Raw genomic sequence first — 72,089 nt, 5'->3', positions numbered from 1 at the left:
AGTTGGACTTGTCCGGTATGGAGGCAGCACCTGCAATTTCTTCTCCAGGATCGTTGAAGAAGAACCACCACCACTACCTTCATCATCAACTCCTCCTTTCCCTTAACTTGTGGGCTGCAGAAAGTTAATGAAATTCGGAGAGAAAGAGAGAGAGAGAGAGAGAGAGAGAGAGAGAGAGAGAGAGAGAGAGAGAGAGAGAGAGAGAGAGAGAGAGAGAGAGAGAGAGAGAGAGAGAGAGAGAGAGGGAGAGAGAGAGAGAAAGAGACGAAGAAGTTAGGCAAAAAAAAGTGAATTTAAAGGTTAGCATATTTATAATATATCTACTATTTAACAGTGGTGGTCCACTGGAACATCTGCGTAAACTAAGTGAATCCCGTCACCCCTACTATCATCATTTTTGTTTCCAGACGAAGATAAAAAAATTTGAAGTGGCTGCTGCCTCAACTTCAGTGCCTCTGCCGTCACTACTATCACCATCATAAACCCCCCTCCCCCCACCTTCGTTTTATCCCCAAGACTGACACTACAAGATGAAGTAGTTGCCACATAGAACCCCACTTTCTCTTAATCAATCACCACCAACGCCTATTAAGGAACCCATATCAGTGAAAATCATTTAAACATATAAGGGAGGTGTGTGAGAAAATTGAACTACAGAGGCAACCAAAAAAAAACCTATATCCAGATTCAACCATTACTTTGGTTTGCGTACACCTACTGATTGATCATAAATATATGTGGTGAAGAATTCAGTCAGAGAATCAACCAGGCTGAATATTTGAAGTCACTCAGCAACAAAAAAAGCCCATATGTGTGATGAAGACAGTTGTATTTTTTTTATATTGTGTTAAAGATGAAAGAAGACCAAGAGCATTCTCAATAAAATATTGAGATAACAAAAATTGCGGTTATTTAGTATTAAGTCGAAGGGTATAAAAAGGGGAACTAATCATTATCAAAAGTACAAGTTTTCAGCAACTATTGTCGCTAATTAGAAATTAAATTTTGGTCAGAAGTATATAAGTAATAAAAATTTCGAATTTCACTTAACTATTCCATTCATTTACCAAAAACGAATACATAATGACGACGTCAGTAAATGAAATGATCAACTTTATTTTATTCTTTAGAAAAAAGTATGATACTACAAAACTTAAACATATTTTAGTAACCTTTTATTCAAATGATGATCTCCAAACTACCAAAAAATAGTGGCATCATGTAATAATGGTGATGAGTGGCCATATGAATTATACGAATTTAATTATCCAGATATGATGGATTACAATGATCAATACAAAACGAAAGACGAATTCGTTACTTGTATTTTTAAAGGTCTTAATTACCTGGAAACCAAAGGTAGATTACCGAAACCTTCAATAGATTTTGCTAAATATCCCAAATATGAATTAACCACCCATATAACTGGTATTGAGGTGCTAACTAAATTGTCGAGGCTTCAAGATAATGTGGATCATTTACAAAATATTGCCTTGCGACTAACGGAAGAAGTACGTAACTCTGAAGTTCAGAAAATGATAACTGAACTGGTTAAATCTACCATCGGCCAGAGTCCAGTCAGTCACTTAAGTTCCCTTTCTAATGTAAAGATTGATATGTGAATTAATTAATTGGGCATTATTACATTATTAAGATTCATCAATGTTTTTTTTAGCATTTGCTCCCAACTTTAGATTTAGGCCACGGTCCAATATCCCATTCTAGTAGTATCCAAAAAGGAATTCACAAATTGATTGACGCACATTGCCTGCAAAGTATTTGGGTTGTAGGTGTTTTTACATGGTGATGGTGGTGGTGGTGGTGGTGATGATAAACCTTCGTCTTCTATAATAAAACGACAGATTTCTTCCTTTTCTCCCGTTTGAATGAGGTCCATAAAGAGATGGGGATTTCGGGTTATGAAAAGTACGCGTTTTACCTTTTGTATATAAAATAATCCATATTCTTTTGCCACTATTCGAGCAATTAATTCGCTCTTCGTCGAATTTAAATGATAAATGGGAACACATAAATTTACGTAGGGGGATGGGTCAGCTGGACTTCTCTTTGTGTAGTTTCTTTTACTAAAAACACTACATTTTCGCTGGGAATCGGCATATTGTCTTATAAGGCGGTGCTAATTAGAAATAAAATTTTGGCAAGAAGTATATAAGTAATAAAAATTTAGAATTTCACTTAACTATTCCATTCATTTACCAAAAACGAATACATAATGACGTCGTCAGTAAATGAAATGATTAACTATATTTTATTCTTTAGAAAAAAGTATGATACTGCAAAACTTAAAAATATTTTAGTGACCTTTTATTCAAATGATGATCTCAAAACTACCAAAAAAATAGTGAAATCATGTAATAATGATGACAAGTGGCCATATGAATTAGACGAATTTAATTATCTAGATATGATGGATTACAAGGATCAATACAAAACGAAAGACGAACACATTACTTGTATTTTTAAAGGCCTTGATTACCTGGAAACCAAAGGTAGATTACCGAAACCTTCAATCGATTTGGCTAAATATCCCCAATATGAATTAACCACCCATATAACTGGTATTGAGGTGCTAACTAAATTATCGAGGCTTCAAGATAGTGTGGATCATTTACAAGATGTTGCCTTGCGACTAACGGAAGAAGTACGTAACTCTGAAGTGGAGAAAATGATAACTGAACTGGTTAAATCTACCATCGGCCAGAGTCCAGTCAGTCACTTAAGTTCCCTTTCTAATGTAAAGATTGATATGTGAATTAATTGATTCGGCATTATTACATTATTAAGATTCATCAATGTTTTTTAATTATTTAATCCTAACTTTAGATTTATTTATTATAAGAATAATAAACAAATATTTTCAATTCAGTAAAAAACTTTTTCATTGAATCTGTTCTTAAAAAAATAAAAGTTCAGTAGTTGGTTCATCTGCCACTGCTCTTTCCCAAGATCTAATCATTAGATTCCGTTGAACTTCGTTGATTAATTGGAGTTTAAATAAATGAGGAATATTACGGTTGGTGTTGATTGCTCTACGTAAGTAGGCCACGGTCCAATATCCCATTCTAGTAGTTTCCAAAAAGGAATTCACAAATTGATTGATGCACATTGCCTGCAAACTATTTGGGTTGTAGGTGTATCAACTTTGCTACATGACGATGGAATCGATATTCCGTCTGCTATCATCATCTCTCTCAGAGCTTCTCGTTCCTGTTTGGAAGCTGTTTCTTTGGTCAATGTTAGAGAAGAATTCCACAAACATATAAGAACAATAATTTTCATCCTCCCTAACTGCGACTCGCAGTATAAATTGTAATTGGGATGCCGCAGATATCCTTCTTGAGTAGAACCCATCCATATTTTTATAGCATAAACATTTACAATTTGGTGTTTAGATGATCTTAATTTAATTATAAATGGTTCTAATGTAATATTTATATCAACTGAACAATATTTGTCTACATATTTTTTTATTTGGGATCTTGATGTAATCGAAGATGTAAAAGATTTAAAGGGAAATATGGATACCATGGTTTTAAAAGCTTTGTACACCTGAATATTCCAAATATTAGTAAGAATGTGGCTACTAAATTTCTATTTGATGGAAGAGTAGCGAAGCGTGTGTTGGTTGGCCGTCAGTGGATGTAAAATGTGAGAGTAGCCTGCGACTACTTGATATTTATATAATTCAGCTGACACTGCTACCATCTACTCCGGGCAACCAGCTGTCTCCTCCAGGCATGATGGGACAGGGGGTTGCGTTGAACCTAGGGAACCTAACCTAACCTATCCTAGGGGAGGGCGCTTATCGCTTCATAATAAGCTACCGTATACAGACTAAATAAAAAGTTAGGTTAGGTAAGTACTATTAGGTTCAAATGAGAGTGTAGTGGTATACAGGATGTAACTTCTGGTGGTCGAGCCACCAAGGATCCTTATCGGACAGGATGCTGGCCTGGGATAAGACATTATTTGTTCAATGTGATTTTGAGGCAGGACAAAATGTTCAGACATGAGCATGTTTCAGTTATGTATGTTTTAAGGAGTTGAGAACTATTAATCTATCTCTCTCTTTCTCTCTATAAACACAAAATTGTTTTAAATAATAGTGTATGCCGGCTAAGTGTTCAAGCACCATATCTCTCCATGTGCTACTGATTTCTAGTACAAACAATTCCTAAGGCCATTATTAATCTGTACATCGTCCCCATTTGACATTTTTATCTAAATATCTTCCTACATTCAATAGACAACATCTTACTTTACAGTGACCATGTGATAAACAAACAAACAATCGACAGTTTGCATTCTTGGGCAAAAAAACAGTATAATTTTTTGCATAATAGGCCAAAATGTTTACACTTAGCCAGAAACAACAGAGTCCTTGCTAACTTAGTTAAGTAAGACGAGAGCCCTGCATAGGAGGCCAAGAAGTGAGTTCTGGCTATTAGGTACGACATATATATATATATATATATATATATATATATATATATATATATATATATATTTATATATATATATATATATATATATATATATATATATATATACATACATAAATAATAACCACATGTGAAAAATAGAAAATGTTTAACGCGTTTTCGGCTAATTCACCTTCATCAGAGCAAAGTAAATATATATATATATATATATATATATATATATATATATATATATATATATATATATATATATATATATATATATATATATATATATATGTCGTACCTAGTAGCCAGAACGCACTTCTCAGCCTACTATGCAAGGCCCGATTTGCCTAATAAGCCAAGTTTTCATGAATTAATTGTTTTTCGACTACCTAACCTACCTAACCTAACCTAACCTAACTTTTTTGGCTACCTAACCTAACCTAACCTATAAAGATAGATTAGGTTAGGTTAGGTAGGGTTGGTTAGGTTCGGTCATATATCTACGTTAATTTTAACTCCAATAAAAAAAATTGACCTCATACATAGAGAAAAGGGTTGCTTTATCATTTCATAAGAAAAAAATTATAGTAAATATATTAATTCAGGAAAACTTGGCTTATTAGGCAAATCGGGCCTTGAATAGTAGGCTGAGAAGTGAGTTCTGGCTACTAGGTACGACATATATATATATATTATTAAATATGACCGAAAAAGTAAGATTAATAATTCTAACACGAATTTTCTCGATCTTTCGTACATTACGCTTCACTGTTGGAGGTAAATCAAAAATCACTTCTCCAAAATTCATTTTTATTTCTAGTCTGACGCGACACGGGCGCGTTTCGTAAAACTTATTACATTTTCAAAGACTTCACAAATACACAACTGATTAGAACGTATCTCTGATTTTATATCTACATTTGAGTGAGGTGGGAAGGGTGATGTGGCATTAACACAAGACAGAACAGGAGGGGATATTAATAGGGTATTAAAAGTATCAACACAAGACAGAACAGAAACAATGGGTATTGAATAGAAGTGTTTGTAGAAAGCCTATTGGTCCATATTTCTTGATGCTTCTATATTGGAGCGGAGTCTTGAGGTGGGTAGAATATAGTTGTGCAATAATTGGCTGTTGATTGCTGGTGTTGACTTCTTGATGTGTAGTGCCTCGCAAACGTCAAGCCGCCTGCTATCGCTGTATCTATCGATGATTTCTGTGTTGTTTACTAGGATTTCTCTGGCGATGGTTTGGTTATGGGAAGAGATTATATGTTCCTTAATGGAGCCCTGTTGCTTATGCATCGTTAAACGCCTAGAAAGAGATGTTGTTGTCTTGCCTATATACTGGGTTTTTTGGAGCTTACAGTCCCCAAGTGGGCATTTGAAGGCATAGACGACATTAGTCTCTTTTAAAGCGTTCTGTTTTGTGTCTGGAGAGTTTCTCATGAGTAGGCTGGCCGTTTTTCTGGTTTTATAGTAAATCGTCAGTTGTATCCTCTGATTTTTGTCTGTAGGGATAACGTTTCTATTAACAATATCTTTCAGGACCCTTTCCTCCGTTTTATGAGCTGTGGAAAAGAAGTTCCTGTAAAATAGTCTAATAGGGGGTATAGGTGTTGTGTTAGTTGTCTCTTCAGAGGTTGCATGGCTTTTCACTTTCCTTCTTATGATGTCTTCGATGAAACCATTGGAGAAGCCGTTATTGACTAGGACCTGCCTTACCCTACAGAGTTCTTCGTCGACTTGCTTCCATTCTGAGCTGTGGCTGAGAGCACGGTCGACGTATGCGTTAACAACACTCCTCTTGTACCTGTCAGGGCAGTCGCTGTTGGCATTTAGGCACATTCCTATGTTTGTTTCCTTAGTGTAGACTGCAGTGTGGAAACCTCCGCCCTTTTCCATGACTGTTACATCTAGAAAAGGCAGCTTCCCATCCTTTTCCGTCTCGTAAGTGAAACGCAGCACGGAACTCTGCTCAAATGCCTCCTTCAGCTTCTGCAGATGTCTGACATCAGGTACCTGTGTAAAAATGTCGTCAACATACCTGCAGTATATGGCCGGTTTCAAGTTCATGTCGACTAAGACTTTTTGCTCGATGGTACCCATGTAGAAGTTTGCAAACAGGACACCTAGGGGAGAACCCATGGCGACCCCATCTACTTGCTTATACATGTGCCCATCCGGGCTCAAGAAGGGTGCCTCTTTAGTACAAGCTTGGAGTAGTTTCCTCAGAATACTTTCTGTATTTCTATACTTTCTGTATTTTATTCTGTATTTCAAACAGAATACTGTTTGCAAACATATTTCTTGATGCTTCTATATTGGAGCGGAGTCTTGAGGTGGGTAGAATATAGTTGTGCATTAGTTGGCTGTTGATTGCTGGTGTTGACTTTTTAATGTGTAGTGCCTCGCAAACGTCAAGCCGTCTGCTATCGCTTTATCTATCGATGATTTCTGTGTTGTTTACAAGGATTTCTCTGGCGATGGTTTGGTTGTGGGAAGATATTATATGCTCCTTAATGGAGCCCTGTTGCTTATGCATCGTTAAACGCCTAGAAAGAGATGTTGTTGTCTTGCCTATATACTGGGTTTTTTTGGAGCTTACAGTCCCCAAGTGGGCATTTGAAGGCATAGACGACATTAGTCTCTTTTAAAGCGTTCTGTTTTGTGTCTGGAGAGTTTCTCATGAGTAGGCTGGCCGTTTTTCTGGTTTTATAGTAAATCGTCAGTTGTATCCTCTGATTTTTGTCTGTAGGGATAACGTTTCTATTAACAATATCTTTCAGGACCCTTTCCTCCGCGTCAGACTAGAAATAAAAATGAATTTTGGAGAATTGATTTTTGAATTACCACCAACAGTGAAAAGAAATGTACGATAGATTGAGAAAATTCGTGTTAGAATTATTAATCTTACTTTTTCGGTCATATTTAATAATATATATATATATATATATATATATATATATATATATATATATATATATATATATATATATTTATATATATATATATAGATATAGATATATATATAGTTATATTTATATATATATATATATATATATATATATATATATATATATATATATATATATATATATATATATATATATAACCGCCAAAACGCAACTAAATCCATTTTGATTTATTTTCATTTAATTATTTGTTGTGACATTGCGTTGGAATTGAGCTTAGTTGTTTACTTTACATTCAAATATATATATATATATATGTGTGTATATCACGAAAATAAACACGTGATTAAGAATGTGACAATGTCAGACCACGAAGGAAAAATGAAACAGGAAATTTCCTTAAGTACTTTCGTATATTAAATACATCTTCAGAAGGTCATTTTACAGATCGAGTGATGGGTATAAATAGGAAGGAGAGAGTGGTGAAGTAAGGTGAGGTACAATACTTGGACAACGCAGAAGGCCCATTGGCCCATCAGATGCACCCAATTGGCCCATCCGATGTAGCCCAATGGCCCATCTGATACAGCAGACATACAAGCATAATACATAGGTAATTATAACATAAAGAGGTAAATATATACAATAAATTAGTGAGACAAATGTTTTTCAATGATTCTACTTAAATCGCCCTTTAGCTGATCTATTAGAAATGGATCTAAGTTATATAGACCACTGCTAATATTCAAATTACTTTCTTTGGTGATCTGTATCAAAGCGGATTCAATTATGTTTCTGTTATAGGTGCTTTTACAATTTGTTATTGAAGACGCACTCTCCCAATCAATTTGGTGAGCTTTTTCTGACAAATGCACAAACAAAGCATTAGATAATTGGCCATGTCTTACAGAGTATTTATGTTGCGATATTCTACATTTTAAATCTATAGATGTTTGCCCGACATAGAACTTATTACATTCCTTACAAGGTATTTTATAAATGACGCAATTATCACTACGAGGGCTGTTCCTTACTAATAGCTTACCAACAGTGTTTTCGTAGCTAAACATTACATCTATATTAAAAAGTTTCAAGGCCTTGACAATATTCTCAAACCCAGAGAAATATGGTAAACATAACACATTCTTTGGGCGAGTCCTTTCACTGCATACATTATTATAATATGTACGACGAGCTTTGTTACGACAAACTTCCAAAAAATTCAGTGGGTAACAAAGCTTAAGACCAATCGAATCAATATTCTTAAATTCTTCATCTAAGAATTCTGGACTCACAACTCGAAGAGCTCTTAGATACATTGAAGAAAAAATTGACTTTTTTACATTGTATTTATGCCCTGAAAAATAATGAACATAAGATAAATTGTTCGTAGGTTTTCTGTAAACACTAAACTTTAATGAAGAGTTTTCCCTATGAATAAGCACATCTAAGAATGGCAAACATTTATCAATTTCAGTCTCCATAGTAAATTTTATGGAGGTGACTTGGTCATTAAGTTTGGCTACAAATTCGTCTGTGTTTACATCTGAAGGCCAAATACACAAGATATCATCAACATATCTAAACCAAGGAATGATTCCAGGAGTTATTTTTGAAACAAATTTCTTTTCAAAGAATTCCATGTACAGGTACATGGAATTCTTTGAAAAGAAATTTGTTTCAAAAATTGTTTCAAAAATTTGTTTCAAAAAGTAAGAGTATTATTAAAAATAAATATTTATTTTGTTTAATAAAAAACTCCCCTGATACAGCAGGTTGTGTGTATTCGATTCCCTGCAATGATTGTGATTCTGTGTACCTTGGACAAACAGGAAAGTCCTTACAATTGCGGTTGTCACAACATGCTTATAGTATTAGAACTGCCCAAACGTCTAATGCATTGTATCTACATACGAGTTTATGCGATCACAATATTAACTGGAATGGGGCAAAAAGCATTACCAATTGTGGGGATTTCGTGGAACGGAATTTGATTGAGTCTGCTCTAATCAGTCAGTGTCCAAATCTTCTTAATGTTAGTACTGGAATGTACAAACTTGATCCATTTTTAAGTTATAATATTGCACAACAGTTTAAGAAACAACTCTGATAGAGAGGCTTACAATGTCTCATTATAATTGTATATTCATATATTGTGTGTTCATGAGGCTTTTCTTTAATCTTTCATCCTTATTCTCTGACCGCTTAATCCTCTTTGACCATTCTAAGCTAAGCTATACCTGTTTTTGGTTAATTACACCTGACCAACCCTAGGGATGGGTTGGTCAGGTGTCGGCCTATATATCCCCCTTCTCCCTTCTCCTGAGTCAGTCTGGTGTTGACAAAGGCTTTAACAAAGCCGAAACGTTCACCTCATTTCATATTTCTCTGTGGATTTTCCGCGTATATATATATATATATATATATATATATATATATATATATATATATATATATATATATATATATATATATATATATATATATATATATATATATATATATATTACTTTATTTCTGTGCCTAAACACCTTGTCACCGTTCCTGTAAGCTTTTTTCATCACTTAAATAATACAGAACATGCGATGCTAGTTTAGTTTTTAACTTCAAATATCTAATTAACCGAAGCTCTTCTACAACCAGTGCTACTGGCATAATGGTTGCTTTTTACAGTTAAAAAGTAGTCTGCCACCTCTATGAAACTATTTCTATCCTTCCCTCACTCAACTCACCCCTTCTCTCTCTCTCACTCTTAGTTTTCCCTACGTTCTTAATTATCTATTGCACCTGCACCTCATACATTCCAACCAAGGCAGCCACCTCATACCTTCCAGCCAAGGGACAGATGAGGGACGGTGAGGGGACGGGAAACCCCCTGAGTAAGCACATAGACCACCTCCCCTGGAGCAAAATAATTGATAAGCGGACACTCAGGAATGTGGATTTCTGCCATTTACTTAATTTATATTTGGGCCAGATCAGAAAATATAATACTGTTATTTTATGATGTTAAATCATAAAATATTTTTTTTATTTAAAATATAAAGTACTTGATGCGTGTATTCGTGAAACCAAGAGACACGGAAATATGTGTATTGATGTTTAGAGATTCAGAGCATTCTTTAAAAATGTATAATGAATTTGGCGAAAGTTTAAATGCATTATTCTTTGTGCTGGCTTTTACTTTGTGGTTTTGGTTGATGCCCAGGAACAAAAGTAAAGCTTTTGCTCCTAGGCATCGTCTTGTTTGCCGTTTGCTACAGTGTCATAAGACGATTGACATCAAATGAGGAAAGTCCTGGGGGTAGGAAACTTGTTCCCTGCCACATAAAAATTCTTCCAGGTACTTTCATACTTCATGACTGTCAGAAATTTGACATCATTCATTAACCAATAACATAATATGCAAGATTAGAGTTGCCGTTTTAATTTAAAAAAATATTAAATATGCGTATCAAATACCTTGGTTATCCCCGTTTAGAAAATTGTGTATGGGTGTGTCTACTAGAAAATGAGTTACATTGCTAGGTCATCAAAATTAAAATCACCCACAAATAATATTAATAAATAATCTTTAAAACAATATTATGTGGACTATAAACATAAATTTTTCCCTTAGACTGAACTTAATTATAAATTAAATAAAATCAAGTTCTCCCTCCAATTGTTCATAAAGGACATAACAGAACCGTTCAAGCGAAGCGTCCCTAGACGTGAAGGAGGGAGTCCATATTGAATACCAGCTGTGTGAGGTGTTTCACTGTCTTCCCTAGTATTGTGAAATTACAAGTTGTCCTCGTGGAGTTGAACGGCAAGGATTATCCCCACCAGTTTCTGGTAAATCAATTATCTGTTCGGTGTTTAATGTTTGAGCTCTTTCATTAAACATGTACTGTGACTGTTATGACGCAAGTCCATTAACACCCAAGGGTGAGCACATTTAATACCACATTTTACACCAATGTTATTTAAACTAATAAACACACATAATTTAATATTATCGTGGTAAATGTTGCGGTGTAATTTGTTGGCAGGTAAATGAGACGAATGGAAGTCACTATTGTGAAGCATCGTAGAGACAAGCCATATGAATGGTTCCTGTCCGATCCTGTACAATAACGACACTATGACCATGTGACTCAAACTAATCCCACCTCGTACTAACTAAACTACTATTACTTATAAAGCCAAGTTGTGCCCACTTCAATATTAATTTGAATTAATTGTAGTTTTAAATATAAATTTATTATATATATCACTAAACTACTCACCGTGTAGTAAAACTTCTGCGTAATAAAATGTACTCTCCCTCCCTTCATTTGTGTTTAGTGGAAATTTTATCGATGGTATAAATTGAATCTATACAGTTCACTAGTGCTGTGGTCTAACTTGGCTAGTATTCGGGTTCTTTTTTATCAAACATTTTATGGGACCTTAGTGCCTCTTAGTTGATCCCACCAAGTCCTTTGTAAGTTATCATGAATTGGCAGCAACAATTATTCTTGAAAGGAAAGAGAAGGGGGTAAACAATAACCAGCAACTTCACGAATTTTACTTCTTAAAAATATATCCAATTATTCATATGTACATATCACACTGCGAGTCACTTTCGTACAGCACACTTATACAATAAGTGTTCGTATCCTGGCCAGAGAGGATTTACTGGGCGCAAATCCTCAACTGTAGCCTCTGTTTAACTCAACAGTAAAATGAGTACTTGGTTATTAAAAGATTTTTCGCGGGGTCGTATTCCAGGGAATCTAGGATTAAGGACTTGCCCGAAACGCTACGTGTACTAGTGGCTGTACAAGAATGTAAGAGCTCTTGTATATATAAATAAATAAATATATAAGCAAATAAATTTTGCAATCTTTTCCCAGCGAGCCCAATTTATCTTCTATTATACATTCAAATTCTATGGTCCTCACACCGGCGAGTTCACCCGACTCAATACATCTTGGGCCAGTACCTCACCGTATCGTCACGGTGTCCAAAACCCCACTCCTCTCCAGCAAGACATTGGCAGAGGTGTGTTCAGCAACTCTCTGACAAGGGTTACCAATACACGGACAGGGGTCTTAAACGATACCCAGACAGAACTCTTCAGCAACACACTGATAGAACTCCCCAGAGGCTTACAACAAGCCTTAACAGACGGCCAGAAGATCTGTCTCATAATTCAACTTGACCTATCCCGGATATGTCAGTACAAACACTAAAACTTCAATTATATAACAGATAAAGCACTGTCTATACCGATGCGGCCAAATATTCTCGCTGGAACATGTCTTAATCAGGACTGCCCTGGGGTGAACTGCCTTCTCGTGCCCAAGATACCCTCCATTTCACTTTTGCGGACATAAATGTCATTACCCAGACTCTAACTACACAGGGATAACATGATGACAGCCTTTTACCAAGAACAGAAAATGTGATCGGGTGCACTCAGTAAATGGTGTTGATATCGTCACCTTCCTTAACAGAGGGCATTGTCATCGACGCACCTAAATGAATTGTGGTCTAAAGCACTCAACAGATGGCGTTGATCTTGTTACACTTCCCTCAACAGAAGACGCTGTCCTCATTACATCTAAAAGACTTGGGGTTGGGGTATAATTTCCACAGATGGGGTTGATATCATCACAACAAGCAAATGAATAAACAATAAAGTCCACTTAAAAAATTAACAACATAATTTTAAATGATAAACCGCCGGTAGAGTTTCCCCCACAATTCCGGACCCGGAGGGGCCTCATCAGTCCTCTTCAGACACTCAGCCACCGATCTTCGACCTGATATTGAAGTCATGGTCATCTTCGACTCAGAAGGACAAATATCAACCAATCAACATATTTTGATGTTCAGTGGAGGTGAGCTGGAGTACTGATGTCATTAATTTCCTAAATGCGAAGGAAATACAAAAGATATGTTTAAGTGTATTAAAAAATTAAATTTTTGGATGAAAGCTTCATCGTTTCTCAAGGTACTGTATACAATGTTTGAACATTGTACTCACCTCATCTAGTTGTACTCACCTACTTTTGCTTGTAGGGGATGAGCTCTGGCTCTTTGGTCCCGCCTCTCAACTGTCAATCGGCCGACAGACCACGGAAACATTATCTAACACAGTGCACAGTTACAAACACATTAAGATTTTAACTTAGATTCAACAGAGCAGAAGTTGTTAAACACATGGCAAAATCTTACTGAAGCGACCATACGAGTCATAAATACTCATACTCCACCCAAATAACACAGAAACAAGCAACACTTATTGGACCAGCCAGAGGCTTAGGGCCTGCGCTGGAATATCCCTAACAAAAAAAAAACTGTCAATCAACTGGTGTACAGATTCCTGAGCCTACTGGGCTCTATTATATCTACATTTGAATCTGTGTATGGAGTCAGCCTCCATAACATCACTACCTAGAACAGTGATATTGTGTACAGTACCTTGAGAAAGAATATAGGTTACCTCTGAAAATTTGGTCTTTAAAGGGGCCATAATTCAGTAAAATGAGAGTTGTTCAATTTGAATCAAATTTTATTTGCTAGTTGTATATGAAAAGGGCTTCAGATGGTCTAAGTCTCAGCATCGTAACATAAATAGGAACTGAGAAAAAAATATTGAATAATGTTTCAAAAAAATTCCAAAATTATCAAAAATTAGCATCAAACACAAGTGACAACTGAAATAATATCTATGACTCTACGCTATCATTATTGCATATAATAAGGAAATAATAAGGAATTTTATTAATTAGCTTCATGCCCAAAATATTTTGTTAAAAAAATATTATATTAAAAAAAAATCATATTTTTTATTGGGTGATTTGCATGAAACTTATACACCATACAGAACGTAAGCCTAACTGTAAGGGTGCAAATTGTGGAGGAAATTGGTTAATGTCAAGCTCAACCACAGGTGGCAAAATCTATGACTTTATTTATTTTCATTTATTGTCAAGTAAAATAAAATTTCTAGTTCCCTTTCATTTTTTATTAAATTTATTTGAAATTTACACTTTATATGTTGAGTATACGTCTCTGCAATCTCTCTAAAACACTATATTTCTAAGTTCATTTATTGATTATATAAATATTTGCAAACATGAAATATTAGCGTAAATTTGGGGGAACTTTAACTGTTTGTATTAGTAAAACTAAACATATTTTGGATAATCCCTTTACACAAATCGTTTATTTATGCTAATGTGATAGAAGAGTGTCATATAAATGATTTCATTTGAAACTTGTGGTTGTACTGACTTATTAAAAATGTGTAAAATTCGTTGACTTTTTATCCTTCATGTCTGTTTTAGAGTTCGGTACTGAAACTTGGACCAGTTGCAGCCCTTTTCATATAAAACTAGCAAATAAAGTTTGATTGAACATGAACAACTTTCAACTTTCCGTGATATGGCTTCTTAATACACTTAAACATAAATTGGGTCTTTCTTTCTCCTGTATTCAAGCACTACAGCATTGTAGAAAGTTACCCAATAATTTAGAGTGAAGAGATTGATGGAAGTTGACAAAAGTGTAACAATTTAAAGGTCATAACGACTACTTTCTGAAAAGAACTCTGAAGCATAGAAAGTGATTACTATGTGTACTCGGAAAATTCACGTAAATAGCAGGAGGGAGGAGTAGGGCGGTGGAGGGATGGTGAGGGAGGCACGGAGCATGTGTTCCTCACACTTAGTGAGGGAGGCAGGGAGCATGTGTTCCTCACACTTAGTGAGAGAGGCAGGGAGCATGTGTCCCACACCACTTAGTGAGGGAGGCAGGGAGCATGTGTCCCTCACCACTTAGTGAGGAAGGCAGGGAGCATATGTCTCTCACCACTTAGTGAGGGAGGCATGGAGCATGTGTCCCTCACCACTTAGTGAGGGAGGCCGGGAGCATGTGTCCCTCACCACTTAGTGAGGGAGGCCGGGAGCATGTGTCCCACACCACTTAGTGAGGGAGGCCGGGAGCATGTGTCCCTCACACTTAATGAGGGAGGCAGGAAGCATGTGTCCCTCACCACTTAGTGAGGGAGGCCGGGAGCATGTGTCCCTCACCACTTAGTGAGGGAGGCCGGGAGCATGTGTCCCTCACCACTTAGTGAGGGAGGCCGGGAGCATGTGTCCCACACCACTTAGTGAGGGAGGCCGGGAGCATGTGTCCCTCACACTTAATGAGGGAGGCAGGAAGCATGTGTCCCTCACCACTTAGTGAGGGAGGCCGGGAGCATGTGTCCCTCACCACTTAGTGAGGGAGGCCGGGAGCATGTGTCCCTCACCACTTAGTGAGGGAGGCCGGGAGCATGTGTCCCACACCACTTAGTGAGGGAGGCCGGGAGCATGTGTCCCTCACCACTTAGTGAGGGAGGCCGGGAGCATGTGTCCCACACCACTTAGTGAGGGAGGCCGGGAGCATGTGTCCCACACCACTTAGTGAGGGAGGCCGGGAGCATGTGTCCCTCACCACTTAGTGAGGGAGGCCGGGAGCATGTGTCCCACACCACTTAGTGAGGGAGGCCGGGAGCATGTGTCCCACACCACTTAGTGAGGGAGCATGTGTCCCTTACCACTTAGTGAGGGAGGGGGCAAGAGCCATCCCCCCCCCCCCCTGACTCGCTCGGCTGGGAGGACAGCGCTTCGGATTCGTAATCCTGAGGTTCCGGATTCGATCCCCGGTGGAGGTGGAGACATATGGACAAAATGTTTCTTTCACCCCTATGCCCCTGTTACCAAGCAGTAAATAGGTACCTAGGAGTTAGACAGCTGCTACGGGCTGCTTTCTGGGGGCAGTTTAACCAAAAATGTGGGCCTGGTTGAGGACCGGGTCGTGGGGACGCTAAGCCCCGAAATCATCTCAAGATAACCAAGATAACCTTGCTCCTTGTGTTATATCATCACTGTAGCCACCTTCTCCCTTGTGTTATATCATCACTGTAGCCACCTTGTCCCTTGTGTTATATCATCACTGTAGTCACCTTGTCCCTTGTGTTATATCATCAATGTAGCCACCTTGCCCCTTGTGTTATATCATCAATGTAGCCCCCTTGTCCCTTGTGTTATATCATCAATGTAGCCACCTTGCCCCTTGTGTTATATCATCAATGTAGCCACCTTGCCCTTTGCGTTATATCATTACTGTAGCCACCTTGAGCCTTTGTGTTATATCATCACTGTAGCCACCATGCCCCTTGTGTTATATTATCACTGTAGCCACCTTGCCCCTCCCCCTCCCTTGTGTTATATCATCACTGTAGCCACCTTGCCCCTTTTGTTATATCCCCACTGTAAGTAAGTAATTATCAAAAGAAGGCACCAAACCGGAAAGGCTATGTAGCACCATCAAGTGTGTGGGATAGTCAGAGGGCGCTAAATATCACCAAGGATGCCAATACGAGAATAGAAACGCATAATGCGAACGATATCAAGAGTATCCGAGTTGCCAAGAATTCTATCAAGGGACTAGTGACCGCGGTGGATGGTCAGAAAACAAAACTCATTCTCTTCCTCGAAGTCAGGACATTCAACAAGGATATGCACGATTGTAAGAAGGACAATGCAATTTGGACAATAAGGAGCAGGGCAGCACTCCATTAAGTGATCATGAGTTAAACGGGTATGGCCAATGCATAACCTAGCCAGAGCCGTTTCCCGCCACCGGTTACGGTGGTAGGAGGAAGGCCACTGGGACACACAACACTTAAGAGTACGCAGTTTGTTACCAATAACAGAAGACCACCATCACTGTCAGCGGGCAAGGATGAAGGCATGAATAACTGGGTAAAAGTCGGAATAAGGAATACCTTTACGGGAAATGGGACAAGTACGGATAGCTTCCTTAGCGGCAGCATCCGCACGCTCATTTAAAGAGACACCAACATGGCTGGGAACCCAGCAAAACTCATCCGACTTAAATTTACTGGAGATAAGAAACAGCCAATGTTGAATCTCGATGACCACAGGGTGGACCGGACTATAGGACTCTAAAGCCATGAGGGCACTACGAGAGTCAAATACCACCACAGAGGAGGATTGACATAGGGAAAGCAGCATAGAGAATAGCATAAAGCATAAACACCAGGGAGACGAAGAGCATAGTGAATAGAATATAAAGTTCTGCTGTGAAGATGCTAGCCTCCGGAGGAAGGCGACACATACATGTGTGTTGTCAGGAAAAACAACAGAGTATCCCACACCGTCAACAGACTTAGACCCATCGGTGAAGATATGAACGGAGTGGGAGTGAGAAGAAAAGTGCTCAAGGAAGAGACGTTTCAGAACTGTAGGAGGGGTAAAAGCTTTAGTAATGTGGGTTAGAGAAGTACAAAACTTGGGAAGGGGGACCCTCCACGGGGGCAAGGATGGAACAATACGAGGAGAAACATTAGTAATGCGAACCGAAAGAGAATCTCGTAAGCGAGACAAACGGACAGAAAGAGGAAGGTGGTGAAGAGGAACAGGAACTACAGGAGGGGTAAAAGTCAAAGCACGATAGAGACGAGAGTGAGGATGCTGTAAGGATAGCGCAAGATAGCGAAGACTGTAGCGATCACGGCGGTCCTGGAGAGACAGGAAGCCAGTGTCAGCGTACAAGCTGAGGGTAGGAGTTGAACGAAAAGCATCAGAGCTGAGGCGCAACTCAGTATGGTGCAAAGGATCAAGACAGCGAAGAGTAGAAGGAGAAGCAGAAGAGTATGCAGGGCAACCAGAAGCGAGTTTAAACAGGACGAGAGAGGAATGCAAATAGAGGAGCGTGCGCCTCGCCGCTCCCCAAGAAGTATGGGACAAAACCTTAAGTAGATTAAGAGGCTTAGAGCATTCAACACGTAGGTAAGAGATATGGGGCGACCAAGACAAACGAGTTTCAAAGAATAACTCCAAAAGCTTCGTGGAATCTTTGTACTCAAGGAGATGACCATAAAGTGACAAAGAGGGAGAAAGAACGACCCGCTTCCGAGTAAAAGTCTTGGCACAAGTCTTAGTAGTAGAGAACTTGAAGCCATGATTGGTGGCCTAAGACGACACGGCATCAATCGCAAGTTGAAACCGCCGTTGAAGGAGAGGCGAATCATCACCCCCGACAGCAAAGAGTAAGATCGTCAACATAAAGAGCGGAGAAGATGCCAAAAGGAAGGGAGGAGCAACAACGGAGGTCTTCGCAGCAAAAGTAGTACGAATATAGACTTCCAAGTTCACCAGGACATCAATCGTGCTGCGGCACTTGCGAAAACCAAATTGAGAAGAAGAAAGGTGGTGATGGTGTTCCAAGAACCACATCAGACGGACATTTACCATACGCTCAAAGAGTTTGCAAACACAACTCATGAGAGCAATAGGGCGGAAGTCCTTAGGGGATGTACCGAGAGACCCTGGTTTTTTAATTTGAATAGGGAGTACAACGGCATCGAGCCAGTCCTCAGGAACGGACGACGACTCCTAGACCCGGTTATACAGACAGTAAATACTGAGACGTACGCGGAGGGAGATGGCGAAGCATCTCATAATGAACGTCATCCGAGCCCGCTGCCGTAGATCCACAGAGGCCGAGGGCAGACTGAAGTGCAGAAAGAGAGAAAGGATCGTTAAAGGGAAGGCGGAGATGAGTGTAGCCACCTTGCCCCTTGTGTTATATCATTACTGTAGCAACCATGTCCCTTGTGTTATATCATAACTGTAGCCACCTTGCCCCCTCCTTGTGTTATATCATTACTGTTGCAACCATGTCCCTTGTGTTATATCATAACTGTAGCCGCCTTGTCCCTTGTGTTATATCATCACTGTAGCCACCTTGCCCCTTGTGTTATATCATTACTGTAGCAACCATGTCCTTTGTGTTATATCATAACTGTAGCCGCCTTGTCCCTTGTGTTATATCATCACTGTAGCCACCTTGTGGGTGGCTACAGTGATGTCACCTATGGGTGACATGTTCTTGATCACAGAAGAGACACTTTCTCTCTCTGGCTGAGTTTTTCCTTTTAGTAGACATATCAGTTGTAACGTCAGAGGGAGATACAGAATAAATACCTACACTACCACTCCTTTTTCAAGTGGATGGAGTAGTCTTAGGTTTGAATTTGTTGGACTTATTCAAAGTCGATTTGGGTTTGACTGAGTTGTCAATGTTAGGTTGTCTAGACTCAGGTTTAATCTTATCATGAGTCTTCAACCTGTTAACCGTTATTCTCAGTCCCTAGAATATTTGTTTGAGAGTGAGAAGCTCGGTTTTACAGTGTGAGCAGATTTCTGCTAAGATATTTCGAGGTAATTTCCTCTGTAAAAGTAACTTGATTGACCATTCTGAGGCTGGTACCTCAACTTTAGTACCCAAGGCCTTCACTAGAGAGACAACTTCTAGCCTGAAGCTTTGAAGTGAGTCTGGTCGGTTACTTGGTGCATTCAGATCCAGCAACTGGTAATAATACTCAACTCATACTCAACTCCTTGTTGCAATAGTCCAACTTTAGCAGTTTTATAGCTTCCTCATAATTACTCTCAGTGAGAGCTAGGTTATTTATGACCTTTTTAGCCTCCCCTTTGAGAAGACTAATCAGGTATGAGAATTTAGAAATTCTGTCAAGAGAAGATTTCTTATGTATATGAACTTCAAATGAAGTCCAAAATGTGTCCCAATTTTCTTCATCCAGCCCTGCAAATGTAGGTAAGTCTAAAATAGGTAGACGAACCTCAGGTAATTAATTACTGGATTGAGACATAGTATTAGTTGCATTAGATTTAGATTGTGTTACTATATTAGATAGTATGTCAAGTTTATCTTGAGTCTCATCTTCATACTGAGAAATATCTGTTATAATTTGATCTATTTCCTCAGGATCAGTTTCAGTTGCATTCAGTAGCTCACAGATGTTTCTAGTCGATAGTAATCAATGGGAGTTGCTTTAGACAAGGTATCAGACTTATTAATTAGTCTGGTTAAATGACCTTTAAGGCCAATATAGGTTCTCCTTAATTGTTCAGGAGTAGCCATGGTGGCTTTAAGTCCAAATTTCATACGACTTGAATAAGTATTACTAATGAAGCTTGGGTACTTGCTCATTAGTTGACAAGTAATATTGAGTATAGCCTAAATTAATCTGGCTAAATTACACTCTACCTCACTCGAGGTTAAATGTACCTACCTAACAATAAGTAGCTAAGGATTTTGAGCAGTGCTTGAATTTCACCATTAACTTTCTTCCGGCTAGCTCTTCTTATCACCATTAGATGTAATGGTGATCATTCAGCAGCACTCAAAATGCATACACACAAATAATGAGTACACAAATAATTAATATGGATATACTCTAATCAGAGTTACCATAAAGTATGAATCCCACCCTTGATAGGGTCAGCACAAGAATGTATAATGTATGAACTACTAACTAGTTCAAGACTAGTTGTAAAATTTCTACCTAAGAAACTACGAATTTATTTAGTCTGCATTTGTGCCAAATTCAGCACAATCACAGCCTAAATTCCTACCTAATAAAGGTTGGTATATATTAATTTGTGGTGCAATAATGTGAATATAAGTTGTGCTGTGTTTTTGTTTTTTTTAGATTTTATAGTTTATAAAGGTGCACTTGCACACACAGGTGAAAATACAATTGTGTACAATTAATTTGGCTTGCCAGCTACAGCCATTTATGGTGATTGATTGTGTTGATCAATTTGTCAACTACATGTGACCTAGACTCCCCTGACAGATATACACCATCTCTTGCCAGGTTTTCCCTGTATGGTCTGGCTGTAAATTGAATGTAAGTGGCATCCAATTGTACTCTCTTCCTCAGCCTAAAGTTTATATATTTGGCAGCTCTTTGGTAATATTCTGGACTCACTCCCCAACGATTATTATTGCTCAGTTGGCGAGGTTCCACCAATGTGAACACTACTGAACTGCTAACAAGTTTAAATGAGGAAATTATTGTTTTAAGGTGATTAATTACCTCAGCTGGGTGTCGAGTAGGATGGATGTCATTACCTCCTAAATAAATAATAGTTAGATGGTGAGGCCACTCTAATGCAGGTGTTAATGTGGAATTATTATAGAAGTTATGAGCTGTTGCTCCTGGTAACCTGAAAATTCTTACCTCAGTGTGAGGTATAGGTCTGAGTGTTGTGGGCAATTGACTGTGTCCCACTAGTGCTACAATATACATGAGGTATAAGCAGCAAATAAATTAGTGTGAATTAGGCTAACTTATGTGGTACACTGCCGGTAGCCACAATTAATAAAATGTGGTTAGTCTAGACTACTTCACATGGTGATTAGTTATGACTAATTAGTAATGTTAATTGGTATGTATCCAGTTCGAAGGACCATAATGTTGGCTTTCTGGGGCTTGACTCATATATTCAATTATTTGCTTATTGTATTTAATAAATCGAAGGACCACCCACTTTTGAGAAAAGAGGGAAAACGAATAAAATTGATCATTAGAATGACACTAGAGAACCAGTGTCTACGGATAATAATTAAAAGAAGAATCACTTGAAAATAATGAATAGACTGTATTATTAATTAATTAAAGTCAAAGCCTCAAATATCAACATTGGGGGGTTATTTCTAGAAGTTCAAATATATCTAGGAACCAGTGTGGTTCGTCATTAGTTCATTGTTGAGTTAGTAACATAGTAAATCTAAACTACAATAGATTAAAAAATATGATAACTCAAATTATGAATATTAAAGATTATGAATTACTGAGCAACAGTCAGAGCAAACACATTAATTACCAAATCCTCATTTCAGGCAATAATTTATTCAATATAAAGATCCTATATGAATTATATAGACATCAGTAATAATATTAGATAAATTTGTACGAAATAGAGGTCTTAGCTGTAAGATGATTTATATAACGCCATTTCGTCATTTGTCCTCGTGGTTACAGGATCCCAATAAAGAAAGAACCCGAGGTAAATATCACGAATGATGAGAAACAACTTGTCGACTCCTCGTATACACGCTGAAATCAGAGAAATTTAAGTAGCATTTCATTAGGCTACGATTCATTTCAGATATTAATGAAAACGGAGAAATTGTTGAAATTCAACTAGCATTGTGTATTAGGTATCCTTGCTGTATAACGACAGACTACTCACAAATATACAATCTAGGATGATGCATCAAACGAGATTGGTATACTTAACATGAGCGTATCAAATACTGAGGTCTGCCGAAACCGCATCAGCCAGTCCCAGGCGTCCACGCCTGTCTACGTGTAATTACGGGTCGTGGCTTCAATTGTTGATGCGTTATTAACTGGCCGGGCACTATAGAACACGTGAGTAAGTAATAGTTAACTGTTAACCGGGTATCAACGTAATTCTTGTCGATAAAAACTCCCCAGTTACTACCACGTGTCTCGCCACTCTTCACACCAGGGATGCCTCGTGTGTAATGGCGTCTCCGCCTTCCCTAAACCCGTCTCTCGCATTCACCACAGAAATTATTAATCACAAATAATTCTTTTCCGCGCAATTATGGATGTAATACGTTAATGAGAACTGGGTTGCAATTATAGGGACTTAAATATTATCATATTCTCGTTTAATGGTCTTAAACGAGAAATGGAGATGATTTTTATTCTCCATAGCATTCGCACGTAACAGATACAACTGCTACTTGATAACAATTTCAGTTAATAACTCTCGGTTTTAGATTATCGGGAGTCATATTATCCGTAGGTAATTATTACACGGAATACTGATAATTTTAGAGAACCACATTCAATTCTCTAACACATTGGTAATAAACGTGTCTAACTAGACATTATCTGACGCAATGTTGCTACTCAATTTCATGAGAATTCTAGCATTAATACGCAGATGAAATGGTTTAATTTATGTTTACACTACCATCAGTGAAATTATTAACTACTGTAGTTAGTATATAATGATGATGATTTATTATAATACAATAGTAGTTTATTAGTGATGGAAATTTCCAACACATGGAATCAGACAAGACTACTACTGGCCAGGTATGGTTAAAGACGTCAAAAGTTACATACAACAGTGTCATATATGTCAGATGGCAGGAAAACTTAACATCCCGATTCCCAAGGCTCCTTTAATTCGTATCCCGGTGCCAGGGGAACCTTTCCACAGACTCATCATAGACTGTGTTGGTCCTTTACACCGGACCAGTTCTGGCAATGCTTATATACTAACCATCCTGTGTCCATCCACCAGATTCCCTATAGCAGTTCCTGTAAAGAACATTACGGCTGCTACGGTGGTAAAACAATTATTGAAGATCTTTACCAAATACGGATTTCCACGGGAGGTTCAAAGTGACTGTGGCACCAACTTCACCAGTGATCTCTTCAAGAAGACACTGGAAGAGTTCAACATCACTCAGGTATTGTCCAGCCCCTATCATCCTGCTTCACAGGGTTCTCTTGAAATTAGTCACCAAACGATTAAATTACTCCTAAAGAAATTTTGCAATGAAACCATGAAAGACTGGGATAAACAACTTGACATCATCATGTGCATTTTCAGAAGTCTCCCAAATGAGTCTCTAGGAGTATCTCCTTATGAGATGCTCTACGGACGTAAGTGCCGTACTCCTCTTAAAGCTTTTAAAGACTCTCTACGTAATGCCACCTTCAGTGACCCTCAGAATGTCCCCCAGTTTCTTCAAAACTTAGAGCACATTCTAGAGAGAGTACGTAAATTTGCTAATGACAACCTATTGAAAGCTCAAGATAGGATGAAGACTCATTTTGACCAACGCAGCAAAGTCAGGAAATTTAAACCAGGAGACTTCGTGTTGGCATATTTTCCAATCCCAGGTTCTCCATTGCAAAATAAGTTTTCAGGACCCTACCGCATCAAGGAGTGCAGAAACAATCACAACTACGTTCTTGAGACTCCAGATAGGCGGCGGAGGACCCAGTTGTGCCACGTCAATCTTCTAAAGGAATATAAAGGTATTCCCCCACTGTGCTAATATCACTCTCCAATTTCAAAGATCCATACCTCCACAGTGAGACCTTCCCTGCTTCTCCTCCGGAAAGCACTGATTCTGAGTCAGTGCCTTCCAACTCGGAAATCCTTAATGATCTTCCTACCTATTTACAGGATGGTAATAGTGCTTCTCTCATCAAAGTTCTTCATAAACATCAGAAGTTGTTCAGCGATTATCCCCAGGAGTGTAATGTGGTTCAGCACGACATCCAGCTGCTACCTGCTACCCTGCCGATTCGTCAATCATTCTACTGTATCAGCCCATACAAAAAGGAAGTTATGCGTGCTGAAGTACAGTACCTTCTGGATCATGGGCTGGCCACCCCTTGTGAGTCCCGTTGGGCCTCACCCTGCACCTTGGTGCCGAAACCGCACGGTAAAGTACGCCTTTGTACCGATTATAGGAAACTGAACCTTTTGACCGTCAAGAATGCTTATCCTTTGCCACGCATAGATGATATCCTTGACGCAATAGGTAATGCCAAATATTTATCCCAAATTGATTTGTTAAAAGGCTATTACCAAATCGCCCTGACAGAGAGAGCTAAAGAAATATCTGCCTTCACCACTTCTTTTGGCCTATACAGATATGAACGCCATATTTTTGAACTGTGTAACGCCCCGGCCACCTTCCAGCGAGCTGTCAACCGCGTCATCTACGGCCTAGATCACACCTATATCTACTTGGACGACATCGTTGTGGCAACCAACACCTGGAGCGAACATCTGCTCCAGCTGCAACGACTGATCTCCAAGCTCCTGACAGCCGGCCTTACCATCAACTTGGATATCACGAAGCCCTTCATCGTCAATGTCGACGCCAGTGGTACCGGCTTCTGGGGCGTCCTACTACAACAACGAGGCGAGGAGGTTCTTCCTGTCAGCTACTACAGCTACAAGTTGAAGCCCCATCAAAAGAACTACAGCACTATAGAAAAGGAACTCCTCTCCATCGTCCTGAATCTGCAACATTTCGAACCTTACCAACAGGGAAGTCGGTCTATTACCATCTACTCGGACCACAATCCTTTAAGGTTCCTGCAACAGGCCCAATTCAACAATCAACATCTTCTACGCTGGGCTCTGTACTTGCAAAATTTTAATCTAGAGATCTACTTCATCAAGGATACAGACAACATCATAGCCGACGCCCTCTCCAGAGTTTATGAGGTAGAGACAGCTACTCCTACCTCTACACCAGCTACTGAGGTAACCTAACCCGTAAGAGCAGGCTTCGGGGGAGAGCTGTTACGATAATCTCTTTCAAGAGAGATTTGGCCTGCTCTTTCGTATCAACATGCTACTTCAGTACATCTACAACATCTAGCTACTACAAGCAAGTGTAGTACATATTAAGTAAAATACGTTTTGCCCATCGCATACGTATCCAACGCTCACTCTCCACCTCCCCCCTTCGTCTATCACCAAACCACCACTTCCAGCCAGCCCGCTTCTGATTGGTGAATCAACATCTGCACCTCTGCACTTAAGCGCCATCTACATAGCCGATGACTGAGCCTGCACCAGCCATTGGAGTTAGAATATCCTGTGCTCTCAAAGCTGACACAACCATCTGATATATGCTCTGTCTATTAGTGGATGCTCTCAGCACCTGTTAATTTCATTTTTGTCTTTTTCTATTTTAAAGTAACGTCACCACTATTTTATTTTATGTTATTTTTTGACTTTATAATCTTGTTTGTTTACACTGCACATACCCAAGGAATTGTCTTATTCGTAATTTGTTTTCCATTTAATTAAAGTTTCATTGTTCATACTATTTGTTTTGCTTGTTTTGCCTTACTTTGCTACAGGACACAACAGCTACGCAGTCATCTTTTTTTTTTTAAATGTGATAGACATTGACACCAGCCATTGGAAGGACTGCCGAACACCTACACTTCTTTCTTCCATCACAATATATACATATATATACATATATATATATATATATATATATATATATATATATATATATATATATATATATATATATATATATATATATATATATATATAGGCCAGAACGCACTTCTCGACCTACTATGCAAGGCCCGATTTGCCTAGTAGGCCGAGTGATTTTCTTTATTTTCAATCATTTTTTTCCAAATAGTTTATTTGAATTATTATTATTATTTTATATTAAGACCATAATTTATTGACTTATTTGTGTTAGTTTAAGTTTCGTTAAGATAGGTTAGGTTAAGTTAGGTAGGTTCTGTTATATATCTACGTTAGTTTAAACTCAAATTTAAACAAATTACCTTATACGTAATGAAATGGACAGATTTATCATTCCATAAGAAAAAAATTGGAACAATATATAAATTCAGGAAAACTTAGCTTATTAGGCAAACCGGGCCTTGCATAGTAGGCCAAGTACGATGTTCTGGCTACTAGGTACATATATATATATGTCGTACCTAGTAGCCAGAACGCACTTCTCGGCCTACTATGCAAGACCCGATTTGCCTAATGGGCCAAGTGATTTTCTTTATTTTCAATAAATTGTTTGCAGTTAGTTTATTTGAATTATTGTTACTATATTCTATTAGGAACATAAATTATTGAGTTAGTTTAGGTTATTTTAAGATAGGTTAGGTTAGGTTAGGTAGGGTTGGTTAGGTTCGATCATATATCTACGTTAGTTCTAACTCAAATTTAAACAAATTTACTTATACATAATGAAATGGACAGATCTATCATTTCATAAGAAAAAAAATGAAAATTATATAAATTCAAGAAAACTTGGCTTATTAGGTAAGTCGAGCCTTGCATAGTAGGCCAAGTACGACGTTCTGGCTACTAGGTACAATATATATATATATATATATATATATATATATATATATATATATATATATGTCGTACCTAGTAGCCAGAACTCACTTTTCAGCCAACTATTCAAGGCCCGATTTGCCTAATAAGCCAAGTTTTCCTGAATAAATATATTTACTATAATTTTTTTCTTATGAAATGATAAAGCAACCCTTTTCTCTATGTATGAGGTCAATTTTTTTTTATTGGAGTTAAAATTAACGTAGATATATGACCGAACCTAACCAACCCTACCTAACCTAACCTAACCTATATTTATAGGTAAGGTTAGGTTAGGTAGCCAAAAAAAGCTAGGTTAGGTTAGGTTAGGTAGGTTAGGTAGACGAAAAAACATTAATTCATGAAAACTTGGCTTATTAGGCAAATCGGGCCTTGAATAGTAGGCTGAGAAGTGCGTTCTGGCTATTAGGTACGACATATATATATATATATATATATATATATATATATATATATATATATATATAATGTCGTACTTAGTAGCCACAACGCACTTCTCAGCCTACTATGCAATGCCCGATTTGCCTAATAAGCCAAGTTTTCATAAATTAATTGTTTTTCGACTACCTAACCTAACCTAACCTAACTTTTCGGCTACCTAACTTAACCTAACCCATAAAGATAAGTTAGGTAGGGTTGGTTAGGTTCGGTCATATATCTACATTAATTTTAACTCCAATAAAAAAAATTGCCCTCATACATAATGAAATGGGTAGCTTTATCATTTCATAAGAAAAAAATTGAGAAAATATATTAATTCAGAAAAACTTGGCTTGTTAGGCAAATCGGGCCTTGCATAGTAGGCTGAGAAGTGCGTTCTGGCTACGACATATATATTGTGACGGTAACGCGTTGGTGTTCGGCTGTTCAAAGCTAGGGGTATGGCCTCGTCACATAGAATAAAAAAAAATAGAAAATCTGGAACTTTGTCTGTGGTAAGGTAAGGAGAAGACACACAAAACACAAGTAAATTTTAACAATGGAATTTTAATTACGTTAGATAAACAAAACATGAATAAAATGGACATACAAATTCGTATAATAAAATCAATCAATCAAAATAATAAGAATAATTTAAATGACAAAGTGAAAAGTTACGTTAAGACAAGTGAGCAATAACAAGAAGTGCAAATAACGTAAATATTGGTGCAGGAATATTGGCTTTAAGCTATCACCTCTCTTAGTACACGTAAGCCAAAGCTCCGTCTACTAGGAAGACGTGTTAACCGTATGAAAGCACTGAATATTCTGAGGACTGAGGTCGTGGCGGCCCCAGACATCAAGTAGTATAGTGGGTGGAGTGCAGTTGCAGCCAGACCGGTGGCCAATCAGCGAGGAGCCGGCAACAAGACAGGTAGTTTGGCGGTTTGAGGCTGAGCAGGTGTTCCTGGCTGCATACGTTTTGCTCTCTGGCAAACCCTGCTGGTGTTGTTGTCGTTGTTGGACATTTCTTCCATAGTAGTTTTATATAGATGTATCAACGTATTTTTGGAGGGAAGAGCAGGCTCAATCTCTTGAAGGAGATTATCGTCACAACTCTCCCCTGAAGCCTGCGGTTCTGGAAGAAGTACGTCGTTATGTGGTGGAGTAATAGATGGAGTCGCTTCTACTTCATAAACTCTGGAGAGATCATGGGCTAAGATGTTGTCGGAATCTTGGTATAGCGTGTCTCCAGGTTGACTTTCTGCAGTTAGCAAGCCCATAGTAGAAGACGTTGAGATGAGAAGTGGGCGTGCTGCAGGAGGTGTAGGGTGGTGTGGTCCGTGTTGATGGTGGACCGTGCACTTTTCAGGTGTGGAGTGAAGTGCTGGAGCTTCAGGATGATGAAGAGTAGCTCCTTGCCAATTGTTCCGTAGTTCCTTGTAGCAGTAGTCGCTGACAGGTGTATTCTTCTCGCCTCGTTGCTGCATCACGACACCACCAACGTCGGTACCATTGGCGTCGACATGGAGGATGAAGGGCTTATCTGACGAGGTGAGAGTGGAATTAGAATATGGCAAAGGAGCACGATTATTATCCTGAAAGTATTTGGGAAGATCATTAAGGATTTCGGAATTAGAAAGCGCTGACTCCTTGTCAGTGCTTTCGGGAGGAGAAGCTGGGAAGGTCTCACTGTGGATGTAGGGTTCTGTGAAGGTAGAATAGTTAATCAGGACAGTGGGAGGAGTACCATTATATTGCCTCAGGAGGTTGACGTGGCACAGCTGGATCTTCCGCCGCCTATCTGGAGTCTCTATAACGTCTCTATAAAGTCTCTATAATCTTTACCAGTCTCCGTGGTGTAGTGGTAAGACACTCGCCTGGCGTTCCGCGAGCGCTATGTCATGGGTTCGTATCCTGGCCGGGGAGGATTTACTGGGCGCAAATCCTTAACTGTAGCCTCTGTTTAACGCAACAGTAAAATGTGTACTTGGATGAAAAAAACGATTCTTCGCGGCAGGGGATCGTATTCCAGGGACCATAGGATTAAGGACTTGCCCGAAACGCTACGCGTACTAGTGGCTGTACAAGAATGTAACAACTCTTGTATATATCTCAAAAAAAAAAAAAAAAAAAACGTAGTTGTTGTTATTTCTGCACTCTTGGACGCGGTAGGGTCCTGAAAACCTGTTTTGTAAAGGTGAACCTGGGATAGGGAAGTATGCAAGAATGAAGTCTCCTGGCTTAAATTTTCGTACTTTGCTGGTCTGGTTGTAATGAGTCTTCATCCTCTCCTGGGCTTTCAATAGATTATCATGGGCAAAACGGTGGACTCTCTCTAGAATGTGTTGAAGGTTTTGAAGAAACTGGGGCACATTCTGATGCTCACTGAAGGTGGCATCTCGGAGAGAGTCTTTGAAAGCCTTAAGGGGAGTACGGCACTTACGGCCGTAGAGCATCTCATAAGGAGATACTCCTAGGGACTCATTGGGGAGACTTCTGTAAATACACATTATAAGGTCGATTTGCTTATCCCAATCCTTAGAGGTTTCACTACAAAACTTTTTCAAGAGTGCTTTGATAGTCTGATGACTACGTTCAAGAGAACCCTGTGAAGCAGGATGATAGGGGCTGGACAATACCTGTTTGATGTTGAACTCCTCCAGTGTCCTTTTGAAGAGATCACTGGTGAAGTTGGTACCACAGTCGCTCTGAATCTCCCTGGGAAATCCGTATTGAGTGAAGATCTTCAATAGATGTTTTACAACCGTAGCAGCCGTGATGTTCTTCACTGGAACTGCTATGGGAAATCTGGTGGTAGGACACAGGATGGTTAGGATGTAGGCGTTACCTGAACTGGTCCGAGGTAAAGGACCAACACAGTCTATTATGAGTCTGTGGAAAGGTTCTGCAGGCACCTGTATGGGAATCAGTGGCGCTCTGGGAATGGAGATGTTCGGTTTGCCTGCCATCTGACATGTATGACACTGTTTTACGTACTGTTTGACGCTATTTACCATACCTGGCCAGTAGTAGTCTTGACGAATTCCATGGTAAGTCTTGTTGAAGCCGTAGTGGGAGAGTGCTCCGTGGGCCAGGTGTAGAATAGTGGGCCGCAGGCTGGTAGGAATCACAAGTTGTTCGATGTTGGCCCAATCGTCCTCCTCCTTCAGTTTACTGGGTCTATATCTGCGGTAGAGCAAGTCGTTCTCTAGGAAGAACCCAGGAATACTGTCGGGTTGAGTCTCAGCCTGGAAAAACAATGGTGTTAAAGTAAGATCTTCCCTCTGCAACTTACGGAACTCCAACTTGGTCAGATGCGGGAGTAGTTTCTGAGGGTCTTGAGGGACAGCGGTAGCAGTAGAGTCAGCTGGCTGTGGACGTGCGGCTTGTGCACGGGTGGTCACGAGAACCGGAGGAGAAACTTCATCACTCTCTTGAACCTCTGCTGGAACATACGCTAGAATAGGGTTACTTGGCACAGAGTTACACACCTGGGGTTTGTCCATGACGATCAGGTTGGTCGGTTGCAGGTCTTCTGCCAAGTCGTTGCCTAGGAGAAGTTGCACTCCAGGCATGGGAAAAGGCTTTTCCCTGACGGCGACTTGGACTTCTCCGTTCACGTAGGGACAATCCAGGTGGACTCTGGCGAGAGGGTATGGAGTGGTAGCAGTGAGGTCAGTGATGAAGACAGTTTCTCCGGTGTAGACGATGTTGGGCACAGCCGACTTCAAGATGATCGATTGAAGAGCCGCTGTGTCCCTCAAGATCTTCAATTTGAAACGTCCCTCCGGATTTGAACCGTTGGCAGAGACAGTTCCAGTATACAGGTGGTTACTGAAAAGAGAAAGATCATTAACATCAACACCAATATTCATCACGGGCTTACCGGACTTAGGAGGAGTTGGTTTGGGTTTTTGTGGGTCAGTGGTTCCCTTGTATTGAGACTTACCACACTTGTCTATGGTATGTCCATAGAGTCTACAATACTTGCAGTACAGTTGCGAACCAGCTTGATCGGGGCTCACTTTCTCGTAACTGTACCACGACTTCTTACTGGAGGATGGTTCGGGTGTCAGCCGGTGGATGAGGCTGTAAGTGTCAGCCGACTTAGCACACTTCAGGTAGTCGGTTTCTTCTTTATCTGCTAAGTAGAGACGGACAGGAGGCGGCACACGCCTCAAGAATTCTTCAACTAGCATCAGGTTGACGAGTTCTGTAAAAGTAGAGACATGTGCTGCTTCCAGCCATTTCATGAAATATCTCCGTTTTGTGTTAGCAAACTCGAGGAAGGTAGTGGTACTTGCCTTCAGGTGGTCACGGAATTTCCTTCTATAACTTTCGGTGGAAAGGAGGTAGGCGTCCAACACTGCTTGTTTCAGAGTCTGGTAGTCATTCTCAGACGCCAGAGTACCGAGTGTGACTGCAGCTCTACCTGTAAGATGGACTCTGAGAAGTGTGGCCCATTGGTCGACAGGCCAACTGAGTTGATTAGCAAGGGTTTCAAAAGTGGTAAAAAACACATCAACTTCTGCTTCTACAAAGGATGGCATTAACTTACTTGCATGTGATATATTAAAACTGACGGGAAGATTGGCAGTAGCTTGCTGGCGTTGAGTGAAGTGTGAAGTTTCCAAGGCGATTTCACGTTGACGACACTCTAGAGCCAGAGTCGCTTGTTGCTTGTCATGTTCGCGTTGCATCTCTAACTCGCGTTGTTTGGTTTCAAGCTGTACTCGTTCACGTTCACGGAGTGTTTCAAGCTGTATGCGTTCCCGCTCCTGGAGCATTGCAACCTCACGTTCCTGGAGGGCGAGGTCACGTTCTTGTTCTTCCCTTCGTATGGCAGCTGCTCGTTCTTGTTGTTCACGTTCAATCTTGGCCAGCTCTAGTTTGAGTTTCATCGTTGCCAAGTCAGTTTTATCTGCAATATAGTAAGTTTCATGAGTTTCAGAGTCTATCTTACCTTGCTCTAAATAGTAATCCAGCAACAGGTTGTGTAGGTCATTTTTGTTGGCTTGGTAGGGAACTTCTAGTTGATACTCATGTGCAAGAGTTTGTAATTCAGTCCTCTTGGCACGACTTAAAGTCCCTATTTCACCTGCTGGATTTGCACGGAAAGCTTGGAGATGAAACATGGTGAAATTAGCAATTAAATGTAACACGAATATTCAATAGTGAATGTCAGAAACTCGACAACATGGCAACTGGTACCTATCCTGTGGGATCTTTAACAATTAAAGTTAAGTAAAAGATGTTAAATGATTAATTTAAATCAAGGGCGCAGGAAATCTTGTACCCGGTACTCATGTAAGAGGATAAGGGCAAGAAAATCCTACTAACAAATGAAACAGAGTTTCGAAAACAAATGAAACAGTTAATTGCCTCAAAAGTAAAATTGGTAGTCCAAGGATGTAGGCATACCTTGCCGAGTCTCTATAGGACATAAAGCAAGTTTTTCCTACTGAATTTAATATGATACTTACAGAATTAGCGAACTTTTGTGCTCTGAAAAGGTATGCTAATTCCCTACCGTTGTATGTATCATCATCTCTGACTGACGTGTAGGGGTGCGAGGTGTCAACTGGTGACGAGAACTGCTGCTGAGGTCCCAATTCAGCAACTAAAGTTCGAGCTAGAGGAACTATGGCCCTCTTTGTCCTCCTACAGTCAGATTGCAGAAGATTGGGTGCTCTTGACCCGGGGCAGACCACAGTACCAGGGTACCAATATGATGATCTGTCAAAAATGAGAAATATCCAAGGGACAAAGATGGTAAACACAAGTAATAACACGGAGGGAGAGATGACCAATTAAGAGTATGACTGCGGCCTTGTTACGAACCCGGATCCAGCGTCCGAGCACGGAGCAGTGACCACAGCGCCATCTGTGGGTCAGCTCCCGAAACCCCCTCCAATCGGACGACGACACCTGGTGAGGATGGCGTGTACTGGCCACAAGGGCCAGTTTCCAGTCCCGTTCAGCACTCTACACCGCCGCTGCTGACCTCTGGTGAGGTGGTGCTCAGACTACAACGCCATCTATGAAGTGGATGTGTCGGGCGTTTGTGTCTGAGCCTGTAAGTGAGGTGCCTTAGTTTGTCCCAGTTATTGATGACGTGTCTGTTTACAGAGTCGACCTGGGACCGCTGTGTTGGAAGTTGAGTCAGTCTACCCGAGGCAGCCAGTCTCCATACCTTGTACTTTGATGCAGCAGTTGTGAAGTCGTCCCCCCGGAAGAACACTGTGGTGTGTTAGTCTGCCAGTGAAGTGGTAGTAAAAGGATTACCCGGGACCGACTGTTGGAGACGATCATCCACTGGGGTATTGAGGACAGGAGGGTGATTTGTGATATCACACGAGACTCCTGTCTAGGGTGTTTACCCTAATATCGTTCGTGGAGTGGCCTGACCAGCGTTGCGGGTCCGGAACCTGCCAGCAGACCGGCTGGATTTGTGGTTGACGGCCTCCACGGCGGTGCCCCCAGTGGACCTGTGTTTTGGCTGACCTGTGGCCAGGGTAGGCTCAGCATTCTCAGAGGACATGTTGTGAGGCCACGAAGAAAGCACCGAGGACTCAGCACCTAGCTTCTGGATCCAGAGTCTTCAGCAGAAGACTATATTGTGAATAATCCCCTTGTATAGTGTTAATACCCCTCCCCCTGTGTATTCTTTTTATATATTTATTTGGTGATGGTAATTATAATATTAAGTTCTTAACTTTCTTTCCCTACTCCCTTTAAGTTACTTGTGTCACGGATCACATCCCTTGATAGCCACTACTGGCTTGGGAACGGATATATATCTTCCTCTAACAACATCAGAGTAAGAACCCCGTTGCGTCCCGAGAGGGCCGTAACAGGCCTACAGTCACCACGTAATCCAAAGTTGTCTCACCTTCACTATATGTTACTCTCGTAATGCACAATACACCACACCATATAAAAAATGAAATTGAATATGAAAAATAGTAAAAGCTACGTTAACAAAGTTAAATACGCTTACCATTAATTACCACTTGGCACCAGTACCTGAGTGAAGCTCCTAGGACAGGCCCCCATATAATATGTGACGGTAACGCGTTGGTGTTCGGCTGTTCAAAGCTAGGGGTATGGCCTCGTCACATAGAATAAAAAAAAATAGAAAATCTGGAACTTCGTCTGTGGTAAGGTAAGGAGAAGACACACAAAACACAAGTAAATTTTAACAATGGAATTTTAATTACGTTAGATAAGCAAAACATGAATAAAATGGACATACAAATTCGTATAATAAAATCAATCAATCAAAATAATAAGAATAATTTAAATGACAAAGTGAAAAGTTACGTTAAGACAAGTGAGCAATAACAAGAAGTGCAAATAACGTAAATATTGGTGCAGGAATATTGGCTTTAAGCTATCACCTCTCTTAGTACACGTAAGCCAAAGCTCCATCTACTAGGAAGACGTGTTAACCGTATGAAAGCACTGAATATTCTGAGGACTGAGGTCGTGGCGGCCCCAGACATCAAGTAGTATAGTGGGTGGAGTGCAGTTGCAGCCAGACCGGTGGCCAATCAGCGAGGAGCCGGCAACAAGACAGGTAGTTTGGCGGTTTGAGGCTGAGCAGGTGTTCCTGGCTGCATACGTTTTGCTCTCTGGCAAACCCTGCTGGTGTTGTTGTCGTTGTTGGACATTTCTTCCATAGTAGTTTTATATAGATGTATCGACGTATTTTTGGAGGGAAGAGCAGGCTCAATCTCTTGAAGGAGATTATCGTCACATATATATATATATATATATATATATATATATATATATATATATATATATATATATATATATATATATATATGTATATATATATATATATATATATATATATATATATATAAATATATATAATATATATATATATATATATATATATATATATATATATATATATATATATATATATATATATATATATATATATATATATATTGTTACGGTGCCCTCTTCTATTCTTTTCGTTTGCCTGCTTTAAGAGAGCAAAAAAATCAGCTCTCTCTATTGATTCTCTGAGGTACAGGGAGTCTGTTCGTGTATATGTGGCGACCAGACCGGCAGCCAGATAAGGGAGAAATTTACATTATAAGTTGTAGGTAAGAGGAAAGTGGCGCCCTGATATAAAATGAAAGAGTATCCCCTACTGCAGATATGACGTTTTGTAAGGGACACTAGCCGATCGCGGATTTGCCGACTTAGGTCGCGGGCAACCAATCAGAGCCCGCCGTGACGTCACCGAGTGCCCCGGGCGGCGCCAACGTCAGAGTTGACCTGACTGTGGAGGTCAACGGCGGGCAGGCCTAGCTGTGACTGTGTCACGTCCACTGAGGGTTTTGGAGGGACGACACCGTTCCTAGTAAATTCACACATTTTACCATTGTGTTTAAGTGTGCCTCCATTATAATATTTCTCTATGAGCATACACGAGGGTTATCATAGTACCACCTAGGGAACGTCGCGTTCTCTATAGAAGTTCTTATCGTCTGGAGAGTGCTAAAGCAGCACAGACATATATAAGAGTGTACCCTTAGCCATACGGCTAGTATCAGAGCCTGACTGGTGGCAACAGGTAACGTAGTGGCTGGAGAGAGGTGAAGCCACACAGACTTTTATGGGAGAGTACCCTGGGCCGACAGTGCAATAGCAGATCTATGGGAGTAACAACACTCTGGCAACAAACGGTATAGAATACACACACTGAACTGCATCGCTGGGGTGCAGATATACTAACCCAGCTGGCGACCTTGTTAAGAAGAAGATAGAAAAGGCAGGTGGGAAAGGAGTTCCTGCAACCTTTTTGTCTGGCAGGCAAGACTCAGGGGAATTTATTGTAAAAAGGTAAGCCTGAGTCTTCCTTCACTCCTCCACTTTTCTTATTAGGCAAATCGGGCCTTGCATAGTAGGCTGAGGAGCGCATTTTGGCTACTAGGTACGACATATATATATATATATATATATATATATATATATATATATATATATATATATATATATATATATATATATATATATATATGTCGTACCTAGTAGCCAGAACGCACTTGTCAGCCTACTATGCAAGGCCCGATTTGCCTAATAAGCCAAGTTTTCCTGAATTAATATATTTTCTCTAATTTTTTTCTTATGAAATGATAAAGCTACCCATTTGATTATGTATGAGGTAAATTCTTTTTTATTGGAGTTAAAATTAACGTAGATATATGAACGAACCTAACCAACCCTACCTAACCTAACCTAACCTATCTTTATAGGTTAGGTTAGGTTAGGTAGCCAAAAAAGTTAGGTTAGGTTAGGTTAGGTAGGTTAGGTAGTCGAAAAAACATTAATTCATGAAAACTAGGCTTATTAAGCAAATCGGGCCTTGTATAGTAGGCTGAGAAGTGCGTTCTGGCTACTAGGTACGATATATATATATATATATATATATATATATATATATATATATATATATATATATATATATATATATATATATATATATATATATATATATATATATATATATATATATATATGTCGTACCTAGTAGCCAGAACGCACTTGTCAGCCTACTATGCAAGGCCCGATTTGCCTAATAAGACAAGTTTTCCTGAATTAATATATTTTCTCTATTTTTTTTCTTATGAAATGATAAAGCTACCCATTTGATTATGTATGAGGTAAATTCTTTTTTATTGGAGTTAAAATTAACGTAGATATATGACCGAACCTAACCAACCCTACCTAACCTAACCTATCTTTATAGGTTAGGTTAGGTTAGGTTAGGTAGCCAAAAAAGTTAGGTTAGGTTAGGTTAGGTAGGTTAGGTAGTCGAAAAAACATTAATTCATGAAAACTTGGCTTATTAAGCAAATCGGGCCTTGTATAGTAGGCTGAGAAGTGCGTTCTGGCTACTAGGTACGATATATATATATATATATATATATATATATATATATATATATATATATATATATATATATATATATGTCGTACCTAGTAGCTAGAACTCACTTCTCAGCCTACTATGCAAGGCCAAATTTGCCTAGTAAGCCAAGTTTTCATGAATTAATTGTTTTTCGACTACCTAACCTACCTAACCTAACCTAACCTAACTTTTTCGGCTACCTAACCAAACCTAACCTATAAAGATAGGTTAGGTTAGGTTAGGTAGGGTTGGTTAGGTTCGGTCATATATCTACGTTAATTTTAACTCCAATAAAAAAAAATTGACCTCATACATAATGAAATGGGTAGCTTTATCATTTCATAAGAAAAAAATTAGAAAAAATATATTAATTCAGGAAAACTTGGCTTATTAGGCAAATCGGGCCTTGAATAGTAGGCCAAAAAGTGAGTTCTGGCTACTAGGTACGACATATATATATATATATATATATATATATATATATATATATATATATATATATATATATATATATATATATATATATATGTCGTACCTAGTAGCCAGAACGCACTTCTCAGCCTACTATGCAAGGCCCGATTTGCCTAATAGGCAAAGTTTTCACGAATTAATTGCTTTTCGACTACCTAACCTACCTAACCTAACCTAACCTAGATTTTTCGGCTACCTAACCTAACCTAACCTATAAAGATAGGTTAGGTTAGGTTAGGTAGGGTTGGTTAGGTTCGGTCAAATATCTACGTTAATTTTAACTCCAATAAAAAAAAATTGACCTCATACATAATGAAATGGGCAACTTTATCATTACATAAGAAAAAAATAAGAGAAAATATATTAATTCAAGAAAACTTGGCCTATTAGGCAAATCGGGCCTTGCATAGTAGGCTGAGAAGTGCATTCTGGCTACTAGGTACGACATATATATATATATATATATATATATATATATGTCGTACCTAGTAGCCAGAACGCACTTCTCGACCTACTATTCAAGGCCCGATTTGCCTAATAAGCCAAGTTTTCCTGAATTAATATATTTTCTCTAATTTTTTTCTTATGAAATGATAAAGCTACCCATTTCATTATGTATGAGGTCAATTTTTTTTTATTGGAGTTAAAATTAACGTAGATATATGACCAAACCTAACCAACCCCACCTAACCTAACCTAACCTAACCTATCTTTATAGGTTAGGTTGGGTTAGGTAGCCGAAAAAGTTAGGTTAGGTTAGGTTAGGTAGGTTAGATAGTCGAAAAACAATTAATTCATGAAAACTTAGCTTATTAGGCAAATCGGGCCTTGCATAGTAGGCTGAGAAGTGAGTTCTGGCTACTAGGTACGACATATATATATATATATATATATATATATATATATATATATATATATATATATGTCGTACCTAGTAGCCAGAACGCACTTTTTGACCTACTATGCAAGGCCCGATTTGCCTAATAAGCCAAGTTTTCCTAAAATAATATATTTTCTCTAATTTTCTTCTTACGAAATGATAAAGCTACCCATTTCATTATGTATGAGGTCAATTTTTTTTTATTGGAGTTAAAATTAACGTAGATATATGACAGAACCTAACCAACCCTACCTAACCTAACCTAACCTATCTTTATAGGTTAGGTTAGGTTAGGTAGCCGAAAAAGTTAGGTTAGGTTAGATTAGGTAGGTTAGGTAGTCGAAAAATAATTAATTCATGAAAACTTGGCTTATTAGGCAAATCGGACCATGCGTAGTAGGCAGAGAAGTGCGTTCTGGCTACTAGGTACGACATATATATATATATATATATATATATATATATATGTCGTACCTAATAGCCAGAACGCACTTCTCAGCCTACTATTCAAGGCCCGATTTGCCTAATAAGCCTAGTTTTCATGAATTAATGTTTTTTCGTCTACCTAACCTACCTAACCTAACCTAACCTAGCTTTTTTTGGCTACCTAACCTAACCTTACCTATAAATATAGGTTAGGTTAGGTTAGGTAGGGTTGGTTAGGTTTGGTCATATATCTACGTTAATTTTAACTCCAATAAAAAAAATTGACCTCATACATAGAGAAATGGGTTGCTTTATCATTTCATAAGAAAAAAATTATAGTAAATATATTAATTCAGGAAAACTTGGCTTATTAGGCAAATCGGGCCTTGAATAGTAGGCTGAGAAGTGAGTTCTGGCTACTAGGTACGACATATATATATATATATATATATATATATATATATATATATATATATATATATATATATATATATGTCGTACCTAGTAGCCAGAACTCACTTTTTGGCCTACTATGCAAGGCCCGATTTGCCTAATAAGCCAATTTTTCCTGAATTAATATATTTTTTCTAATTTTTTTCTTATGAAATGATAAAGCTAACTCATTTCATTATGTATGAGGTCAATTTTTTTTATTGGAGTTAAAATTAACGTAGATATATGACCGAACCTAACCAACCCTATCTAACCTAACCTAACCTATCTTTATAGGTTAGGTTTGGTTAGGTAGCCGAAAAAGTTAGGTTAGGTTAGGTTAGGCAGGTTAGGTAGTCGAAAAACAATTAATTCATGAAAACTTGGCTTATTAGGCAAATCGGGCCTTGCATAGTAGGCTGAGAAGTGCGTTCTGGCTACTAGGTACGACATATATATATATATATATATATATATATATATATATATATATATATATATATATATATATATATATATATATATATATATATATATATATATATATATATAACCGCCAAAACGCAACTAAATCCATTTTGATTTATTTTCATTTAATTATTTGTTGTGATATATATATATATATATATATATATATATATATATATATATATATATATATATATATATATATATATATATTATTAAATATGACCGAAAAAGTAAGATTAATAATTCTAACACGAATTTTCTCAATCTTTCGTATATTACGCTTCACTGTTGGAGGTAAATCAAAAATCACTTCTCCAAAATTCATTTTTATTTCTTAGACTAGAAATAAAAATGAATTCTGGAGAAGTGATTTTTGATTTACCTCCAACAGTGAAGCGTAATGTACGAAAGATTGAGAAAATTCGTGTTAGAATTATTAATCTTACTTTTTCGGTCATATTTAATAATATATGTCTACAGGAAAGACTGCTACCAAAATATACTAATATATATATATATATATTATAATATATAATATATATATATATATATATATATATATATATATATATATATATATATATATATATATATATATATATATATATATATATATGTCGTACCTAGTAGCCAGAACTCACTTCTCAGCCTACTATTCAAGGCCCGATTTGCCTAATAAGCCAAGTTTTCCTGAATTAATATATTTACTACAATTTTTTTCTTATGAAATGATAAAGCAACCCTTTTCTCTATGTATGAGGTCAATTTTTTTTATTGGAGTTAAAATTAACATAGATATATGACCGAACCTAACCAACCATACCTAACCTAACCTAACCTATATTTATAGGTAAGGTTAGGTTAGGTAGCCAAAAATAGCTAGGTTAGGTTAGGTTAGGTAGGTTAGGTAGACGAAAAAACATTAATTCATGAAAACTTGGCTTATTAGGCAAATCGGGCCTTGAATAGTAGGCTGAGAAGTGCGTTCTGGCTATTAGGTACGACATATATATATATATATATATATATATATATATATATATATATATATATATATATATATATATATATATATATATATATATATATTTTATTAAATATGACCGAAAAAGTAAGATTAATAATTCTAACACGAATTTTCTCAATCTTTCGTACATTATGCTTCACTGTTGGAGGTAAATCAAAAATCACTTCTCCAAAATTCATTTTTATTTCTAGTCTGACGCGACACGGGCGCGTTTCGTAAAACTTATTACATTTTCAAAGACTTCACAAATACACAACTGATTAGAACTTGCGTTTCCCTGATTTTATATCTACATTTGAGTGAGGTGGGAAGGGTGATGTGGCATTACATTTGAGTAAGGTGGGAAGGATGATGTGGCATTAGAGGATATTAATAGGGTATTAAAAGTATCAACACAAGACAGAACACGAAACAATGGATATTGAATAGAAGTGTTTGTAGAAAGCCTATTGGTCCATATTTCTTGATGCTTCTATATTGGAGCGGAGTCTTGAGGTGGGTAGAATATAGTTGTGCAATAATTGGCTGTTGATTGCTGGTGTTGACTTCTTGATGTGTAGTGCCTCGCAAACGTCGAGCCGCCTGCTATCGCTGTATCTATCGATGATTTCTGTGTTGTTTACTAGGATTTCTCTGGCGATGGTTTGGTTATGGGAAGAGATTATATGTTCCTTAATGGAGCCCTGTTGTTTATGCATCGTTAAACGCCTAGAAAGAGATGTTGTTGTCTTGCCTATATACTGGGTTTTTTGGAGCTTACAGTCCCCAAGTGGGCATTTGAAGGCATAGACGACGTTAGTCTCTTTTAAAGCGTTCTGTTTCGTGTCTGGAGAGTTTCTCATGAGTAGGCTGGCCGTTTTTCTGGTTTTATAGTAAATCGTCAGTTGTATCCTCTGATTTTTGTCTGTAGGGATAACGTTTCTATTAACAATATCTTTCAGGACCCTTTCCTCTGTTTTATGAGCTGTGGAAAAGAAGTTCCTGTAAAATAGTCTAATAGGGGGTATAGGTGTTGTGTTAGTTGTCTCTTCGGAGGTTGCATGGCTTTTCACTTTCCTTCTTATGATGTCTTCGATGAAACCATTGGAGAAGCCGTTATTGACTAGAACCTGCCTTACCCTACAGAGTTCTTCGTCGACTTGCTTCCATTCTGAGCTGTGGCTGAGAGCACGGTCGACGTATGCGTTAACAACACTCCTCTTGTACCTGTCAGGGCAGTCGCTGTTGGCATTTAGGCACATTCCTATGTTTGTTTCCTTTGTGTAGACTGCAGTGTGGAAACCTCCGCCCTTTTCCATGACTGTTACATCTAGAAAAGGCAGCTTCCCATCCTTTTCCGTCTCATAAGTGAAACGCAGCACGGAACTCTGCTCAAATGCCTCCTTCAGCTCCTGCAGATGTCTGACATCAGGTACCTGTGTAAAAATGTCGTCAACATACCTGCAGTATATGGCCGGTTTCAAGTACATGTCGACTAAGACTTTTTGCTCGATGGTACCCATGTAGAAGTTTGCAAACAGGACACCTAGGGGAGAACCCATAGCGACCCCATCTACTTGCTTATACATGTGCCCATCCGGGCTCAAGAAGGGTGCCTCTTTAGTACAAGCTTGGAGTAGTTTCCTCAGAATACTTTCTGGCATGTCAAGAGGAGTACAGGCTGGATCACGATAAACTCTGTCGGCTATCATTCCGATTGTCTCGTCCACAGGTACGTTGGTAGGTACGGAATGATAGCCGACAGAGTGTATCGTGATCCAGCCTGTACTCCTCTTGACATGCCAGAAAGTATTCTGAGGAAACTACTCCAAGCTTGTACTAAAGAGGCACCCTTCTTGAGCCCGGATGGGCACATGTATAAGCAAGTAGATGGGGTCGCTATGGGTTCTCCCCTAGGTGTCCTGTTTGCAAACTTCTACATGGGTACCATCGAGCAAAAAGTCTTAGTCGACATGAACTTGAAACCGGCCATATACTGCAGGTATGTTGACGACATTTTTACACAGGTACCTGATGTCAGACATCTGCAGGAGCTGAAGGAGGCATTTGAGCAGAGTTCCGTGCTGCGTTTCACTTATGAGACGGAAAAGGATGGGAAGCTGCCTTTTCTAGATGTAACAGTCATGGAAAAGGGCGGAGGTTTCCACACTGCAGTCTACACAAAGGAAACAAACATAGGAATGTGCCTAAATGCCAACAGCGACTGCCCTGACAGGTACAAGAGGAGTGTTGTTAACGCATACGTCGACCGTGCTCTCAGCCACAGCTCAGAATGGAAGCAAGTCGACGAAGAACTCTGTAGGGTAAGGCAGGTTCTAGTCAATAACGGCTTCTCCAATGGTTTCATCGAAGACATCATAAGAAGGAAAGTGAAAAGCCATGCAACCTCCGAAGAGACAACTAACACAACACCTATACCCCCTATTAGACTATTTTACAGGAACTTCTTTTCCACAGCTCATAAAACAGAGGAAAGGGTCCTGCAAGATATTGTTAATAGAAACGTTATCCCTACAGACAAAAATCAGAGGATAAAACTGACGATTTACTATAAAACCAGAAAAACGGCCAGCCTACTCATGAGAAACTCTCCAGACACGAAACAGAACGCTTTAAAAGAGACTAACGTCGTCTATGCCTTCAAATGCCCACTTGGGGACTGTAAGCTCCAAAAAACCCAGTATATAGGCAAGACAACAACATCTCTTTCTAGGCGTTTAACGATGCATAAACAACAGGGCTCCATTAAGGAACATATAATCTCTTCCCATAACCAAACCATCGCCAGAGAAATCCTAGTAAACAACACAGAAATCATCGATAGATACAGCGATAGCAGGCGGCTCGACGTTTGCGAGGCACTACACATCAAGAAGTCAACACCAGCAATCAACAGCCAATTATTGCACAACTATATTCTACCCACCTCAAGACTCCGCTCCAATATAGAAGCATCAAGAAATATGGACCAATAGGCTTTCTACAAACACTTCTATTCAATATCCATTGTTTCGTGTTCTGTCTTGTGTTGATACTTTTAATACCCTATTAATATCCTCTAATGCCACATCATCCTTCCCACCTTACTCAAATGTAATGCCACATCACCCTTCCCACCTCACTCAAATGTAGATATAAAATCAGGGAAACGCAAGTTCTAATCAGTTGTGTATTTGTGAAGTCTTTGAAAATGTAATAAGTTTTACGAAACGCGCCCGTGTCGCGTCAGACTAGAAATAAAAATGAATTTTGGAGAAGTGATTTTTGATTTACCTCCAACAGTGAAGCATAATGTACGAAAGATTGAGAAAATTCGTGTTAGAATTATTAATCTTACTTTTTCGGTCATATTTAATAAAATATGTCTACAGGAAAGACTGCTACCAAAATATACTAATATATATATATATATATATATATATATATATATATATATATATATATATAATGTCGTACCTAGTAGCCAGAACGCACTTCTCAGCCTACTATGCAAGGTCCGATTTGCCTAATAAGCCAAGTTTTCATGAATTAATATATTTTCTCTATTTTTTTTCTTATGAAATGATAAAGCTACCCATTTCATTATGTATGAGGTCAATTTTATTTTATTGGAGTTAAAATTAACGTAGATATATGACCGAACCTAACCAACCCTACCTAACTTAACCTATCTTTATAGGTTAGGTTAGGTTAGGTTGCCGAAAAAGTTAGGTTAGGTAGTCGAAAAACAATTAATTCACAAAAACTTGGCTTGTTAGGCAAATCAGGCCTTGAATAGTAGGCTGAGAAGTGCGTTCTGGCTACTAGGTACGACATATATATATATATATATATATATATATATATATATATATATATATATATATATATATATATATATATATATATATATATATATATATATATATATATATATATATATATATATATATATATATATATATATATATATATATATATATGTCGTACCTAGTAGCCAGAACGTACTTCTCAGCCTACTATGCAAGGCTCGATTTGCCTAATAAGCCAAGTTTTCATGAATTATTTGTTTTTCGACTACCTAACCTACATAACCTAACCTAACTTTTTCGGCTACCTAACCTTAGGTTAGGTAGGGTTGGTTAGGTTCGGTCATATATATACGTTAATTTTAACTCCAATAAAATAAAATTGACCTCATACATAATGAAATAGGTAGCTTTATCATTTCATAAGAAAAAAACTAGGGAAAATATATTAATTCAGGAAAACTTGGCTTATTAGTCAAATCGGGCCTTGCATAGTAGGCCGAGAAGTGCGTTCTGGCTACTAGGTACGACATATATCTATATATATATATATATATATATATATATATATATATATATATATATATATATATATATATATATATATGCGAACAAGCCTGAATGGTCCCCAGGACATATGCAACTGAAAACTCACACCCCAGAAGTGACTCGAACCCATACTCCCAGAAGCAACGCAACTGGTATGTACAAGACGCCTTAATCCACTTGACCATCACGACCGGACAAAATGAGGTGATAGCCGAGGCTATATGAACCACCCCACCGCCGGCACTCGGATAGTTATCTTGGGCATAGCATTTTACCAAATCACCTCATTCTTTGGGGCACACGTGAGGAACACAAATGCGAACAAGCCTGAATGGTCCCCAGGACATATGCAACTGAAAACTCACACCCCAGAAGTGACTCGAACCCATACTCCCAGAAGCAACGCAACTGGTATGTACAAGACGCCTTAATCCACTTGACCATCACGACCGGACAAAATGAGGTGATAGCCGAGGCTATATGAACCACCCCAACACCGGCACTCGGATAGTTATCTTGGGCATAGCATTTTACCAAATCACCTCATTCTTTGGGGCACACGTGAGGAACACAAATGCGAACAAGCCTGAATGGTCCCCAGGACATATGCAACTGAAAACTCACACCCCAGAAGTGACTCGAACCCATACTCCCAGAAGCAACGCAACTGGTATGTACAAGACGCCTTAATCCACTTGACCATCACGACCGGACAAAATGAGGTGATAGCCGAGGCTATATGAACCACCCCATATAGCCTCGGCTATCACCTCATTTTGTCCGGTCGTGATGGTCAAGTGGATTAAGGCGTCTTGTACATACCAGTTGCGTTGCTTCTGGGAGTATGGGTTCGAGTCACTTCTGGGGTGTGAGTTTTCAGTTGCATATGTCCTGGGGACCATTCAGGCTTGTTCGCATTTGTGTTCCTCATGTGTGCCCCAAAGAATGAGGTGATTTGGTAAAATGCTATGCCCAAGATAACTATCCGAGTGCCGGCGGTGGGGTGGTTCATATAGCCTCGGCTATCACCTCATTTTGTCCGGTCGTGATGGTCAAGTGGATTAAGGCGTCTTGTACATACCAGTTGCGTTGCTTCTGGGAGTATGGGTTCGAGTCACTTCTGGGGTGTGAGTTTTCAGTTGCATATGTCCTGGGGACCATTCAGGCTTGTTCGCATTTGTGTTCCTCACGTGTGCCCCAAAGAATGAGGTGATTTGGTAAAATGCTATGCCCAAGATAACTATCCGAGTGCCGGCGGTGGGGTGGTTCATATAGCCTCGGCTATCACCTCATTTTGTCCGGTCGTGATGGTCAAGTGGATTAAGGCGTCTTGTACATACCAGTTGCGTTGCTTCTGGGAGTATGGGTTCGAGTCACTTCTGGGGTGTGAGTTTTCAGTTGCATATGTCCTGGGGACCATTCAGGCTTGTTCGCATTTGTGTTCCTCACGTGTGCCCCAAAGAATGAGGTGATTTGGTAAAATGCTATGCCCAAGATAACTATCCGAGTGCCGGCGGTGGGGTGGTTCATATAGCCTCGGCTATCACCTCATTTTGTCCGGTCGTGATGGTCAAGTGGATTAAGGCGTCTTGTACATACCAGTTGCGTTGCTTCTGGGAGTATGGGTTCGAGTCACTTCTGGGGTGTGAGTTTTCAGTTGCATATGTCCTGGGGACCATTCAGGCTTGTTCGCATTTGTGTTCCTCACGTGTGCCCCAAAGAATGAGGTTGTAACACGGGTTCGGGTCCTCTCTCTTTACTTCCTTCTTTCTACTCCCTCTACCCGTATTCTTACTTTTATTTCTAAACCAAGGGACTCCAAAACTTTTACCAAAGCCAACTCCACGCCACGTGGTCCTAAGACGATTGACCGACTTAGGATTCTACACCCAGTATGACGTGACCTAAGCTCTGAACAAAACCCTAGAGTCACCTCTGCTGCCACCACCAGACCAGTAATACAAGAGCAATGATCGAGGTCTGGATCGATCACGCTAATTAATCAACCTAGGGGCTTGATCCCCACTATAAACGATGACCTTGAGTGTGGAATAAATTACACGGTAATGATGATTCCGATTCGATGTTAGAATCGGCGCCCAATACAACTCTGCCTCGTGTGGACCACGTGACCAGGACAAGTTTACACATAACCAAATGGAAACAATAAAATGCAAATTAATAACAAATTTAATTTATTAAAAGAAAACTAAAACAAAATCTAAATGTGTTCACTCCCTATCACTTTAACACTCCCTACTTGACCTGAATGGCAAATGAGAAGACTATTTCTATACATAACCATAGCAACTATACCTTGGGCGACCAGCTAGATGTCTTGGGGAGAGGTAAGATGTTTGACCTCTCCCAGCTGCTCCCGTATTCACACTGATTTTTTCCTTGTCTGGACTACCCCAGACAGAGTATTGTATCCTTCCGCCTAGTCCGTCAAAGTCCTACCCAGTTACTAGCAAGGTTTAAGTTATAACAATTAACCTCTGTTGTACTTAATTGATCCAGACTGGTTGAATTATTTTACTGAATTAAATTACAAACATCTAACGGCAGAGCTGTTCCCGATCACAAAAATGGTTATTAAAACTTTGAGAAATATTAGACATGTCAACCCTGCTGACCTATGACCGCCGGTCACTCCGCCTTAAAAGTTAGATCCGATTCGTGACGTCACTGATGGTGACTTAAACTCAATAATTAGAATACTCTTGATATTGTATCCAGTACTATTATACAATACAATTTTAATGCAAAATGAATAAAGGCTAATTTTCTCTAATTTACTGAATACTATAGGATGATTCATTATACGCAGATATGAACAAAGCGTCGGTTATTTCCACCGCGAATTCCCCTGGGGGTCAGGTCACCATGCGGCTCAGCTTCCCATTCTCTTTTGTCGATAAACCACTCTGGATAATTCTTACAACAGCCTAGTTTGTTACAACCCCCCCGCACAAGCACTTAGTAAACCTTGTTAATTTGTTAAAATTCACGAGGTTTAGTATCCAAACCCACAATTCAACTCATGCCACAAACAAAAGCTAACCTAACTAATAAAATTTGACAAATAATAGTCCAACATCATAATGAACATGTTCATATTTCATAAATTTCTCAGCTGTCAACTGACAGCAATCCTCCAATATCAGGAAACATACATCCTACCCTTACTGACATAGCTAAATAACATGTCCCTACTCTACCATCAAAAACTAGCTATTAAACTCTCTTGGCTCTTCACTAGCCAAGTCCATGTGTCCTCTAGAGCCGGCCACACCGTGCTCAAACAAACATTAAAGTTATATCATCAGACTGAACTTTCAGTCATCCGGGAGCGTACTACGGAACTATCAGGTACACATCCGTGTACTAACCACTCCCCATCAATGTCAACCTTGACATGTTAAGGAACACACCTAACATTTATTACATGTATCTAAAAATAAAAATTCCTATACTATATCACAGGTTTCAGCTGACTGTACAGCCAAGTGTTCTCACTCACTAGAAGTGTCAATGTTTATATTGGTCCGCCTCTCCTGTGTTCAAACATTCTGAAAAAAATAGCACAACATAATTTTCCATAACCGTTTGTTCTGGGCTGAGACAATTACACAGGGGCTTCGATTTTGATTACTGACCAATTTATAGAGTAAATTTTCATATATTATACCAGAATTATTTTAAATCTGTTTTTCAACATTTATAAAGAATTGATTCTAACTCTGTTTTTCAACATTTAACCAAAAGTGTCCAGATGTTCTTTACACAGATGTTCAGAGCCACTTTGTTGTTTGTATCAATTGTTCATATTGAGTAATCGAAAAAAAAAAATCGATGCTGCTGGATGCTGAATGTAGTCGCTGACGATGACGGTGTCGATCTTGCTTCTCCCCATGTGTAGACATCAATACCTGGTCCTCTTGTACTCCCATCCGGTACTCCTGAATGACGACAGAGTGTAGTAGAGCGGAGTGCCAAGTGACAGCTGTAGAATACTGTTGCTTCGGCCATTAATCTTGCTCTCGACAGTCCACACGCCTTCATATCAATCACAGTTCACACGGCAGTCTCGATGTTAAACTTGACGTCGCAGATGACCACAGCAGAGCAGGACTGGATGTACCAACGGTGTCTCTTAGCAGGAGTGGTGTCAGAAGGTCGTAGAGGCGGGTTGCTTGTTTGCAGAACAGGTGAATCTCGTCTTCCATCATTGCTCACGTTATCTCAGGCGTTTCTTGATGTCACCAGGTTACTAGGCCGTAAACACCAACTGTGTATACCCTCGTACCGCCGACTTTAGGCCAAAGGAGACAATTTTGCGACCTTCTATTGGCGAGTCCCGGTACTCTGTAGGGAAACCGTGCCTTCCACCTGTGACCGCCTTACTTCCGCTTTCTTGTTACTTCAGATGACGTAATCATTAATCTTCCGGCGAAATTCTTGAGTACTGCTACGTGCTTTCCATTTCTTGACCTCTCCTCCAACACTGCTGGAATGGCTGCAGTCTTGATGACGCAGCAGGTGGGTAGTGGTGATCTCGAGACAGCTACCCCGGCGTTGTATGGCACCTCCGGTGACTGCTATAATGTGGACAGCTCGCTGGCCCTGACAACCTCGTTAGTGACGTGAGGCGTCGGCCGGGTGACTCTTGGACAGTCACTCATCCCCAAAGTAACTGATGTATGGGTTACTGGGTCTAGTGGGGGGAGGGCTTTGTGTAACGTGCCTCCCCCCTCGGTCTTTACAGACAAGGGTTCACGTGTGGCTGGAACAACTGGGTCGGTGTACCAATCAGACCTGAGAACAGACAGACAACACAGCGGAAGCATAGACATACTCTGGGTTTGGTGGAGGTGGAACCCCAGAGCACGGTAAAAGTTGCTACCTGAGTCAAGTATAGACATAGTACATCTCATTGCCTTTACAGGAAAATCTAATGAATACTAAATTATACTAACCAAGGAAGTTACTTTACTGTATAGCGCGAGATCTCGTCACCATAGGGTGGCGAGACTGCACCTGACTACTGATGAGCGATGACAGAGGGTCATCCTCATCTTCTGACTCGTCGGTGAAGCCATGAGTCAGCACTGCTGAGTCAGGAACTAGACCCGCTGAAGGCAGTTCTAATTCCTCTCTAGCATGATAATGTTTCAATTTATTTACGTGAATTGTCCTTTCCACCTGGTCCTCGAACACTCCTTTTATAACAAGATTAACCGGCCCCGCCCTTTTAATTACTCTATAGGGTCCTCGCCACCTCGGAGCTAGTTTCCTGCTCTGATTGGCGGGCGCAGCCTCATTCACTCTCAATACGAGGCTTCCTTCCTTCAACTCAAGAGGGCGCACTTTCTTGTCATAAAAATGAGCATACCGAGTCCGTGCCTTCTTGGACGCTTCAGCTGCAATATTCCATGCATTTCTCATTTTTCCAAGGACCTCTGAAGGATAGTCCTCCCCGTATGCAACATTATGTCTGTTAAGCAGACCTGACGGGAAATTGCATGAATTACCAGTAAACAAATGAAGTGGTTGGGTGTTAATTGATTGGTGGATGGCAGTATTCAAGGCGAACTGAACATAGGGTAGGTGTTCATCCCAGGTGTTTGCATCATGTTCAGCAAGGATTGCAAGCATATCCTTGACTGAACGATTAGTCCGTTCCGTCATTCCGTTTGCTTGTGGGTGGTAGGCTGTTGTAAAAGCCGAAGTTGTCTCTAAAATCTTACAAACTTCTCTAAATATATTCCCATTGAATTCTTGACCCCGGTCAGAGACTAAGACTTTAGGAGGTCCGAATACAGTAACGAACCTACGCAAGAATGCATCTGCAACCGTACGAGAATCCTTCTGAGGTAATGCAACTAGTGTAGTGTATCTAGACAGATGGTCAACTAGCACCAACACATATCTGTTACCTGAATGACTGTGGTGTAAATCAATCAGATCGGCCCCCACACGATCTAACGGTTCACGAATTTCAGGAAATTCCTGAAGTGGGGCTTGTACCTTAAGGGTACCTTTCCTCCTCTGGCAACGAGGGCACGACTTCACGAAATTGATTACCTCAGAAAGTAATCCTGGAAAATAAAATAGAGACTTTGCTTTTAAGTGGGTTTTAAAGATCCCCGGATGCCCTGCAATTTTTGAAGCATGTGCGAGCTTTAACGCTGATGACCGCAACGCGTCCGGAATAACTAGCTGAAATACTGCCCTATCATTCTGGCTATTAACATAATACAGGACGCCCTGTTTCATTTCAAAATCATGTATAGGTAAATTCTTTTTCTTTTTGGGGTATTTTCCTCCCTCTAAATACTCAATAATCTCTTTCCATCTAGGCTCGCTCATCTGGTATTCTCTCATTTTATCTGATGGAATGGTTTCAATGTTTTCATTAATTTGAATTGCCGCTATATTTCTACTTAGCGTATCTGGCACAACATGGGCTGGACCAGGCTTGTACAAAATCTGGAACGAGTGGGCCGAAAGTTCGTGAGACCAGCGTGACATTCGTGGGCATTTTGTTCGCTTCTTAAATATGTGTGTTAACGCTCGATGGTCTGTGTAGATTACAAAATGCCGCTGAAATAGGTAAGGCTCGAAATACCTAACTGATTCTACTACTGCCAGTGCCTCCCGATCCGTAGCTGAATAACGAACTTCAGGTCCTTTGACCTTCCTACTGAAATAGGCTACTGGATGGGGTAAATTATCTGCGTCTCGCTGAATTAAGCACCCGCCAATAGCTATACCGCTGGCGTCAGTGTGCACTTCCCACTCTTTATCAAAATCAGGAATAGCCAATACCGGTGTCGTGATTAGTTGGTCTTTCAGTTTGCGATAGGCCTCGTCATGTTCTGATTTCCACACAAACTTCGCATTTTTCTTTGTCAGATCAGTCAGGGGTGCTGAAATGCCAGCGAAACCTTCAATGTGACGACGAAAATATCCGGCCGCCCCCAAAAACCTACGCACGTCCTTTGCTGTCCTTGGAATAGGCATGTCAGCAATGGCGCGGCAAGAATCTGGGTCAGGTCGGATACCGTCTGGGCACACCTGGAACCCCAGAAATTTGAATTTCTGAGCCGCCAAGGTGCACTTCTGAACATTCAGCCTGAAACCTGCCTGATCTAACAATTTCAAAGTCTCAGTCAAGTCCTGTAGGTGTTCCTCAAACGTCCTGGAATATATCACAACATCATCCAGGTACGCTAAAGAATGCCTACCCAGTACCGGACTAAGGATAAAGTTGATGGCCCTCTGAAACGACGAAGGCGCTGTCTTCAAACCAAACGGCATCCTACGGAATTGATAAGTGTGCCTACCATCCGAGAATGCTGTTTTTTCCCTATCCTGTTCTGCCACCGGAATCGCCCAATACGCCGATTTTGCGTCAAGAGTTGAGAAATACTTAGCAGCACCAAATTGATCTATGATCTCCTGTATTCGGGGCAACGGATACACATCACCCTTAGTTAGTTCGTTCACCTTCCGGTAGTCAACACAGAAACGATAACTACCGTCCGGTTTCCGAACTAGCACCACAGGAGAGAGCCACGGTGACGTACTAGGCTCTATCACGCCCTGTCTCAACATTTTCTGGCACTCCTCCCTGATAATGTTCTTTGCCTGTTCCGGCAACCTCCACTGTCTTGTGTACACAGGCAAATGGTCACCAGTTGGAATGGTGTGCTCGATCTTATCAAGGAGACCAATCTGGTCATCCTCTGTCGCAAACAATTTCGGGAATTTTCGTAAAACTCCTCGCAGTGCCTTCCTATCTGCCTGTGCAACATGTTGCAAATCAAGTGCTGAAATTAATTTTTCCACTTCCTCAACATTCTGTGCAACATTTCTCGTCTCGTATTGTACTTTGGATGGTGTTTTAGTTTTCAACATATTCAGTGCACTACATTGTGCAGTGACGGCTGGCGTCTCAGCTGACTCATGGTGAAAGATTTCTGTGTCCTCCACCATGGTTCCCTGAGATACCCTATCACCTGCCCTGAAGCGAAAAGTCTTATGTGAAAGATTGACAACTGGAATGAGTGCACCTTTATCGAGCACTACAACTAAGTGATGAGGAATTAATAAACTATCACATCTCCCAGCCACCTGAAGGGTGGTACCTGGTTGTATGTGACGTCCCACGGCTACTTTAATAAATTTAACAGAATGTGGTGGGCAACTCTGTTTGGTCAATGCATGCAATGCGCATGACCTCTTAATTGTGTCTGGAAGAGATTTAAAAATCAATTTTGGATAGTGCGCATTATATTTCAGCTTCCTCTTAATTGAAGCTACAACTGGGGGATGGTCGATCATCTCCACTGGGTAGGAAGTCTGTCCCAACTGCAACCTGCAGTTCCTAGCCCCTTTTTGAGCAGACAAGGAATAATTAAATCGCGACAGAAAATCAGTTCCCATTAAGATGTGACCAGGAAAATCAAGGTTCTCTACGATCGTACATGTGTGAGGCTGCAATGCCCCATCAATCTCAAAATTAACTGTACCTTGACCTACGATCTCAATCTTTTCCCCATTGACTGCTGTTAATGTCTTTGCGCAACGTTGAAGACGTGCATACTTAAAATTGCTGAAGGCTGACTTTTTAATTACCGTTGCCTGGCTTCCTGTATCAACAAAAGCTGTCAATCTCACACCTTCCACTTTCACCTCAAAAGTAGGCCTACCATCACTAGGAGCCTGCTTTCATGCTTTCGTAGGAGTGACTTCGCAATCCCTCTGTATATGCCCGCGCTTCCAGCAGGAGTAACACCTCCGCGGATCTCTGTTGGTACCCCGCGCAGGGTGGCTCGAACTTGCAGCTGAGGGCTGCTTCCCGCCTGATGAACCCGCGCCACAGTTCCTCGGCTTGGCTCCCTCGCCTTTACTTAACGCCTCTACGTATGGCGACAACTGAGTGCCCGGCGTCTCCGTGCGCATCTGCCTGTCTAAGGCTGTGGCGGCCTGGGGTTGGGGTTGAGGTATGGTGTGGGTGGCCTCGGGTTGGGGTGTGGGTGGAGGTTGGGGTTGAGGTATGGTGTGGGTGGCCTCGGGTTGGGGTGTGGATTGAGGTTGGGGTTGAGGTATGGTGTGGGTGACCTCAGGCTGGGGTGTGGATTGAGGTTGGGGTGGGTATGGGGTGGCCTGGGGCTGGAATGGGTATGGGTATGGGTATGGGGTGGCCTGGGGTTGGAATGGGTATGGGTATGGGGTGGCCTGGGGTTGGAATGGGTATGGGGTGGCCTGGGGTTGGAATGGGTATGGGTATGGGGTGGCCTGGGGTTGGAATGGGTATGGAGTGGCCTGGGGTTGGGGGAAGGGTTGGTATGGGAACTGAGGATGGGGTTGGGGTTGTTGTAGTGACGGATGAGGTGTACCTAGGTGGTCCCCAGTGGTGTCGGAAGAGGTGCTGTCCTCTACACTTCCACTTCCACTCCCACTGGTCCCCACTGACTGGTCATTATCTGGGTTAAACATTTTCTGTGATTCCTGGTGTGCCACGTCTCTTCTAAACTACCCTTTAGTACACCCTCGACCCGGACTCACTACAACCGTGATCTTACACAAATAAAAAAAATCACAACTCTTTTCTAAGAGAAAACTACCAAATTCCCAAAATAGGAAATACAAAGATTTATCGAGAGAATCGCTGAAGTGAATCCAATGAATGAGTGTCTGCCCCGCACTCGTGTCTGACCGTGAAATATCCCGCAGTTCTATTGCTGAAACCTAAGTCCTTTACGTTAAAAAAATTAAGGAATCTAATTTATATAAAACAATTTAAATGATAACGCAACTAACGCGCAGCACTCGTGATGGATTAATAAAGAATATTTACTGTACTTGAATACTAAACGCGCTTGAAGTGAGCAGCGTGGCCACTGATGACTGATGGAGCGGGACCAGCTGCGCTGAAAAAAACTAAGTCCCGCGCTTTTTCGCTTAAACGCTGAAAAATCAAAATTTTTGTTCTGAAGGAAAATAACTAGTTTTACGTTAATAAACCGCTCTAGCGATTAATATAGACACCCAGGACCTATATATGCTTACTAAAAATTGAATTTTACTCAAAAACTGCGTTTTTACTCAATTGCTGGACTCTGCCAATTTTTCTGACTCCGAGGGAAAAAAATTTCTATCACCCCAAATATCACAAAACTCCTTTAATTCACAAAAATTTGGGTTTCTCGTTTCCAGATATAAATACGTTATTATTTACTACTGACGTTGTATGCAGAACAATACTGACACTTCGGGCGGTTTCAACACTCACTAATTCGAATTTTCGTCAGAATCCGAGATTTTCACCACAAATGGACTCTGACAAAATTACGACACGATTTTCTCGAAAAATAACTAAATTCGGCAAAAATGTAATTATCACTGTTTAATGTTTTACGAACAGAATTGCGTCCCTTGCGCGCACTAGAGAGTAATACTGGCCCCAGAATATACACGAAACATGAAAAATTAGAATTTCCGCCAAAAAGTCAGATTCTAGCCCAAGCTGGACTTAGAAAATTTTCCACCTACGTTTCTACTGAAAACAGAATTCTAAGTCTACAAACACAATTCTACCGTCTTACTGGTAAAAACTAGAAAATATCACTCGCATCGACTGGAGAATCCTAATGACGCCCAGATCATACACGTGACCCACGAATACAAATTAATTACAGTTAACGAGTTTCCGACATCGACTTAGCCGAAAACTTATCCCAAAATACTTAGAAATATACCACGGACTCTATTAAGCATTTACACGCAACTTATTATCCCTTAAACTCCTTCACTTATCTATCGTGACCGACATATAGCCCTAAGTCCAGAGGATTAACAACGCCTCTGACTTAGACTAATAGAACAGGGAATAACAAAACTTAACGTACGCACTTAGGAAAGGAAAATATGCAAGGAAACATATGCAAGGAAACGCTACACTTGGGAAAAATTTTTAACCGGGGATTGAATTTAGGGGAAAAAATTAATCTAGAACAACGCAAATAAACGGAAATTACTTTATAAATTGAAGTATACTTAATTAAAAAAATGCACTCGACTTAATCTTATAATTGTTCCTACCGGCTCGCCGTACCACACCTAGCCTAGAGGCCACACCATCTAGGTTCCAACAGAGCGACACGCAGCTTTCAGCAACAATTATGACTAGGGACGACTCAACCTCCACTAAGTGTGCGATCACTTAGTTGTTGAATCGCTGCTAGGTAGGTTACTAGTCCGTCCCTCGGAGGCCGCAACGCCCTTCACGGATTACGTTTTTCCTTAGCGTTTTGGGTCGTCTAATAACGCCCTCGGACTATCTACTGGCGTCCCACAGATATATCCGCCCCCGACAGCCCTCAAGGAACTGCTGTTGAGAGTATGGCGGCTCCCAACACCTCTGAATTAATTGCAATGGGTCGAGTATGGTACCCAGTCCAATCAACTCGGAGCGGTCTCCTTTTCAATAAATCTAATTTTAACAACCTAATCTTACTAACTAAACCTTAATCATATCAGCCCGCATGACCCAAGATTCGCCAATCCCCACTCAAACGCACTTGTGGGGCGCACTGCTAATCCTGGCCCGCGGCTGTCTCCTTAGTATCCGCGCACGTGTTCGAACGGCTAGACGCGTGAGCCTTTCAACAATTTCAAACAAAATTGTTGAAACCACCGCTGTGCACCATTGTAACTCGGGTTTGGGTACTCTCTCTTTACTTCCTTCTTTCTACTCCCTCTACCCGTATTCTTACTTTTATTTCTAAACCAAGGGACTCCAAAACTTTTACCAAAGCCAACTCCACGCCACGTGGTCCTAAGACGATTGACCGACTTAGGATTCTACACCCAGTATGACGTGACCTAAGCTCTGAACAAAACCCTAGAGTCACCTCTGCTGCCACCACCAGACCAGTAATACAAGAGCAATGATCGAGGTCTGGATCGATCACGCTAATTAATCAACCTAGGGGCTTGATCCCCACTATAAACGATGACCTTGAGTGTGGAATAAATTACACGGTAATGATGATTCCGATTCGATGTTAGAATCGGCGCCCAATACAACTCTGCCTCGTGTGGACCACGTGACCAGGACAAGTTTACACATAACCAAATGGAAACAATAAAATGCAAATTAATAACAAATTTAATTTATTAAAAGAAAACTAAAACAAAATCTAAATGTGTTCACTCCCTATCACTTTAACACTCCGTACTTGACCTGAATGGCAAATGAGAAGACTATTTCTATACATAACCATAGCAACTATACCTTGGGCGACCAGCTAGATGTCTTGGGGAGAGGTAAGATGTTTGACCTCTCCCAGCTGCTCCCGTATTCACACTGATTTTTTCCTTGTCTGGACTACCCCAGACAGAGTATTGTATCCTTCCGCCTAGTCCGTCAAAGTCCTACCCAGTTACTAGCAAGGTTTAAGTTATAACAATTAACCTCTGTTGTACTTAATTGATCCAGACTGGTTGAATTATTTTACTGAATTAAATTACAAACATCTAACGGCAGAGCTGTTCCCGATCACAAAAATGGTTATTAAAACTTTGAGAAATATTAGACATGTCAACCCTGCTGACCTATGACCGCCGGTCACTCCGCCTTAAAAGTTAGATCCGATTCGTGACGTCACTGATGGTGACTTAAACTCAATAATTAGAATACTCTTGATATTGTATCCAGTACTATTATACAATACAATTTTAATGCAAAATGAATAAAGGCTAATTTTCTCTAATTTACTGAATACTATAGGATGATTCATTATACGCAGATATGAACAAAGCGTCGGTTATTTCCACCGCGAATTCCCCTGGGGGTCAGGTCACCATGCGGCTCAGCTTCCCATTCTCTTTTGTCGATAAACCACTCTGGATAATTCTTACAACAGCCTAGTTTGTTACAAGGTGATTTGGTAAAATGCTATGCCCAAGATAACTATCCGAGTGCCGGCGGTGGGGTGGTTCATATAGCCTCGGCTATCACCTCATTTTGTCCGGTCGTGATGGTCAAGTGGATTAAGGCGTCTTGTACATACCAGTTGCGTTGCTTCTGGGAGTATGGGTTCGAGTCACTTCTGGGGTGTGAGTTTTCAGTTGCATATGTCCTGGGGACCATTCAGGCTTGTTCGCATTTGTGTTCCTCACGTGTGCCCCAAAGAATGAGGTGATTTGGTAAAATGCTATGCCCAAGATAACTATCCGAGTGCCGGCGGTGGGGTGGTTCATATAGCCTCGGCTATCACCTCATTTTGTCCGGTCGTGATGGTCAAGTGGATTAAGGCGTCTTGTACATACCAGTTGCGTTGCTTCTGGGAGTATGGGTTCGAGTCACTTCTGGGGTGTGAGTTTTCAGTTGCATATGTCCTGGGGACCATTCAGGCTTGTTCGCATTTGTGTTCCTCACGTGTGCCCCAAAGAATGAGGTGATTTGGTAAAATGCTATGCCCAAGATAACTATCCGAGTGCCGGCGGTGGGGTGGTTCATATAGCCTCGGCTATCACCTCATTTTGTCCGGTCGTGATGGTCAAGTGGATTAAGGCGTCTTGTACATACCAGTTGCGTTGCTTCTGGGAGTATGGGTTCGAGTCACTTCTGGGGTGTGAGTTTTCAGTTATATATATATATATATATATATATATATATATATATATATATATATATATATATATATATATATATATATATATATATATATATATATATATATATATATATATATATATATATATATATATATATATATATATATATATATATATATATATATATATATATATATATATATATATATATATATATATATATATATATATATATATATATATATATATATATATATATATATATATATATATATATATATATATATATATATATATATATATATATATATATATATATATATATATATATATATATATATATATATATATATATATATATATATATATATATATATATATATATATATATATATATATATATATATATATATATATATATATATATATATATATGCAATTGACGATCACAAAACACTGATCATTTTATGCGGAAAATCCACAGAGAAATATGAAATGAGGTGAACGTTTCGGCTTTGTTAAAGCTTTTGTCAACACCAGACTGACTAAGGAGAAGGGAGAAGGGGGAAAGATATATAGGCCGACACCTGACCACCCCATCCCAAGGGTTGGCCAGGTGTAATTAACCAAAAACAGGTATAGCTTTGACCATTCTAAGCTAAGCTATACCTGTTTTTGGTTAATTACACCTGACCAACCCTTGGGATGGGGTGGTCATGTGTCGGCCTATATATCTTCCCCCCTTCTCCCTTCTCCTTAGTCAGTCTGGTGTTGACAAAGGCTTTAACAAAGCCGAAACGTTCACCTCATTTCATATTTCTCTGTGGATTTTCCGCATATATATATATATATATATATTAGTATATTTTGGTAGCAGTCTTTCCTGTAGACATATATTATTAAATATGACCGAAAAAGTAAGATTAATAATTCTAACACGAATTCTCTCAATCTTTCGTACATTACGCTTCACTGTTGGAGGTAAATAAAAAATCACTTCTCCAAAATTCATTTTTATTTCTAGTCTGACGCGACACGGGCGCGTTTCGTAAAACTTATTACATTTTCAAAGACTTCACAAATACACAACTGATTAGAACTTACGTATCTCTGCTATTATATCTACATTTGAGTGAGGTGGGAGGGATGATGTGGCATATAGTGATGTGGCATTAACACAAGACAGAACATGAGGGGATATTAATAGGGTATTAAAAGTATCAACACAAGACAGAACAGAAACAATGGGTATTGAATAGAAGTGTTTGTAGAAAGCCTATTGGTCCATATTTCTTGATGCTTCTATATTGGAGCGGAGTCTTGAGGTGGGTAGAATATAGTTGTGCAATAATTGGCTGTTGATTGCTGGTGTTGACTTCATGATGTGTAGTGCCTCGCAAACGTCAAGCCGCCTGCTATCGCTGTATTTATCGATGATTTCTGTGTTGTTTACTAGGATTTCTCTGGCGATGGTTTGGTTATGGGAAGAGATTATATGTTCCTTAATGGAGCCCTGTTGCTTATGCATCGTTAAACGCCTAGAAAGAGATGTTGTTGTCTTGCCTATATACTGGGTTTTTTGGAGCTTACAGTCCCCAAGTGGGCATTTGAAGGCATAGACGACGTTAGTCTCTTTTAAAGCGTTCTGTTTTGTGTCTGGAGAGTTTCTCATGAGTAGGCTGGCCGTTTTTCTGGTTTTATAGTAAATCGTCAGTTGTATCCTCTGATTTTTGTCTGTAGGGATAACGTTTCTATTAACAATATCTTTCAGGACCCTTTCCTCCGTTTTATGAGCTGTGGAAAAGAAGTTCCTGTAAAATAGTCTAATAGGGGGTATAGGTGTTGTGTTAGTTGTCTCTTCAGAGGTTGCATGGCTTTTCACTTTCCTTCTTATGATGTCTTCGATGAAACCATTGGAGAAGCCGTTATTGACTAGAACCTGCCTTACCCTACAGAGTTCTTCGTCGACTTGCTTCCATTCTGAGCTGTGGCTGAGAGCACGGTCGACGTATGCGTTAACAACACTCCTCTTGTACCTGTCAGGGCAGTTGCTGTTGGCATTTAGGCACATCCTAAATTTTCGCACATTTCGTGTTTTTAATTGTTTTTTCTTATATTTCAGTAATGGGAACATCAGATCATTTGATGTTCCAAATTTTCTGATAGGAACATCAGATCATTTGGGAATGCATCGGACGAGGGAGTGGGGAATGGTGGGGAAGACGAGGGGACAGAGGAGGTGGGGAATGGTAGGGAGGACGGGGAGTGGGGGATGGTGAAGAGACTAGGGGACGGTAGAGTGGGAAATGGTTAGGAGGATGAGGAACAGTGGAGTAGTGGATGGTGGGGAGGGCATAGGGATGGGGGAGGGAGGAAATGGTGAGGAGAACGAGGGGAAAGGGGAGTGGGGAATAGTTAGGTGGGACAGGGGAGTGAGAATTGGTTGGAAGGATGAGGGGATGGGGAAGGGGGAATGGTGGGGGAGGACTGAGAGACAGGGGAAGGGATGCTGTTGCTCAGGAACGCACATGTGCTGCTGAGCCACAGCAATGCGTAGCCGGGTACAACTAGTGAGAAATAATTGTAGAATGCAATTTTAAAGCACAAGTTGTATTACCTGAAGATTTAAACTTACACAATATACTTTCGTATCCAAAAGGAAAAAAATCTCTGCCTATTCCATTCAATAAAATAAGCTTTACACTAGCAAACATTTCAGAAAAAAGTATATGTTCAATCTTTTCTTCTTTCAATATTATCTGTCCTCTTATATGTTTAATAATATCCAGGTCCTCTTTCCCCCAAGAAGGAAAAATTCTCAAATACCAATAAATCTATATTTTTTAAAAAGTACTATTCCTCCATAATCTTATGTACTACGTTTAAATCTAATTTGCAGGCAAGTTAGCAAAAAGTAGTTTTCTTCCCTTGTTTCATGAAGAGCTGGGAAAAAATAAAAATATACTCAATAAATGAACTCTAGGTCTAGCCACATTTTTAATCAAGAAGCCTGCAATTTGAACAGCACAGATTAATGAAATATACAAGTTGAGAACTATACAGCTTACACCAGATATATCGAGTGCTAGAGTTTCTTTACTCCATTTATCTGCAACAAGTATAGTTATGCTTTCATGCACATGCAAGACATTACAGATTTGCCCGTGTTTTGTTTGAGGGTGAAAAGTGTGAACACTAAAAATTACGAAAAGTAAAGTAGTTAAGAAAAATGAGTACGTATAAACTACAGCTTCTACTATGTTGTTAAACTTTAAAAAGGTAGGTCACTTTCCTTATACAAGCTGTAGGAGTATTAATAATCATTCTAATTACATATCAAAATATTTTGAGTTCATACATTCTGTAAGTAAGTAATTACTCCTACAGTAACAATTTCTACCTTTGGCTATTGTTACAAAGTTCTTCTGTAACTAAGTCCTTTTAAACCGTTATCCATCTCTTAGTCCAGAGATCTATAACCTCTGGAAATGTCAATTAAGGGTTTAAGGCGAGAAATAAAACGAAAAAGATATGCCTTACAGTTAACGACGACTAACACTATTTATGCTCCTCTTGCGAGGTCTTCCAATGCTCCACTAGCAATCCGTTCAAACAGTGAGGTCTTCCAGCGCTCCACTAGCATCCTGGCTAGTACGCTGCAGCAGAGATATGCAAAGATAGAGCAGATCACTGCTTCCCATTGCTTCTTTGCCACCAGCGGGCATACGAGCCAAAAATTAAGTCGTTATTTTTAAAAGGACGGGTTGACCAGTCACCGGTAGTTAAAACCCGTCCTCCGAACAAAGACCCAAAAGTGATTCCATGCACCCGCCAATCCCTCTGTTTATGAATGAAAAACGGTTTACACATGACTCACAACTGATTTTGTTCGAACACTTCCGGAACAAGTGCTTCACTGACGAATTTTGTTCGAACAACAACGCTGTAAATACTTCACCCACGTACTACAAATACAAATAATCGCCAACAAAACCTAAATACCTAACCTAACCTATGCCTATATATGCACAATATGCTATTATAATATTAATTTATATTTGAGAAAATTCCCATTTTGAATGAACAGCATGTTCAAATTTATGAATGCGTCTGTGGGATCGACCACTGGATGTAATGGACTTGAGTCGAGGACGGGTTGCGCAGAATATTGGACTAGAAGATAAACATTATATATAGGAGGGTAAACTGTTAACTTGGCACATGGATTACAGAAAGGTGGAAGTAACACTTCCACCTTTCATAACAACTTCATAAACTAATTATGCAAACATTCTATACAGGACTTATTTTTAGAAAGAAGGTTTGAATACTGAATACATTCTTCTTATAGATTGTAATCTACATTTTAATCTCGAACTCTTAATATTATTGAACCAAAACCTGTTTTGTATTATCACCCATAATTAATTTAATACTGTCTCGGTTTCTAGTCAGATATTTAAAGCTTTAATGAAGGGCCTCTTTTCAGATTTTAATATTCTTCAGTATTTAATATAAACTTCATGTTCTACCAAGATGATGAATGTAATTTTTAAGCCATAGTTCCTCATGCTAAATATATATATATATATATATATATATATATATATATATATATATATATATATATATATATATATATATATATATATATATATATATATATATATATATATATATATATATATATATATATATATATATATATATATATATATATTACTTTATTTCTGTGCCTAAACACCTTGTCACCGTTCCTGTAAGCTTATTTCATCACTTAAATAATACAGAACATGCGATGCTAGTTTAGTTTTTAACTTCAAATATCTAATTAACCGAAGCTCTTCTACAATCAGTGCTACTGGCATAATGGTTGCTTTTTACAGTTAAAAAGTAGTCTGCCAACTCTATGAAACTATTTCTATCCTTCCCTCACTCAACTCACCCTTTCTCTCTCTCACTCTTAGTTTTCCCTACGTTCTTAATTATCTATTGCACCTGCACCTCATGTGGGAACCGACCTGTGAGATTTATATTTATTTAATTTATATGAATTTATATTTACGTTAATTTATATACTTCGATAGCAATTTGTATAATGATAAGTGGACTGTATTTCTGCAATAATCTCATAATCTCACAAATCGATCCTCTACACATTAGGGGGGGTTTATATTTATATATATGCAGCCAATCAAACTACAGTATTAACTACATACATTGAAAAGGTTCCTTATCTTATAGTACAGCAGGTTAGTCCACCAGGTATAACTAGGGTGTAGACACCAAATTATCCTCTTTGAGGTAGCTTCCATCACCCAGTAACTGGTGCACAAAATCTTGCTTCCTCGTCTTGACCTGTCAAAAGGGTGCTAACTGTGAAGCCAGATACCTATATATGACAAGCTATATCAGAGAAAATACTGTACATGGAACATTGAAGACCTGGCTTAATTACCTTTAGTTTGAGGCTTCCACGTGCTCTAACCGGGTCACCCTATATAATGACATTAATGGCCATAAATGAAAGATACTGGGTATCGGAAAGAACACTTAACTTGATTTGTTGACAGCGTGTTGAAAATGGTACACCCTTGGTTTCCATAACACTACGTCCAAGTAAAATTAACAGGAGCCGCATTTGCTCCCGTGAGCCTCTGGTCTAGTATAAACAATGGCTCCCTCCTTCCTCCCTCTGACGCCTGGCTTACATTGTCCACATGACAGAAAGTGATAGAAGGGTCACATTTACTCTACTTTAATACTGATAATTAAGTTAATTTATATAAGATGTTTTTATGATGGTAAAGTCCAAAGACTAATGTATTTAAGAATAATTCCCACCATAATAGGTGGTGAATTATAATAGTATGTGGTGATGATATCCCATTTTCTATAGACGGTAATTCCACTACAAGTTACATTTTCTATGGGTTACTTGTTGGTAATACAGCAGCAATTATCTGTATGATATATTAAATGGTGTCGGATTTTCCGACATAATTCCCCAGGGGCTGCTCACGGGTCGAAGTCCTATTTAGAACAGACGAACACCGATACTCCTCCTTCGAATTATTAGATTAATTTGCTGTTAGTAGTTAGTAATCACACATTTGTGTGTCTGTTCGTACAGGACGGATGTCCCGTACTAGAGTTGCAGGGGTTAGAAGTCTAATGCGATTTCATTTCCCTGTCAACTCTTGAAAGGCTAATATTCAAGCCTAATTACATATTATTTAACCCAGAAGACTGGATGTGATCAAGTACTACAGTCAAGTATGATTCAGGGACTGCAGTGAGATCAGTGACATTAGATATAACTTGAAGTTTGTTCAGGTAACTGGTCACTGATATATAAACACTGAGGCCCATGGAATACATCTTGATTAAATAATAAATGTATCAAATCAGTCATCAGATTTATTGGGGTTTAATTTAGTTAATTGATTCAGAAGATTGAATAGCTCATCATTAAAGTAAAGTATGGTTTTGAGACTGCAGTGGGTTCAGTGACATTGGTCGCAGTGACTTGTAGCTGTTTAGGCTACTGTTCACTGATTTGCCACTGAGGCCTCGTGAACTCATCTTCAGCTTTAAATGATGATACTAACATCAACCTCTGTTGGTATAGTCAGCTGTAATCTCCTTAGTATAATGGAACTGGAGAAATATAATCAGCTGACAAATTTAGATTTCTATTGGTATTGTTTATCTGCAGGCATAGGTCTCCTCAGGCTTGATACTGGGCCTGAGAGTAATTTACCTCCTGCAGAGTTTAACATGGTTATACCCTGATATTTAGTAGGGCTACCGATGAATCGATGACAATAGTCTGTCCCTACAAGGAGACCGAAGTCGGTGAGGTGATCAGACTTAATATTATCTGCCAATTTTATTCCTCTATTTCTCAGGAATTTGGCTGTTGCTCTCAGACCTTGAACTTGTAGGTCTACTGGTATTTTGTCCACCACAATGGCTTGTACTCGACAGACGTACCTGCCTAAACGATTTTGTTCGTTGTTGGTTGTACCACCTGGTAGACTTGAGGTCCTGCATCTGTTACAAACCCTGAGATATTGAATGACATCTGGGCTACAGGCCTTAATTGTAATTCATCTGCCAACTTTTTAGTGATATATGTTCTCTGGGATCCTTGGTCAAACAACCCACGGGTATGGACCTTGGCCCTCTTATTCAGGATGGTAATTTGGGCAGTAGGCAAAGTCGTATTACCTTTAGACTTTGCTGATTGGACACTCTTTGTTTGTTGCACCTTGCAGTACTGTACTGAGGTGGGAATGCTATCTTCCACCTTGGGGTTAGGCGACGTTGTTTTGGTGTCTCTGCACAATGCTGCATGGTGCTGACCTTTGTTACACCTATTACAAGGGTGTAATTGGGTATCACAATCCTTGATGTTATGTTTCCTGAGGCACCTCGTGCAATGTTGCAAATCTTTGAGTCGCTCAACACGGGCGTCACTATCAGGAAAATTAGGGCAGTGGTACATTGAATGTTTCTCATTGCAGAACAAACATGTTCCATAGCTTCCAGTACCCTTTGGTGTCACGTTCTTGGATGACACAGTAACTATAGGCTTGGAGGGTCCCACTGCATATACGCCCACACTGCCACTGTTCCACTTTGGTGTTGAATTATATTGTCTAGATTGATTTGGAGTACCTTTGGTACTCTGTGGTTTACGATTATTGGTTTCTGAGGGTTTACTTGGTGGTTTTAATTTGTCATGTGTTCGTAATTGATGAACTACTGACTTTAAACCTTCAGATATTTCACTCATGGATAAGATGTTTTTATTGTAATGAGCACTCATTTGTCTCAATATGTCCCTAGGTATTTTCTCCTGGACAATTATTTTCAAGACCCACTCAGCCCCGTTTGTATCTGCTGTCAGGCTGAGGGCATTGATCAATGATTCTACCTCCAGCTTGAAGACTTGGAGTGAATCAGCTGAAGCCTCCGGTGGGGGTAAATGCAACAGCTCATGAACTAAATGTGATGTTCTTACTTCTGGATCAGCATAATTATCCTTGAGGAGTTTTACTGCCAGATCATAGCCGTCATTAGTTAATCTCAGATGGGATACTACTGTTTTAGCCTCACCTGATAATTGGCCTTGCAAATAAGAGAATTTACTACTCTTTGGTAAAGATTGTTTTGAGTCTACAAGGTCAACGAATTTGTTCCAAAATTCGTCCCAATCTTCCTCATCCTTTCCTGAGAAAGTGGGTAAATTAATTGGAGGGAGTCGAGCTTCTGCTTGACTCGTATTAGATGCAACTGTTGTTGTTGTTGCTGTTGCCTTGTTCTGGGCAATTAATTTGACATAAGGCTGTAACGTGGCCTGAGTGTGATCTTCATAATTCGCAAGATCAACCATAATGTCGTCTATTTCTGTTTCTGATAAATTGGTGTTGGCAAGTTCAGCCACATATGTTGCTATTTGACATTTGATTTGCTCAAATTTACCTGCAGCTGCTTGATAATAGCTTTCCAGGTCAGCATAATCAACTTGAGATTGTTGTGACAAATCTTCACATTTCTTGATCTGTCTTGTTAAGTGGCCTTTAAGACCTGCAAGGGTTCTTTTCATTCTCCCTGCATTATCCATACTGGCTCGTTGGTGAGGCCTTGTGGGACTTGTACTTGGGCTGCTCATAATACTGAACAAACACTAATGGTAGCCTAGGGTAAATTCTGCACTCACTAGGCAATAATCCTACCTCTACTAGAGATTAGCACTTAAAATTAATACACATTATATATATACAATCATACACACTAATGATTTGAGTGATAAACCAGTGTCACCGGAAGTACCTTTAGGTTAGCTCTTCTATATCACCCTAGGATGGAATTGACACTAATTAATCACTCAAAGGTGTAATGATCATAAGTAAATTATTATATATACAACTCAACTCGAGTTGATAAAAATTACACCCAAAATAGGGTCTGGACCATTCATTAATGGTGTTAGGTTGTTGAATATAGTACAACTGACTATGGTAATAATGGGACTAGGATGAACGATAATAGTTCAACTAGTCAATGGTTTTATCCTACCCTGTTGTGGGTTGGCAATTAGTAAATATTATACTGTGATCACTAGTGCAATATATATTAAATAATTCTCTATTTGGAGAAATAATATACACAATTATTGATAATAGCCTCTTAATTAGCCTCTATGAAACTTCTAATATTATCAAGAAGTATTAAATATTATTAGTGACCTCGCGAAATAAAGTCCACAAATTCGTAGATAATCTCTCGCGAAATTTAACACCACAAAATCCGTGAACAATCTTGCCAGGACACAGCCACTAATTTGGCTGGCTTCTATATTAGCGCTGTCATTTCACGAAATAACACGCCACCAAATATCTGTGGGTGTGCATGAAACCGCTGACGAAGCTGAACTCGGCTGAGGGAGGCTCCTGAGCTCCCTCGAGGCTACGCTGCCGTCTTGACTGCTGGCCTTTGTTTAAATAACACTGCACTAGTATATTTAATGAATCCACTGGTTAACTGGTTCATCCGGTACTAAGATGACCAAATGTGGGTTCATAGGACCGAATATTCCGGTTCCGAAGGTCCAAATAATGTGGGAACCGACCTGTGAGATTTATATTTATTTAATTTACATGAATTTATATTTACGTTAATTTATATACTTCGATAGCAATTTGTATAATGATAAGTGGACTGTATTTCTGCAATAATCTCATAATCTCACAAATCGATCCTCTACACTTTAGGGGGGGTTTATATTTATATATATGCAGCCAATCAAACTACAGTATTAACTACATACATTGAAAAGGTTCCTTATCTTATAGTACAGCAGGTTAGTCCACCAGGTATAACTAGGGTGTAGACACCAAATTATCCTCTTTGAGGTAGCTTCCATCACCTAGTAACTGGTGCACAAAATCTTGCTTCCTCGTCTTGACTTGTCAAAAGGGCGCTAACTGTGAAGCCAGATACCTATATATGACAAGCTATATCAGAGAAAATACTGTACATGGAACATTGAAGACCTGGCTTAATTACCTTTAGTTTGAGGCTTCCACGTGCTCTAACCGGGTCACCCTATATAATGACATTAATGGCCATAAATGAAAGATACTGGGTTTCGGAAAGAACACTTAACTTGATTTGTTGACAGCGTGTTGAAAATGGTACACCCTTGGTTTCCATAACACTACGTCCAAGTAAAATTAACAGGAGCCGCATTTGCTCCCGTGAGCCTCTGGTCTAGTATAAACAATGGCTCCCTCCTTCCTCCCTCTGACGCCTGGCTTACATTGTCCACATGACAGAAAGTGATAGAAGGGTCACATTTACTCTACTTTAATACTGATAATTAAGTTAATTTATATAAGATGTTTTTATGATGGTAAAGTCCAAAGACTAATGTATTTAAGAATAATTCCCACCATAATAGGTGGTGAATTATAATAGTATGTGGTGATGATATCCCGTTTTCTATAGACGGTAATTCCACTACAAGTTACGTTTTCTATGGGTTACTTGTTGGTAATACAGCAGCAATTATCTGTATGATATATTAAATGGTGTCGGATTTTCCGACACCTCATACCTTCCAGCCAAGGCCGCCACCTCATACCTTGCCAGCCAAGGGACAGATGAGGGACGGTGAGGGGACGGGAAACCCCCTGAGTAAGCACATAGACCACCTCCCCTGGAGCAAAATAATTGATAAGCAGACACTCAGGAATGCGGATTTCTGCCATTTACTTAATTTATATCTGGGCCAGATCAGTAAATATAATACTGTTATTTTATGATGTTAAATCATAAAATATTTTTTTTATTTAAAATATAAAGTACTTGATGCGTGTATTCGTGAAACCAAGAGACAAGGAAATATGTGTATTGATGTTTAGAGATTCAGAGCATTCTTTAAAAATGTATAATGAATTTGGCGAAAGTTTAAATGCATTATTGTTTGTGCTGGCTTTTACTTTGTGGTTTTGGTTGATGCCCAGGAACAAAAGTAAAGCTTTTGCTCCTAGGCATCGCCTTGTTTGCCGTTTGCTACAGTGTCATAAGACGATTGACATCAAATGAGGAAAGTCCTGGGGGTAGGAAACTTGTTCCCTGCCACATAAAAATTCTTCCAGGTACTTTCATACTTCATGACTGTCAGAAATTTGACATCATTCATTAACCAATAACCTAATATGCAAGATTAGAGTTGCCGTTTTAATTTAAAAAAATATTAAATATGCGTATCAAATACCTTGGTTATCCCCGTTTAGAAAATTGTGTATGGGTGTGTCTACTAGAAAATGAGTTACATTGCTAGGTCATCAAAATTAAAATCACCCACAAATAATATTAATAAATAATCTTTAAAACAATATTATGTGGACTATAAACATAAATTTTTCCCTTAGACTGAACTTAATTATAAATTAAATAAAATCAAGTTCTCCCTCCAATTGTTCATAAAGGACATAACAGAACCGTTCAAGCGAAGCGTCCCTAGACGTGAAGGAGGGAGTCCATATTGAATACCAGCTGTGTGAGGTGTTTCACTGTCTTCCCTAGTATTGTGAAATTACAAGTTGTCCTCGTGGAGTTGAACGGCAAGGATTATCCCCACCAGTTTCTGGTAAATCAATTATCTGTTCGGTGTTTAATGTTTGAGCTCTTTCATTAAACATGTACTGTGACTGTTATGACGCAAGTCCATTAACACCCAAGGGTGAGCACATTTAATACCACATTTTACACCAATGTTATTTAAACTAATAAACACACATAATTTAATATTATCGTGGTAGATGTTGCGGTGTAATTTGTTGGCAGGTAAATGAGACGAGTGGAAGTCACTATTGTGAAGCGTTGTAGAGACAAGCCATATGAACGGTTCCTGTCCGATCCTGTACAATAACAACACTATGACCATGTGACTGAAACTAATCCCACCTCGTACTAACTAAACTACTATTACTTATAAAGCCAAGTTGTGCCCACTTCAATATTAATTTGAATTAATTGTAGTTTTAAATATAAATTTATTATATATATCACTAAACTACTCACCGTGTAGTAAAACTTCCGCGTAATAAAATGTACTCTCCCTCCCTTCATTTGTGTTTAGTGGAAATTTTATCGATGGTATAAATTGAATCTATACAGTTCACTAGTGCTGTGGTCTAACTTGGCTAGTATTCGGGTTCTTTTTTATCAAACATTTTATGGGACCTTAGTGCCTCTTAGTTGATCCCACCAAGTCCTTGGTAAGTTATCATGAATTGGCAGCAACAATTATTCTTGAAAGGAAAGAGAAGGGGGTAAACAATAACCAGCAACTTCACGAATTTTACTTCTTAAAAATATATCCAATTATTCATATGTACATATCACACTGCGAGTCACTTTCGTACAGCACACTTATACAATAAGTGTTCGTATCCTGGCCAGAGAGGATTTACTGGGCGCAAATCCTCAACTGTAGCCTCTGTTTAACTCAACAGTAAAATGAGTACTTGGTTATTAAAAGATTTTTCGCGGGGTCGTATTCCAGGGAATCTAGGATTAAGGACTTGCCCGAAACGCTACGTGTACTAGTGGCTGTACAAGAATGTAAGAGCTCTTGTATATATAAATAAATAAATAAATATATAAGCAAATAAATTTTGCAATCTTTTCCCAGCGAGCCCAGTTTATCTTCTATTATACATTCAAATTCTATGGTCCTCACACCGGCGAGTTCACCCGACTCAATACATCTTGGGCCAGTACCTCACCGTATCGTCACGGTGTCCAAAACCCCACTCCTCTCCAGCAAGACATTGGCAGAGGTGTGTT

This window comes from Procambarus clarkii, chromosome 30, assembly GCF_040958095.1.
Source record: "Procambarus clarkii isolate CNS0578487 chromosome 30, FALCON_Pclarkii_2.0, whole genome shotgun sequence".
Classification (NCBI taxonomy): Eukaryota; Metazoa; Arthropoda; class Malacostraca; order Decapoda; family Cambaridae; genus Procambarus; species Procambarus clarkii.
The sequence above is the reverse complement of the archived record's forward strand: the minus strand, read 5'-3'. Positions refer to the sequence as shown.